Below are 72,089 nucleotides of genomic sequence, written 5' to 3' on the forward strand. Positions count from 1 at the left end.
ATTGGATTTTCATCCGTAACTTACATTCATGTTGTAAGAATGGCATCATGGCACCACCTTAGAGGGACATGTTTGTAAGACCATTATCCTTTGTTTAGCTTAGTTCACTTTTGCACATACAACGCTTTCTCTTGGGCTACCTTACAATGAGACCCTTTACTTTCTTGTTTGGTTACTTTGCATACATGTTACATCACCCAAATTTCATAATTAAATAAAAGAACCCTTGATTCAACGTCAAGTGACATTTTCATAATTAAACTCAAAATACAATAAAATTACGATTATTATTGTGCGCCACGAGCCTTAAGTGGTGGAGAATGAGTAAGAATGGAGCATTCCTACCCTTACTTTGATTATCTTAGGTGCAAGACGCTTGGCTTATTGTCTAGAATAATCACCTCCACCCATAGACTTTAATACAATATAATCACAAACATTCTTTCATAAAACCCTTATTCAAGGTAAAAACAATAAAAGTCATCAAACTCATTTGTGTGCCTTAGGGAATTATCCCGAAACCCTTTTTCTCAAAGGTAAAATCAACCAACACACAAACACTTTCTACTCCGAACTACGGAGCTCTGATTCCTCATCCCCGAATGAGTGATACGTAGGCACAAGGACCCCAATACTTAGAGAGCACTATAATAATAAAACACCCCCTCTTTCACACACATTTATTTTGAAAATAAAACAATGATAGATAAATCCCCATGTATGTAAAACAACCCAAATTTTTCCCATGGAGTACCATGGACGTGAGGGGTGTTAATATCGTCCCCTTGCATAACCGACTTTTGGACCCAAATCTTGGTTGCGAGACTGATTTTCTTATCACATTTAGCACTTCCCGTGCGCGTCTCTTTTTCGAGGGTTTATCGACTATTTCCCCTCTCCTTCCCGATAGAGGTAAACTAAATAAAATCCAGTGGCGACTCTTCTGATTTTGCCTCTCTTTGACATTTCTTTAGTCTCGGTTTTGTTATTGTGAAATCCTGGTAGCAACAAGACAAGGTAGTTCTGAGCATTATTTGAACTCAAACAAGTTACCATAATGTAGTCCTTCACTCTCTGATGCTTTCCCATAATGTATCTGGTATTGATTGATCGTGTTCATCATTTAATTTAATTTTTCATGACAAGACAAGGTAGTTCTAAGCATCATTTGAATTCAAACAAGTTATCACAATGTAATCCTTCACTCTCTGATGCTTTCCCTTAACTTATCTAGTATTGATTGATCGTGTTCATCATTTAATTCTATTTTTCGTGGCTTGCTTGTTTCTGAAACTTATTTCAAAGTTCTCTTTGCTCAGTTCAGATAAATGAATTTGGAGTATGAGGTTGAATTTGGGATGAGAAGAGGATCACAGTGGTGGTGGTCTCGTGTCTTGAATTTACCAAACGATGAAACACCGGTGAGAGCTCACCGGAGAAGCCGACCAGAGTTTTCTCAGGTTTTCTGAGTTTGAATCAGACACGTTGGCAAATTGAAATGTTTTAATTGGTTGGATTTAAACTGGATCCTGTGTTTGGGTTGTAGCGTGTTCCACCATGCATCCTAACCTTTTGAGAGTTGGATCTCTCACGTTAATTAATGAGGTGGGACCCAATGCTCCGTGTTTTTATGATTTTAATTCTTTTTCTTTTATTATTTTAAATTACTTTTTCTTTAAAAAATCATAGTAATTTCATATTTTATCCAAAAAATCCCAAAATAATTTCTAAAATTCTCTTTTATTTTTCTTCATCTGATTTTTATTTTTCCACTATTTATTTCATTGATTTCCTATTTTTCATGAATTTTATCTTATCTCCTTTTTTTTAATTGGTTTAAAAATACTTTTCTGCATTTTAAAATTCTGAAAATTTTATTATATGTTTCTTATTTTATTTCCAACCTTCCATAATTTTCTTGGACATTTATTTTGTGTTTTGAAGGACTTTATGGATTTTCCATTTTATTTCTATTTTAAAAAATCATTAAAAAATAACTTTGATGCATTTTTATTTCATTTAATTGCATTTTATATTTATGTGACCTTGTGAACTTCTGTTGGCGTTGGATCATGATGGTTTGGACTTCAAGTCTCATCAAACTCAATGGATCTTGGATGTTGATGGGGTGAAAACCCTAATCCACCAAAATGGATGATTTATTTTGATGATGACTTGATTAAACTTTTGAACCAATTTGAGTATGACTTCTCTTGTGATCCTTTTCTTCATCTCTTTCTTTTCCCTTTGATCAATTGGATGACTTGTGTCTATCTTGTTCATGATGTGTGGATTGATACTTGATGAAGTTTCATCATTTCAAATCTACATCCTAAGTGATTATGAATCATTTCAGATACTTTGGATTGATGGATAAGTTTTTCCTAAGTGTCATGAAGCGTGGAATGAAGTAATGGAACATCCTCCTAGCCTTTGTTCTTGATCATCCCCTTTTTCTTTTCTTGTGTGACATGACTTTAGGAGAATGATTTACATATCATTTCTCTAGCATGTGTTAACACAAACATTATTATTGATTTGCCTTAGATAGTTGTGACTTCTACATAATTCCAATTACGATTGCTTAACATAGCGCTAAATTTGTCCCAAAAGCAAAGGTATTTTTATAAGAGAGATTGTAAGTCTCCTATTCCTCATGGTATTTTGTGAAAATGTTGCTCCTTTTCCATTTGTGAGAGTTAGCAGCATACTTTTTGATTATATCTGAGTTGGATCCCTTCTCACAAATGATCTATAGGTTCATTTACTTCATGCACATTTACTGTATGCCATTTACTTATACTTTTTGTTTAGCATTTCATATCATATTATTTGTAATTATGTCATTTTGTCTTTGTCCATTTGGACCTTTCCATTATATCATTGTAAAGAAAATATTATTAAGAAGAACCTAAAAAGAATCTTGTTTCTCCTAACTCATGGACTTGTGGTTACTATCCTTGGCATCATTGTGGAGTTATGGACTTAGAAATACGATCTTGACCCTTGCTTTGGGGCTTGTGACTTGAGACCTTGGAATTCATCTGATACCTATGACTTTGGACTTCTCTGTGAAGACTTGGCTTGGTTACTTTGGGTTCATCTGATACATGGATTATGATTTGCTTATCTTAGCTTGTTTGAGGTTTAACCCAAATGAGGGAATTCTTGCTTAACCTATGTCATAAAGTTTTCTATCTCTTGGTTAGATCTTTCCTCATTAACTTTTACTTTATGATTTAGGATAGTCTCTTCTTCTCCTCCCCCCTTCTTTAATTTTCAAAATCTTCCCTCTTTTTTTCAAAACCTTCTTGTTTTTTCAAACTTGAATCATTTTTCTCAATAAACCTTGACTTTTGTTAAGTGATTTTCAAAATTATGTTAAGTGACAAACATCCTTGATTAGGATTTCATGATGCACACTCCCTGATCAAGGTCTTCAAACAAAGCATGAAGTTCCACAATCAATATCCTAACACATGAGCCCATAATGAGGGTCCAGGTGAACAAGTCAATGCTCAAGAGGTCAATCATAAAACCCCATAGGAGCATAGTCAAAAGTTGGGTTTTGATGCCCATATGAATGTCAAGTTGTATTCTCCTTGAATCCATGTCCCAAAGACCAAGAAATAGGGTTTCCCCAATGATTCCATATGAAGAGCCATGTCACATCTCTATAACTTGATCTACAGGCAAACCCTAGCTTTGCGAGCCACAAGATTTGAATCTATGATGATTATTAGCAAGTGTTAACATGAATGAATGATACATATTAATGAGGCATGAATGAGTACAAATTAATCTCAAGTCAAAGATTAGATAAAAAATAAAAACGGGAAGGCATATTTTGGGGTATGACAATACCCTTACCCAGGCAATCAGTTTGTTTATTCTGAAATGCCTCCTGTCAAAGTTGGAACTTAACATGCTCATCAAGGGGAACCTTACTCTCCTTACGTTCATCCTAGGGTCAAATGTTCTCAAACTGCCAATCCAGGTACACAAATGGTTAATCTTGGTATGACATATCCTCAAGGTTTTCCTCAGTTTGCCTTTCCATAAGTGCCTACTCTGATTACTCCATAAGCTCCTCGGTATCAACATCAACAGCCTTCTCATGCACAGACTCCACAAAGCCAACAAACTGCATAATATAAGAGAAACTAAGGGTATGGACAACAAAGACAGAGGAAACCATAAAGAAGGATAGATCCAATTTGTATGCCTTACAGTTAACTACTCCCTTAATTGCTCAAATGCTCATTGGTTAAATTAAGGGAACTAGGGCCTCCTCCATTAACTCTCCCTCTAGGCTATGGCGTGAATGCTAGATGTGATTTTCACTCAGGGAAACTAGGGCACACAGTCGAGAATTGCAAAACCTTGAAGCATAAAGTACAAGATATGGTAGATTCAAAGGTTATCACGTTCACGCCAAATGAGCTAAACATACTGAAGAATCCCATGCCTCCACAGGCAAGCACATTTGCAGTTCCATAACCGGTGCAATTGGAAGCAAGGATAAATGCGAAGAGGTTACATTTGTTGGAAGAGTCTCAAGGGGAACCTCCTTAGGAACTATCCTTTCAACTTGTACAAGTACGATGACCCCAACCTATGGGTGGATACAAAGGCTAATCACGTCGGCGGTCATTAGACATTTTAATCATTTTCATTTATAATCTTTTTATTTTGCTAAGTGTTAGTGACTCGTAAAACTCGTTTGTTTTTTAATGATAATCATAATGAAATAAATATGCATGTTTTGAATCAATACATTTGTGTCCACTCATATTTTAATTATCAGTATCAAACTTTTATTTAAGCAAAAAATCAAAAGGAGAATGATGAAATCAAAATACACGAGACTACTAGTTGTATGCTTTTTAATAAAATCTTCCGGACGATGTAAGACATTTTTTCAAATCCCTAAACACTGGAGGTATAAGAAAGATAATACCTAGTCAACCCCTTTGAGCCTAGTAGTAAGAGTTTCTTTTCTATACGAAAAAAACCTTGAATCTTAACCCGGGGTAGGGTTGTTTTAGTTAGTTTGACCATGCGTTCAAATTTAAAAAAGGAAGTATATCACTTAAGGATCAACCATATGTTTTCCCTCAAACGAGGTCGAGAATCACAAATCCACAACTATTATCCCTCACCGGCAAAAGGAATGAGGCAATCACGACCCTTTCAACAATTCAAACGAACAAATGTCACAAGATTTATCCCAACAAAATGAGAAATGCAAAAAAATAAAAAAAATAAAAAAGAAAAGCCCACTAAGTCGAAAACTTGAAAACAAATGACTTATGCAAAAATTAGGGCATTCCGGTGGACTGCAAACTCGAAAAATCAGTCTAGGAAAAAATTAGGGAAAGCAAAAACAAAAAAGAAAAAGAAGGGATAAAAAAAATCCTCAGCAATAAAAAATTCGTGTGACTACAAATAAAAGAATAAAACGTGGGTGACTGCCACTCCAAAGACCTCGTTGGTTCCTTTACCATCAATTCTACCATTCAAAACCCTTTTTGAAAAGTGAACGCTTGTGTCAAACTAGCTGAATGTAGGACTAGAGAACATCAAGGAGAATGGGTGGGTTAAAATACATTTTGAGCCATAAATCCTTATATTCTGAAACTATGAACCATGCCACGTTATAACCCTCAAAATACCTAATTGAAGAATGGTTTATTTCGAAAGCATGCTACATCCAGATCGCGTTAAAACTGACTCCTAAATTTTTTTCTTATCATTTGTGTTTATATCAATATGGCATTCAAACTAGTGACTCTTTCACAATATGTCACCATCTCAGTAAACAGACTTGGATTTCGAAGCTGACATAAGCATAACATTAGAACTATCATTTTCAAAATGAACAATTTTATTCATGAATAAGCACTTGACGTCAACAAATTTTCCATAATTGGAAGAATTGTTACTCTGAGGGGAGAAACACATGAAGACTATATTGAGCAAAAAGACAAGACACTTCAAGATTCAGTTAATCTGAGGCAATTACGTCCAGATTTGACAAATCTCTCCAAGAGACAATTGATCAGGGCATACAGTTTCAAGACACTAGGGCAAGTCAGATCGATCTCGTCATGTGACATGACTGTTTCATAACTTGTGACTAGGGTAATCCATGAAAATACTCAATAAACTGGACAAAGATAAGCTATAAAGGTACAAGTTCTCTCCATTTTTCAAGGAAAATGCAAAGGTGTGTCAACAACCGTTGAGCCTGAAGTAGGTGTCATAGAATCATGTCTTCATAACCATTATCCTAGCCTCAAATCTTCCATCTCCCACCACATGAGCATTTGGTAAATCATTACACAAATCATCACCATGAATTAATTGTGTCACTTCACTCATACATAGCATTCATCGGGCATATCATGAAGCCTTGCTAAACAAACAAGAAATTTTAAAGCCCAATCATACTTGGCACCTCCATAAAGCCCTATCATACTTGGCATCCCCCTAAGTCCCAACTTGCTTGGCATATCTCAAATCCCGACTTCACTTGGCACCTTCTTAAAGCCCAACACACTTGGAACTTCCATAAAGCCCAATCATACTTGGCATCTCCCTAAAATCACAACTTGCTTGGCATCTCTCAAAACCCAACTTCGCTTGGCACCTCCCTAAAGCCTAACTTGCTTGGCATCTCTCAAAAACCAATTTACTTGGCATCCCACAAAGCCCAACTATATTGGCATTCCATATATATTAATCATCATTACATAGTATTGCATCCCTAAAAACGTGTAGCATATCCATCAGGACTAAGCACTAATCCATACAAATTCAAACTTGCATACGAAGCATAAGCCAAACACTCATCTGTGTTGACCATATTTCTTTCAAACACTCGTCTGTTTGACTATTTTTTACACTCGTCTGTGTTAACCATAATTTTCTAATACTCGTCTGTGTTGTTCCTAAAAAATGTCAATACTCATGTGTATTGATTTCAAACACTCGTCCTTGTTGATCTTACCTTTTTAATACTCGTCCGTATTAATTACCAACACTCATCCATATTGATATTCTATTTTCAATACTCGTACGTATTGATTTCCAACACTCGTCCGTGTTCATATTATCTTTTCAATACTCATCCATATTAATTTCCAATACTCATCCATGTTGACAATTCTCATCTGTATTGATATCCAATATTCATATGTGTTGACATTATCTCTTCAATACTTGTCACTATTGATTTCCAACCCTGGTCTGTGTTGACATTCTCTTTTCAATACTCGTTTGTATTGATTTCTAACACTCATCCATGTTGACATTCTCTTTTCGATACTCGTGCATATTAATTTCCAACACTCGTTTGTGTTGATCCCACTCTCTTTTCAATACTCGTTCATATTAATTACCTACACTCGCTTGTATCAACGCTCTCTTTTCAATAATATTCCGCATTGATTTCCAACACTCATCAGTGTTATAACTTTATTTTTAATGCTCATCCATATTGACTTCCAGCACTCGTCTGTGTTGACATTCTCTTTTCAATACTTGTCCGTATTGATTTCCAGCACTCGCTTGTGTTGACATTTTCTTTTTGATACTCGTTTGTATTGATTTCCAACACTACCTCATGCTATTCTTATATTTTTCAATACTCGTCCGTATTGATTTTCGACAGTCGTCTGTGTTATTCACTTTCCAACACTCGTTTATGTCGAACTATTTCCCCAACTGAACGTTCTAGTCAACCCCTAGCAGATAAACCTATAAAATTTTGTCTACCATTCCATATCCCCGATAATACACTTAACTTCCTTACATTACATCCACCCCACTCTCAACGAACATATTTTTGGATATTCTTGTATTTAATCATCTTCTACCTTGAATGCCCGAACAGTCATCACCATTTATACAATCAGGTCCAATATGATTAAATAGGGGAAGTTGTCATACCCCAAAACTTGCCTAACCCTTTTCATTTTATCCTGCTTATGGATACATTCATCTGCATACTCATAGTTATTTAGATCATTCATACACAATTGCATTTTCAAATAAATAATACTGATTCAAAGGCCTTGTTATGTATGATACAAAGCATTGAAGTGTGGATAATTCATGAGCTAGGGTTCTTCTATGGCATACATGGGAACCAAACCTATGAGATTATGTTATATTAGCTTGAGATGCTCATCTTTTTGATCAAGTCTTTGTGGAATCCTAATCTTTGTCTTAGGCTTTGATCATTATCGACTACACCATGGAATGGATTGGAATTGATTGTTGATTGCAAGTTTGATCTTTGTCAACAAAAGTCAACCATGGGATATTAACTTTTTTTAGCATTCTTTATTGAATCTTACATGGTTAATTGGTCCAAAGCATTGCAATTCAAATTCATACAAGATTCAGGATTCATGCTCAAATTCAAATTCAAGGTTCAAACTCAAGAAGTCATTCAAATGCATATTCAAGTACAAGTGCAAATATTCAAAAGTTCATTTTTAGAGGGAAAATAATTCATTCTTAAAACACAAGACATATTCATTTCAAAAAGCCATTTTAGTATAAAAACATTTAACATTCCATTACAAGAAATAAATAAATAAATAAACAAAAATTATACAAATTACATCATTTTGACATAGAGTTGACTTCTTGGTCAAACAGTTGACCAAAGTAAACTACATATCCTGAATCTTATCCTCTTTCTTCTCGATTCCTGGGCCATCTCCTTTTTTCTCAAGATCCCTCATAAGTCTTTATGTATCCAATGCCTTCTTCATAAGTCTCAATGTTGCCCAAAGTTTCCACATGGTCCATATGATGCCAAGCCATCTTATCACATACACCGGCCCTGCAAAATATACCATCCAATATGACATGATCAATTATAATTCATGCATAAGCACACAAGAAACCAAGGCACAATTCACATATATGCATAGACACACATAACCATTACAATTCATGCATAACCATGCCAAAAAAAGGATAACCAATTCCAATCCAAACATTTAATCCAAAGCACCTGAACTAATGGAGCAATCTAAATGGCTCCATACCAACTTAACATAAAGTACACATCATCTAACATTTTTAAGCCAATGTTGTGTTGGTAACCGATTAACTAGTTACCCATGATGCCATGTTTAGTCAACCCAACTTCACTGCATCATCTCTTAACAGTTCAACATAGGCCAATTTACTTCATAAATTTCCACTCCCATAACACTTCCAAATTCACCCAATTAAGCCAAACGACCTAACTAATTCTTCTATAATTGACCCTTAATAATCCATGTCTAACACCAAACAGTTCCACATTAGTTCAATCATCTAGCATAGCATTTCCAATAATTAACACTAATTTCACTAACATTTTCCAGTTCAATTCCATGTAACAACCACTAACTGTTATAATAGTTCAAAATGCATAACAATGTTAGTTATGCATGTGATAAATTGAAGCAATCTCATTAAACTTCTAACCTACCTACTAACTTCCATATCAACCCAATTTCATAACATCATGCCATATAAATCCAAACCAGCTCAGACCTCAATCAAGCATATCAATCCCCCATCCCAATTCAAATATAGATATCCAAGGCAAGTTAACTTATTAGTAATCGGTTAACCGGTTACATGTGCGCCATAATGCCATGTTCAGTATTGTAGTGTCATTTTCACAAAACTCATTTCACATGGCATTCAATTTAAAACAGCACATATCAGTTATAACAACTCCAATTCATAATAGCCTGCATCTCATTCAATATCACTAATATTTTACATCACTAGCTATCCATAACACTTATAAGTTTAAACCAATATATCAACACTTCACTAACTATCTCATTCAAATTCCTAACATTCATTAACACTTCACTAACACACGAACATGTCATAAACTAACTCATTCAATAATTGATTCAGCTATAGCACTAAACTAGTTCAGTTTCAAACTAACAATCTAACAGAAAATCTAACTGTGCTAATTCTCATAATTAAATTCTTCACTGAATTTTTTAACACTAACTGTGTTGAGATTAACCACTTTGATCATTATAGATTAAGCTAGATGATTAATAAAGTTGGTTATTAGTTGTATGGTGAGTTAGTTAGTTAGCTCTATTGTGATTGGTGGTTATGAGATAAGATTTTAATATATAAGTTATGTATTGCCACATGTCCATAATCTAATAATCAATGATTCCTCTTTCTTGATATTTCTTTCTCTTTCCTTCTGCTAATCTTTCTCTTTTCTTCTGTTAATCTTTATCTCTTCTTCTGTTATTTTTCTCCATTGATGAAACAAGCTTCATCATAATATGGTATCATTTGCCAATTCGATCCTCCTTCCGCTGCTATCCAACTGAATCCTTTTATACCATTTCATTTCTTCATTCACTTCCTTCTGCATCCATGGCCCATTCTCGAGCTTCATCTTCATCAACTGATCCTGCTTTGGATCAAACTTCACCCTACTTTGTCCACCCCAGCGATGGCCCTGGTTCCGTTACAGTTCTTTCGAAACTCACTGGTTCCAACTATCATTCATGGGCTCTAAGCATGAAGAGGGCTCTTGGTGGCAAAATGAAGATTGAGTTCATTGATGGATCTCTTCCTATTCTAGTTGATTCTTTCGATCCATCTCTGCATGCTTGGAATCGCTGCAACATGCTTGTACATTCTTGGATCATGAATTCTGTTTTAGATTCAATTTTTCACAGTCTATAGTTTTCATGGAGAACGCGCTTGATGTATGGAACAATTTGAAAGAATGGTTTTCCCAGGGTGATCTCATATGTATTTCTGAGCTGCAGCAAGAAATTTACAACCTAAAGCAAGAAACCAAATCAGTAACTGATTTTTTCTCTGATCTTAAAATTCTTTGGGAAGAACTGGATCTGTATTTGCCTTTACCAACTTGTACTTGTTGCATAAAGTGTTCCTGTGAAGCTATGCGCAGTGCAAGATCTCATCACGAGCTATTGCAAATTATCATATTCTTGACTGGTTTAAATGACCAATTTGCTGTAGTGAAGTCCCAAATCTTGTTAATGGATCCTTTGCCAACTATGAATAAGATATTCTCCATGGTTATTCAACATGAGCGACAAATTCAGCTCCCTATTCCAATGATAAGTCTCAAACACTAATTAATGTTGCTGATTCCAAGAGATTTAGAGCAAGAAATAATGCATTCAAGCATGGTGTTCGCGTTTGCACATTTTGTGGCAAGACTAACCACACTGTTGAAAATTGCTTCAAGAAACATGGTGTTCCACCTCATATGCAGAAACAGTTTCAGAATTCAGCTAACAATGTGGTATCAGATGGAAATAATGATGGATCTTCATCTCATGGTGCTGACATTCAAAGTGACAATTCACCTATGACTCAAGGTCAATCCAGTGCTCTAATGGATCTAATTCAGAAATCAAGTCTTGGCCAATCTTCAGGACATGCTTCTTCCAACCAAGTTGTTGTTGGTCATCCATCAACAGGTAACACATATCATTGCATGCATAGTAGTAGTAGTAGTTCTTGGATCATTGATTCAGGAGCTACTTATCACATATGTAGTTTTGTCCAATGGTTTCATTCACATAAGAAAATTATCCCCATCACTGTTAGATTTCCAAATGGACAATGCCTTGTTGCTAACCACTCTGGCACAGTTTATTTTTCTCCTGATTTCATTGTGCATAATGTTCTTTTGATCTCTGAATTTTCTCTAAACTTATTATCTGTTTCAAAGTTGTGTGAATCCTCTAATTATAATGTCAATTTCCTCAAATCACAATGTGTCACACAGGACAAAATGACCATGAAGATGACTCGTTTTGCTGAGCAGAAAGATGGATTGTACTATCTAACACTGAGAGATAATGATTCACCTGCTACACACACACCTGATTTAACTTCTGCCCTAGCAGCCAATGTCATCTTACCTGATAAAGCCTTATGGCATTTTAGATTAGGACACTTATCTCAAAATAGATTATTGTACCTACATTCCCAATTTCCTTTTATCAAAGTTAATCGTAAAGATGTCTGTGATGTCTGTTGCTATGCTAGACAAAGAAAACTTCCTTATATTGTTAGTAATAATAGGGTTGCACACCCTTATGACTTGATCCATTTTGACATTTAGGGACCCCTTGCAGTCCAATCTTTACATGGTCATTCATATTCTTTAACTGTTATCGATGACTGTACCAGATATACATGGATAACATTAATGAAAGTCAAATCTGAAGCTAGACAACATGTTATAAACTTTGTCAATCTCATAGAAAATCAACATAAGCTTCATGTCAAAACTATCAGAACTGATAATGGTTTTAAGTTTAACATCCCTGAATTTTTTGCATCTAAGGCAATCATTCATCAAACCAGTTGTGTTGAATCTCCACAACAAAATTGTCGAGTGGAGAGGAAACATCAGCATTTACTAAATGTTGGAAGAGCGCTTCTTTTTCAATCAAAACATCCAAAGGAATTCTGGTCATATGCTATTTTGCATGCAACATTCATTATAAATAAACTCCCTACACAAGTTTTAAACAATCTTTCTCCTTATTTCATATTGCACAATGCACATCCAGATAGGCATAGTCTCAAAGTGTTTGGATCTCTTGCTTTTGCATCCACACTATATATGCATAGAACAAAACTTGAGCCAAGAGGTCAAAAATGTGTTTTCTTAGGATACAAGAATGGTATGAAGGGTGTGATACTCTATGACGTTAACAGTCATACAATTCTTGTTTCTAGAAATGTCATACATCATGAACATATTTTCCCTTATTCAAATGTCAATTCCACTAATTGGAACTACCATCCTTACAAAGATCCCCATGACTCACCACAAAATGAACCTATCATACATGTTCCATCACAAAACATTGAATCCACAGCTGAGGAACATGAGCATCATCCTAACACAACCATTGACACACTGCACCATTCTAACATTCACCCTGAATCTTTAGAAAATACTAATGAGAACCATGACACTCAATCTGTCCCTAATACACCAGATATTGACAACATCCAATCTAGGCCTGTTAGAGCTAAACATACACCTCATTATCTTTCAGATTATGTGTGCAATACATCTGATGCATCAGCAGTCAAGTCATCATCAGGTACAACCAAAACTAATTACCCTATTTCAAATTATGATTCCCTGCATTTTTTGTCTGCATCTCATCGTGTTTTTGCATCCAATATCACTCTTACACATGAGCCAAATAACTACAAAGAAGCATGTTTGTCTGAACATTGGATCAAGGCCATGAAGTCTGAATTAGATGCATTAGACAAGAATAGAACTTGGAACATAGTTGATCTGCTACCACATGTCAAACCAATTGGTAACAGATGGGTTTTCAAAGTGAAGCATAGAGCAGATGGCACAATAGAGAGGTATAAAGCTAGACTTGTTGCCAAAGGTTACAACCAAATTGAAGGGCTTGACTTCTTTGACACTTTCTCACCTGTAGCAAAGCTTACCACTGTCAGAACCCTTCTTGCAACTGCAGCCATCAATAATTGGTTTTTACATCAACTTGATGTTAAAAATGCCTTTCTACATGGGGAATTGTAGGAAGATGTATATATGACTATACCTGAAGGTGTTACATGCCACAAGCCCAATCAAGTATGCAAACTCCAAAAGAGTTTATATGGTCTGAAACAAGCCAGTCGCAAATGGTATGAAAAGCTAACAGCTCTATTACTTCAGCAAGGATACACTCAGTCTACGTCTGATTATTCCCTCTTCACTTTGAAAATAGATGCTCACTTTACAGCCATTTTAGTCTATGTTGATGACATAATCCTAGCTGGAACCTCTATGTCTGAATTTGATCGTATTAAACTCATTCTAGATGAAAATTTCAGCATCAAAAACCTGGGCATACTCAAGTATTTTCTTGGCCTCGAAGTTGCTCATTCAAAGGCAGGGATTTCACTATCACAACGAAAGTACTGTCTTGATCTCTTGCAGGAATCTGGTATGCTTGGATCCAAACCAGCTCCCGCACCTATTGATCCATCAGTTAAACTACATGTTGATAGTGGCAAAGCTTTTGAAGATATTGGAGCTTACAGACGATTAATAGGCTGTCTGCTGTACCTCAACACCACACGTCCAGACATGCCACGCAACAACTTAGCCAGTTTCTTCACAATCCAACAATGGCACACTACCATGCTGCTTGTAGAATCATACGCTACTTGAAGAACAACTCTGGTAGAGGAATATTGTTTCGAAGGAATGCTGAACTGCAACTTCTTGGCTTGTCAGATTCTGATTGGGCAGGCTGCATTGATTCAAGGAGATCCTTTTCAGGATATTGTTTCTTCCTTGGTACTTCTCTCATATCGCGGCATACAAAGAAGCAGGATACTATTTCCAGATCATCATCGGAGGCTGAGTATCGGGCGTTGTCATTTGCCATATGTGAATTGCTTTGGTTGATAGTTCTTATGAAGGAGCTGCATATCACATGTACCAAACTCCCTCTTCTCTATTGTGACAGCCAAAGCGCAATGCATATTGCGTCTAATCTGGTATTTCATGAACGAACTAAACATCTCGAGATCGATTGCCACTTGGTCCTTGAAAAGCTTCAGCAAGGCTTACTTCGGCTCCTACCTATTTCCACTCATGAACAACTTGCTGATTTTCTAACCAAGGCGTTACCAACTTTAACCTTCAACAAGTTTATTTCCAAGCTTGGTGTGATCAACATTCACCATGCTTAGCTTTAGAGGGGCTGTTGAGATTAACCACTTTGATCATTATAGATTAAGCTAGATGATTAATACAGTTGGTTATTAGTTGTATGGTTAGTTAGTTAGTTAGCTCTATTGTGATTGGTGGTTATGAGATAAGATTGTAATATATAAGTGATGTATTGCCACATGTACACAATCTAATAATCAATGATTCCTCTTTCTTGATATTTCTTTCTCTTTCCTTCTGCTAATCTTTCTCTTTTCTTCTGTTAATCTTTATCTCTTCTTCTGTTATTTTTCTCCATTGATGAAACAAGCTTCATCATAATAAACTGTGCCCTAAAATTTCTAACTACTTGACCCAACCTACCCAATTCGGTTATCCAACTCTACTATATGTAACAATTCATCTCCTTTAAGCTTTAGGGATCAATAATCATTTTTCAACCTGGATCATTCCATAAATTTCACTCTCTCTCAATCACAATCATGAATCACATTTCCACATATCACAATCTGAGAATCATATTTCACAAACTCACTACACCACTCTCACACCTACTATAAATTCTTTATCTCTCTTCAATTTTCTTAATCAATTCATCACTCTCTTCATATAACACATAACAACAAGAACACAAAGTAATAATAGTATCATACAAATTGTGTCTTTAAAGAAGGAGAAGGAGAAGAAACTAGTGTGAACATAGCTAAGGAGTTCGAAGCTACCTAGAGTGTTTTCCTCTAGTATTTCCACTTCCATATTCAATTTTGGATTCTTCAACATCTCTTAGGACAAATCTCGATCTTGCAAGGTAGTAACATCCTCCACTACCTCCTTTGCTTGCTCGATTTTTATAACAACATGTAGACTTCATTGAGGGGGAATCAAAGCCCCAACATGGATTGACTTGATTCCCCTTCATTTTCGTTTAATTTTGATATTTAAGCCTCAGGGTTCTTGATCTATTTTGGTGCATTTTGAAGCATTTCAGTAAAATTTGTCAAAATTATTAAGAGATTAGGATAGGGGAGGCTTAGAGGTTGATCTTGGTGGTCTTAATCCTTACGAATGGTCATGATCCAAAACGCAGCGGAAATTAAAATTTTCTCCTTTAGAGATCCTTACGAATGGTCATGATCAGTGATAGAATATTTACCTCTTGTGACGATTGAAACCTTTGGTGCAGATCTCTTGTGACGATCAAAACCTTTGATGCAGATCCACAGAGCGATCACGAACGTTGAACGATGACAACGTCTCTACTCAGTCCACACGAACGGATTCCTTCAATCACAGTGCTAGCTGGTACGAATGAAGGCTTTGAGTGAGAGAGAGAGAGAGAGAGAGAGAGAGAGAGAGAGAGAAAACGAAAATAATGCAACCGCAATGAATGCTTCTGCACAAGGGTTCTATTTATAGAACCACTTGTGTGGGCTTCAAGCTAAAAAGCCCACTTAAGTGTATTTTGGCCCATATCTTATAATATGCCCAAAATCACTTAAGCTCATGGTACCTTACCATATTTCGTATTCTACTTAAGTACACCGTACCTTTACCATGTTCTACAATTCACTTAAGGGCACCGTACCTTACGATGTTCCTTAGTTACTCTATCTCTCATCAATCCGTCCTTTGTGTGTGACCCTGTAGGTTTTCGCGGCATTGGCAATTATATTAAATCATGTATTTAACATAATAAACAGTGAGCGGTATCTAGCAACACATCACTGCTACCCAAGACACGAAAATGTCATGTGATCTGAGAATTCCTTCTGTGATAATACTTATGTGTATAATTACCCTTTTGCCCTTATGTCTATATTGAACACAAGGCATAGACCGTGTCATCCTTGTCCGGTTCAATATTGGCCCCATAGAAATTTATCCTATTATGCAGGATGGGAAAATTCCATCTAGGTCACTCATGTCCCTCAGCATGCTTCGTGGAGTACCCATCAACTATTTTTATGGTTATCCAGTTACGGACAACGTTTGATCAGCAATAAAGCACTCGACTCTACATCTAGGGTCCATAGTGGTTTCAGGTCGAAGAGTGGTATACACCATTATCACCATGAGAATAACTTATGACACTTTGCATAACTTTCTATATAGTATTCTCATAGCGGGTCAATCCGGTATAAATATTACTCTTAATATTCATACCTATGTTTAAGACTTGATAACTCCTTATCCATGATCCATGAGATGTGATCATCAGTCTATATACATAATAGTCTTAATGCTTTAATGTCATCCCACTTCACAATAAAGCTCGACTACGGATACTTTAAGAATAGTGTCCTTATGTTTAACGTGATCTCATGATTAAGTCATACTTGATACATTAAACAGACTAGCTATTCTAGGGAATTTATTAAACAAACGTAATAAACAAAAAGCCTTTTATTATTAATAAATAATTCGATACAAGTACCAAAAGTATTGGCCTCTAGGGCTTACACCAACAATCTCCCACTAGCACTAGAGCCAATCAGGCATACCCTTAATACCCATAGATCTAGTATGGCCATCATGCTTCTGCTGCGCAAGAGGCTTTGTCTGTGGGTCAGCAATATTGTCAAGTGTAGGTACTCTGCATATTTTCACATCTCCTCTATCTATTATCTCTCGAATGATATGATAACGCCTAAGTATGTGTTTGGATCGTTGATGAGATCTAGGCTCCTTGGCTTGTGCGATAGCACCATTGTTATCACAGTAGAGACCAATGGAATCCACAATGCTAGGAACTATGCCAAGTTCACTAATGAACTTTTTGATCCAAACAACTTCCTTTGCTACACTTGAGGCAGCAATATACTCGGCCTCGGTTGTAGAATCAGCAACTGTATCTTGCTTTGAACTTTTCCAGCTCACAGCGCCACCGTTTAAGCAAAACACATAACCAGATTGCGATCTAAAGTCATCCTTATCTGTCTGGAAGCTAGCATCGGTGTATCCAATTACAGCCAACTCTTCCTGACCTCCATATATCAAGAATGAGTCCTTAGTCCTTCTTAAATACTTACGGATATTCTTGACAGCTACCCAGTGATCATCACCAGGATCAGATTGGTACCTACTCGTTGCACTTAAAGCATACGATACATCTGGTCGAGTACATAACATGGCATACATGATAGATCCTATTGCAGATGCATATGGAATCTTATTCATGCGATCCCTTTCTTCCTTAGTTAAAGGGGATTGTCTTTTTTATAGACACAGGCCATGTTGCATAGGTATGAATCCTTTCTTGGAATCATGCATATTAAAGCGTCTCAACACTTTGTCTATGTATGTACTCTGACTTAGGCCAAGCAGTTTTTGTGATCTATCTCTATAGATTCTGATTCCTAATATATAGGCTGCTTCACCTAGGTCCTTCATATAAAAGCATTTCCCCAACCAAGACTTTACTTGTTGTAGGGTAGGGATATCGTTTCCAATGAGTAATATGTCATCTACATATAATACCAGGAAAACGATCATGCTCCCACTAACCTTCTTGTAGACACAAGGTTCATCTTCGTTCTTGATGAATCCATATTGTTTTACTGTTTCATCAAAACAAAGATTCCAGCTTCTGGAAGCTTGCTTCAATCCATAGATTGATCTTTGTAACTTACATATCTTTTGGGCTTCCTCTGGTATGTCAAATCCTTTAGGTTGTGTCATGTACACATCCTCAAGAAGATTTCCATTAAGGAAAGCAGTTTTGACATCCATCTGCCATATTTCATAATCATGATATGCAGCGATATCAAGTAAAATCCGAACAGATTTAAGCATTGCAACTGGTGAAAAGGTTTCATCATAGTCAATCCCATGAATTTGTTTATATCCTTTTGCAACCAGTCTTGCCTTATAGGTATGTACCTTACCATCCATGTCAGTCTTCTTTTTGAAGACCCACTTGCATCCTATAGGGTTAACTCCTACAGGAGGCTCTACCAAGGTCCAAACTTGGTTTGTGTACATGAAATCCATTTCAGATTTCATGGCTTCTAGCCACTTCTCAGACTCGGGACCAGTTATGGCCTCTTGGTAGGTCACAGGCTCATCTTGATCCATGAGTAATACATCACCTTGATCAGTTATGAGATATCCATATCTCTCAGGTAATTGACGTATCCTGCTTGACCTACGCTGGTCTTGTTCTACTTGAGCAGGTTGCTCTTCCACAACTTCTTGTGTTTCCTGCTCTAATTCCTCCATAGGTGTATCTATGCTTTGTGATTCTTGAATTTCTTCAAGCTCTACTTTCCTCCCACTGGTTCCTTTGGAAATGAAATCCCTTTCTAGGAAAACTCCAGTTCGAGCGACAAACACTTTGCCCTCAGAAGGATTGTAGAAGTAATACCCTCTTGTTTCTTTAGGATACCCCACAAATAAGCATTTGTCAGATTTGGGCTCAAGCTTAGTTGAAATTTGTCGTTTCACATAAACCTCGCAACCCCAAATCTTTATGTAAGACATATGTGGTTTCTTACCACTCCATATCTCATATGGTGTCTTCTCAACCTTTTTGGATTGAACACGGTTAAGTGTGTAAGCTGCTGTCAATAGTGCATGTCCCCAAAAGGAGTTTGGAAGATCGGCGTGACTTATCATGGATCGGACCATGTCTAACAGGGTTCGATTTCTTCTCTCTGATACACCATTCCATTGGGGTGTTCCAGGAGGAGTAAGTTGGGATAGGATCCCACACTCTTTCAGATGGTCATCAAACTCTAGGCTTAAACACTCACCACCTCGATCTGATCGAAGAGTTTTAATATTCTTACCTAGTTGGTTTTGTACTTCATTCTTGAATTCCTTGAACTTTTCAAAGGACTCTGATTTGTGTTTCATTAAATACACATAACCATATCTACTGAAATCATCAGTGAATGTGATGAAGTACTGAAAACCTCCTCTGGCTGGTATGTTCAGTGGTCCACATACATCAGTATGTATTAGGCCCAAAAGATCATTCGCTCTTTCACCTTTTCCTGTGAATGGAGACTTTGTCATCTTTCCAATTAAACAAGATCTGCATGTGTCATATGATTCATAATCAAAAGAGTCCAAGAGTCCATCTTTATGGAGTTTGGAAATGCGTTTCTCATTTATGTGGCCTAATCGACAATTCCAAAGGTAAGTTGGATTTAACTCGTTAGGTTTCATCCTTTTAGTATTAATGTTATATATAGGCATTTCGAGATCAAGGACATACAGTCCATTGCTCATTTGTGCAGTAGCATAGAATATATCATTCAAATAAATTGAGCAACAATTATTCTTTACTATAAATGAAAAACCAAACTTGTCCAAACAAGAAATGGAAATAATATTCCTGCTAATTGCAGGTACATAATAACAGTTCTCTAACTGAATTATTAAACCACTAGGTAAAGTTAATACATAAGTTCCTATGGCTAAAGCAGCAACCTTTGCTCCATTGCCAACTCGTAGGTCAACTTCACCTTTTTCCAAATCTCTACTTCCTTTTAGCCCCTGCACATTTATACAAATGTGAGAACCGCATCCAGTATCTAATACCCATGATGCAGAAGTAGATAAATTTATTTCAATAACAAAAGTACCTGAAGTTGAAGTCTCTACTCCATTCTTCGTATCTTCCAGTTACTTTGGACAGTTTCTCTTCCAGTGTCCGGTCTTACCGCAATGGAAGCAGGTGCCTGCCTTTGCTATGCCTCCACTAGGCTTCAAAGCAGCAACAGTGGGTATGGGTTTGGCAACTTCCTTGCCTTTCCCTTTATCACCCTGCTTGGTGGGCCTTTTGTTCTGTCTCTTTCCATTTCCGATTATCATAATGGACTTCCCTTTTGTCTTCAGATTCTGCTCAACTGTTCTTAACATGCTTAGCAGTTCAGGAAGAGATTTATCCATATCATTCATATTGAAATTTAGGACAAATTGACTGAATCTATCTGGCAACAATTGCAAGATCAAATCAGTAGCAAGTTCCTTTCCGAGGGGAAAACCCAACCTTTCAAGGTTCTCCACATACCCAATCATCTTGAGCACATGGGGACTTACAGGGGCTCTCTCAGCTTACTTGCTTTGAAAAAGGGATTTTGAAACTTCAAACCTCTCATGCCTTGCTTGCTCTTGATAGAGCATCTTCAAGTGTTCGATCATATCGAACGCTGCCATGTTCTCATGTTGCTTTTGCAATTCTGAGTTCATGGTAGCTAGCATGAGACAAGCAGTTTCATTACCATCATCGACATGCTTCTTATAAGCATCTCTTTCTGCCTTAGGTGCAGAACTAGGAGGTTCCTCTTCAGGAACAGGTTTCTCCAAGACATACAATTTTTTATCATGTTTGAGGACAATCCTCAGGTTTCGGTGCCAATCCAGGAAATTTGTCCCAGACAATTTTTCCTTGTCAAGGATTGATCGCAAGATGTTGTTAGAGGTGTTTGTTGTCATGGTAATCTACATAAGAATTAATGAAAATACAAGTATCAATAACATATTTAATTAGGCCTTTAATTAAATATGCTCCCACTATTTTACTCAAAACAAATGACCCTCATCATTTGATTCGGAAAATCCCGTTGGAAGATTTTCTAGTGGGTCGAGATCCATATTTCACTTTGTTCTAAGTCCGCGTAGGCGGATTACATAAAACTAGGTTATTTAGGTAGGAACTCCTTCCAATTGTATCTCATACAACTCTCGAAAATTTCAGTTGGGTGAATAACTCCTTATTCCAATCCATCATATGGATCATTCCCAACTCTTGCTTCTAAACATATATAACCTTATTATAATTTATTTAGTTAAGTTTGACCCATTGTTTTAGCAATTGGATATTACAATTATCCCATCGCACCTTACTAATATAGAACATGCACCTCGCGTAGGCAAAACCTACATTATCTGATACTAGTCTTGATGAGTGCTAAAACTTGGAAAGCATAAACTTAACATTTAATTTGAGGGAATTGTAATTATTATGATCTCACCGGCTTATTTATCATATAAATTGTCTCTCACATGCATCAACATATATTCACATGCATCAACATACATACACATGCATCAACATACATAATGAAACAGTTATGGCCCCTAGCGCAATTGTTCTCCCAAGCCAATGAGAGAACCTAAGCTAACCTAATAACGATCTAAGCTTCTCCAAGCAAGATCTTCAAGGCTGTCCTTCTTTGATCTTCAAGGTTGTCCTCCTTTGATATTGAAATCTTCTCTTTCTTCATAACATTGTCTTCTTCTCTTCCTTCATAACATTACATTACAGAAGAAACTCGTTATACATACGAGGGATTGAGATGAGAAAAGAAGTTACATTAAGAGATTAAAAGGAGAGGCACGACACGCAGATCGTATTTAAAAAACCCAAAACAAAATGAAGGAAGACTAAGGGCAGAACTGATCACCATAAGGCAATAATGATAAACACATTATTATTATTATTAATTTTTAATTCCTTTAATGTATTAAAACCAAATTAAATTTCGGCGACCGATCATACTACGCAGAGTTAGACAGGGGTCAAGGGGGCAGCGCCCCTTGCGGGGTTGGAGGGGCAGCGCCCCTGTCCAAAAATTTTAATGAACAATTCATTTGAAATGGACATCGTTTTGCATCAACACAACTCTTGCGCAGTCACAAAACAGAAACCCCGAGAATTCGGACTCTGTGAGTGTGACGACCGTCACAAGCATGTTACGACCGTCACAGGCCCATGACGAACGTCACGCGGCCAAAAACAGAAACGCCTAGAATTCTGTATCTGTGAATGTGACGACCGTCACAAAGCACGTGACGACCGTCACGTCCAGCTTGTTACGAACGTCACAAGTCCATGACGATCATCACGCGACTGAAAACCAGCGCTTTGAAACAGTCAGCAGACGTATTCCAACAAGCCCTCAATTCACAACTCCTTGACGGCACAACCCTTGCGTCGTCACTAACCCTAATGCACCAATTTCAGACCGTCAAACACACCTCGATTGTTGATTCAGTATGATTGATCAACAGGTCATTGCTTCACCATACTAATGTCGGATTCTGAAGCAAATGACCATTGATCGCTCAAAGGAAAACAACCATTTAGTGTTTGAATGAACGAAACAGAAACAATATATCATATATACCGTACTTTGCATTAGGATTACTTATATCATATATAAGTTGATCGATCTTAATTGTGTAACCTATGGACGATCGATGTATCGCTGCTTCACCATACTAATGTCGGTTCCGAAGCATAGTCAATATCATTCATCCAACTCGTACACTCATGATGCCAAATTTAATTACCCGTTTAATTAATTGATTCATTCTGTCTTTTAATCATATTAATACAGAAAATAAATAGCTATCCGATTCATGGTTTCGTAAGTGGCTCTGATACCACTGAAGGAGAATTGCGATCCAAAACGCAGCGGAAATTAAAATTTTCTCCTTTAGAGATCCTTACGAATGATCATGATCAGTGATAGAATATTTACCTCTTGTGACGATTGAAACCTTTGGTGCAGATCTCTTGTGACGATCAAAACCTTTGATGCAGATCCACAGAGCGATCACGAACGTTGAACGATGATAACGACTCTACTCAGTCCACACGAACGGATTCCTTCAATCACAGTGCTAGCTGGTACGAATGAAGGCTTTGAGTGAGAGAGAGAGAGAGAGAGAGAGAGAGAGAGAGAGAGAGAGAAAACGAAAATAATGCAACCGCAATGAATGCTTCTGCACAAGGGTTCTATTTATAGAACCACTTGTGTGGGCTTCAAGCTAAAAAGCCCACTTAAGTGTATTTTGGCCCATATCTTATAATATGCCCAAAATCACTTAAGCTCATGGTACCTTACCATATTTCGTATTCTACTTAAGTACACCGTACCTTTACGATGTTCTATAATTCACTTAAGGGGACCATACCTTACGGTGTTCCTTAGTTACTCTATCTCTCATCAATCCGTCCTTTGTGTGTGATCCTGTAGGTTTTCGTGGCATTGGCAATTATATTAAATCATGTATTTAACATAATAAACAGTGAGCGGTATCTAGCAACACATCACTGCTACCCAAGACACGAAAATGTCATGTGATCTGACAATTCCTTCTGTGATAATACTTATGTGTATAATTACCCTTTTTCCCTTATGTCTATATTGAACACAAGGCATAGACCGTGTCATCCTTGTCCAGTTCAATATTGGGCCCATAGACATTTATCCTGTTATGCAGGATGGGCAAATTCCATCTAGGTCACTCATGTCCCTCAGCATGCTTCGTGGAGTACCCATCAACTGTCTTTATGGTTATCCAGTTACGGACAACGTTTGATCAACAATAAAGCACTCGACTCTACATCTAGGGTCCATAGTGGTTTCAGGTCGAAGAGTGGTATACACCATTATCACCATGAGAATAACTTATGACACTTTGCATAACTTTCTATATAGTATTCTCATAGCGGGTCAATCCGGTATAAATATTACTCTTAATATTCATACCTATGTTTAAGACTTGATAACTTCTTATCCATGATCCATGAGATGTGATCATCAGTCTATATACATAATAGTCTTAATTCTTTAATGTCATCCCACTTCACAATAAAGCTCGACTACGGTTACTTTAAGAATAGTGTCCTTATGTTTAACGTGATCTCATGATTAAGTCATACTTGATACATTAAACAGACTAGCTATTCTAGGGACTTTATTAAACAAACGTAATAATGAAAAATCCTTTTATTATTAATAAATAATTCGATACAAGTACCAAAAGTATTGGCCTCTAGGGCTTACACCAACAGCTTAGAGGTTGATCTTGGTGGTCTTAATGGTCATTCTGGACTATCTTCGCCCCCTCCGGCGCGGCGAAGCACAAGCTACAATGGTGGTAGAATTTTTGAAAGTGAGGGGGGAGGAAGCAAGTTGAACGCGAAACAAGAATAGGAAATGAATCTGATGATACTTCATTCTCCCCTTGGACACTCGGTTGGGCTCAAGCGCATAGGCCCGTAAACCTTTGCTCACATCACCCCTAATTTCCCATATACACATCCCTTTGAACTTACGCCAACCTTGGGCTTCCCTTGCTGAAGCCCAACACCATTTTGCTATCCACATGCCCCTCTGATCTATTTCACCCCCTGCTATTTCTTTTATTATTTTCATCTTTTTGTTCTTGAATTGTGTGCTTTTCTCCACATTTTTAATACATTTTAACACATTTTAGTTCATTCATAATCCTTTTTATACACATTTATTTTTTTGCAATACACTTTTTAATATATAAAAGATACATTTTACTTTTCTTATTAAAAATAAAATACTTTGAAAAATTCATGTCAGTACTTAGAATATTTAGGATTTAGTTTTTCGTCTCATAGGACAAGTTTTCTTGCTCGAAAATAATAATCATAGTTAGCCATAGTTCGTGTGTGATTAGGATTAATTCTAGATTGGTTCTTTTTTAGAAATTAATATACATGTTAACCTTTTAATTTCTTTATGCTATTACTCATTAATAAATTCATGTGTTTGTGAATCATATCTTGGTCATGTCCCTAATTGATTGACTGATCAAAGTCATCTTTGATGAATTAATCACTTGACATTTACCTGCTTCCACTATCCAGTCAAGTGGCCATAAGTCTCTTGATCACTTGATGGAATTAGACCTTTGTAGTCACACTGCACTAGACCACTTAATCTCATCTAAAAGAAAGGAAAATTGAGGAGGTAAGCATGATACAAATCAACAAACAATCAAATAGAAAGATGACATATCAAATACCAAAGAGGTTCTTCCTCACCTCAGGAGATTACACACCCGCAATATCCCAATATCTTATCTCTTCGGAAGAAAATGAAAGCAATGTTGCCATCATGGTTTTCTCTACAAAAGTAAGAGAATCATACAAAACATATTAGGAGCCACTTGGTTCTGCAAGGTGGTACAAGGACTAGAGGCGTATAATTTTGTGAGTACACCTAATTGGTCTCGAGGGGGAGATGGAATAACACAAAATTTCGTATGAGCGGCTACTGAGATGGGGGTAGCCAAGAAATAGTCAAGTTGAACTTCTTCCATCTATTTATGTAAACATTGAAGATCTTGTCATTTACTTGATGGAGGGAAACTAACCCATGAGGTTGAATCATTGTGACCCTGGTATTCATGTACCTCTGGTATTCACAAAGAAAAAATAAAATAAAAGGTTCTTCGAGGTTGAATCCATGTGCCCCTGGTATACATATCAATATTGAAATAACATCACCAAAGCCCAAGCAACCAAATGGATTTGCAAAGGAGAAAAGAGAATGTGATCTAGTACCTCATTCTCAAAAGTAGTCAAAGGAAGTTGGACACCCAAATTTTTGAAGATACATTCATAAAAAGGAATAGAGTACCTATTGAATTTACTGCATATCCTTTTATTGGTAGGAATAATAGAGATTGACCAATATAAAAAAGAACCCACATCAATGATGGCTTTCCTCGCATCAACCTCCTAAATATAAGGGGAAACTATGCCTAGATAAATAGGGTCCGCCCAAGAATAATTGCTCATATATGTTACCGGCATCAAGTCTTCAGGTTGGATAGTTTCCATGTCTATATCACAAAATAAGTCAGTTTTATCAGTAGGGATGGAACATTGACGAGAAGGATTTCTCGAGACAGAGTGAATGGAGAACCAATCTTTCGTGCCCTTATCACAAAGAGAACAAGAGTTAAGTTAAATTCGACACGAGCTAAAGAAGCAGCCTGTATGGGGGTTTCGCTCAACGGTAAAACGCCTTAATCATCGAAACAATCCATCCCCGACCAAGAATTATTGTGGGAATAATTAAAGAAAGGGATAGGAAAGTTAAAGGCGTATAATAGGTCCATGTGTTTGAGATTATCGCCTCCTGTAGACGACTAAGACTTATCGCTAGCAAACTCAAGAGCATTGTTCGCGGGAAGATTTCCTGGGTTAACCATAACAACAGACATGGAAAGATAGTGGTGTGTCATCGAATGGGATTAAGAAAGAAAAGCAACCCACGAGTGAGGCAACAATAAAAAGTTTTAAACGCTGGAACAAGGGAAATGACAAACGAACCGAGGAAAAAGAAGTTAGCGTTGAGTAGCTACTGAAGGAAAAAAAGAAACTTTTGGAGCAAAAACCTGTCTTTTATATGGAAATTGATTATAAATCAATGGTCCAAATTAAAAGTTAAAAAAGATCTAGAGGTAGCAGACCAGTTGTCCCATCAGGGAAATTGAAGGGTCAAAAGTACTAGAGTATCCTAGGTAGAGAAATTGTGCCCTAACATGTGTCCCTAGAGCCACACGCTCAAAATGAGTAGCGAAACGTTTCAACGATGGGAAGGCATTTATTACGCAAGTTCTCAACTATTTTCTAACTAATCCAAAGTGTTTCCACTTCTATCCAAGAGCAAACATCATTCGCAAAGACTTGTCACAACTTCAAAGAATTCTCAAACTAATATACGTCTTACAAGCCTCGGGCGCAACTGTTTTTGACTGACCAAAAGCTCAAAAAGGCAAGGCCCAATCCAATACATATCCACTCAAAACAACTCAACATATAAAAGTCGTCACATACGATATTCAAGGGTATAGTTTTTTGATCTCCACTTTTTCTACACTCATCTAGAACTCTAAAATGACTAGACTGTTGGAGTGATAACTTTGTAGGTATACTCTGCGTTACCGTATCAGAGATCAACACTGTCAATTCAGAATTTCTCATCATCGATATACTACAACTCTAGTTTCAAAACGTAACAAATCTATTAATTATTTTTTAGTTTCACTTATGAAAGATTTAATTGATCCCTCACAATACACATCACCTTAAATATAAAAAAAAATCAAAATTTATTAAAATTAGTGGTTTTACAATTTTAGAGATTTTGAGATATTCATATTAAACAAATTGAACCCACACAATCAATAATTTAATTCAAAATGATCATACAAAAAGAAAGTAATTTAATTTGATACCCATAGATAATGTAATCCAATTTTTCTATTTAAGTCGCGGAGTTGCATATATTTTCCTCACATCAACCTTTGCTCTTCTCTCTCTTGTTTATCTACCCAAGAAATGGTCCTCTTTGGTAAACTTATTACAGAACTTGGGATCAAAACACCTGCTGACAAGTTCTTCAAACTATTTGCATCAGAACTTCACGAAGTACAAAACCTTTGCGAAAAAGTTCATCATACCAAACTGCATGAAGGTGATGAGTGGCATGACACTGATACGGTTAAACACTGGACTTATGTTATAGGTAATTATGCTTCTAATTCTTTTAACATGTTAGCCAAATCATCTTGTTTGACTTGGATTTATCTTTTAAGTTTATTTTTATGTTGATTATTTGTGATGTTATCTGAGATTTGGGTCTTTGAATAAATTTTAATTGATATTTAGTTTCTTGATTATAAAAAATAAATAAATGTTTTCACCATATTTTATGTCTCGTAAAAAAAAATTAGATTTCATTCATTCCCGTTAAAACATAACTTTTCTATAAATTATAAATAAAATTGAAAGCTTTCATAAGTTTTTTTTAAAAGAATATTTGGTCCTTGTAATTTCCTTTAATTCTTATATATAACTGTTATTTTTCTTGGTATCAATTGTATGTAACATGACAATAGATGGTGAGGTACACACATGTCATGAGAGTATTGAAGAAGTTGATGAACAGAACAAAAAAATGACTTTCAAGCTATTTGGTGGAGACATTGATAAGCACCATAAGGTCTTTAAGCTCACCCTTCAAGTAATTGATAAGGCTAATGACGGTACTGATGTTGCTAAATGGACTGTGGAATATGAGAAAATCAGTGAGGATATTGAGCCTCCAAATGGATGGATGGACTACCTTAGCAAATGCACTAGAGATATTGATGCTCATCTTTCCAAGGCAAGGGCCATTTGAAAACATTAAAGAAAGTAACAAATAAATAAATAATGGCCTACTGCAACATTAGGGCTGGATTAACTAAGTGGTCACGTTTATAATTAAGAAGTATGATGTTTTGTATAATGGTGTTGTTGTGTCTGCATATTGGCTTCTGTTGTTCTTTCGTTTGTATGTCTCTTTTGAAGAGTGATGCCTATCACTAAAAATATATATATATATATATATATATATATATATATATATATATATATATATATATATATATATAATATATATATATATATATATATATATATATATATATATATATATATATATATATATATATATACTTTTTTAGTTTATAGTAGTATATGTTTATTTTAGAATGAAAAGATTATAACTTCAAAACTTACCTTTTGTCAATATTTTAAAATCAGACCGAAGATTGAACCGGTGAAACTTACGATTTAAGTTTCAATTGATTCAACGGATTAAATTTATGGTTGAACCGTTTATTAAATAAACTAATAATTTAAAACTCAATTTCCCAAATATGCCACAAATAATCATATGTGGTTGGACTATCGTCTAATATTATGGTGTTAAACCTTTGGTTGCCAACTATAGAAAATGGGATATAAATTCATTTACGAGAATTTTATATGGGAAGGATCGTCACGTCCACTAGAGTTGATACCCAGAATGATGGAAATAAGGAGATAATTAGCTCTAACAGAGGTGAGACGCGAGACAGAGGTGAGACGCGAGGCATTATCAAGCAAGACAATGCTAAAGGCCGAATTAGAGGAAATGAAGAAGACACGAATTGAGATGGAGGAGCAAATGCGAGAATATATGTTCTCACAAACGAACCAAACATATGGTACAATAGATAATAATCAAGGATTTTGTGAAAATGACAGATTTGGAACAGTTGGAGGCCGAGGAGCGGTAAAATAGAAGGATGATGATGATGAAAAAGAAGAAGAGATCGATGTCGATGATTGATTTTTTTTTATTGTTATTTTACTTTTTAGTAATATTAATTTTCGTATTTTATTAATCATATTTAATTGAATTTTTATAAATTTTTCATATTTATAATTATTATTTGAAAATATTTTTTTATTAATTATTCATTTTCATATTTTATTAATTCTAAATCATTTTATTTTATTTTTTTATTAAAAAAATTGTAAAATGGGAATGACATCGCAAAAGCCTGACAATACTATTTGAAATATCGTATTTCGTGAGCGCCTAAAAAACTTAAAAACCGACCACTAACACGTTCAGCGACTAACATATTACGGTTGAAAAAGAACTAGTCGCTAACCTATATGGACGTAATTAATAATCCAAATTTAATGATCAAATTTGTGATTGTTTTGAGATGGTTAAAGCATGTAAAATAAATTAAAATTACTTGCCACATATAGCAATCGAGCCCATTCCAAAGATGGTTAAAGCATGTAAAATAAATGAAACTTACTTGCCAAATACGGGAATTCAACCCATTCTAGAGATGGTTAAAAGCGTATAAAATAAATCAACATTACTGACCACATATGGGAATCAAACCCATTCAACTATAGTACTCAAGGAAAACCCATTATTAAATTTATAATTTTTTTTAAATAAAATGTCAATTAAATTATATATATATATATATATATATATATATATATATATATATATATATATATATATATATATATATATATATATATATATATATATATATATATATATATATATATATATATATATATATATATATATATATATATATATATTACTTTTTATAAAATTTAATAATTTGTACAATAAACTTTTTTATAGAAATATACATATTTTGTTTTTTAAAACAAGAAAAATGTAAAACTTTTATTAAAAAATAAAAAATGGGAGGAAAATAGTAACTTCAATAAAGAGAATAAGAAAACAGGAAAAAAACCAAAAATTATTAGTGACCAACTTTTGAGATAGAATATGCGACAACATAATTTCAGGAGTTAAATGATGGATAATTTTATTTTGTGATCGATTTTACAACTTTTAAAATTTTATCAAATTTTGATGAGCAATTTAGTGGTTAGAGTGATCGAAATATTTTAATCACTGAATCGGTCATTAAAAATTCATTTGCTAGTAGTACATATATTCAACCTTGTGGCAAATTTCACATCGTTAATTTAGGTGTTGCGGCGTAATTTTCAAGTTTATGGCGGACTTTCCCGTGACAAATTACTGTTTTTTGAATGAATTTTTATTGATGGATGGAAATTGATATGGATTTTCTGATTTAGAGGACTGCAATCCTAGTTTGATCAATGGATGATATAAATTATATTGAAATTAAATGTTGGAATAAAAGAAAGTGAACGGACGCGTAAAGATTTCGATTAATTAGCGGGTGTATTATTTTCTATTAATATGAAATGTGTATAATTTGTTTTCATAAGTGTGAGACCCTTATAATATCCTTGGTATTCCTGGCCTAAGCGCAGCATCGGACCCTGATATTTTTCTGGTTTGAATGTATGTAAAGAGATTCTATGTAAAATACATATTCACATCTAAGTTACAGTATTTTTTTTTTCTTTCAGGATATTAAAGTATGCATTAGTGACTAGATGATTAACAAAAAAAAAGTCTTTTTAAAACAAATATGTAAATATAATGGCGTAAAGGAGTGCCAACTGCAGCTATATATTATCCAATCTCACCTCATGATTTGCTGTGTTAATAAAATATGTACCACCTGTTTTTAAATTTGAAAAAAAAAATCTAAATTTATATGTCATTTTAATTGAAACTTCATTTTCACCTGATCTCTTCCTCGATTGCGTTGACATTAGCTCTAATAAAAACTTGTAAAATTGATAATTAATAAATTTAGTTAAGTCAAGTTAATTATTTATGTTTTATAAAAATGACATACCATTTTTTAATGGGGTGGCATCACAATCTGATCTCTCCCTTTGGTCGATAATTTCATGTTGTCCTTGCGATTCTTTCACAACTATGTCAAATGCAATTTTTCTAAAACACTTAATTATATCTTTTAACATACCTCCTAATTCTTGTTTAATATGATGGTAGCGAAAGTTCGAATTTAATTTTTTTTATTGAAGAGATTTTTGGCACCTTCTTAAGTTTGGGGTTTGTTTGATGCTTGACCAATTCTATCTTCAAGTATCGAAGATGAACTTTCATGTAGTTCATCCTGCTATGGAATGCAAAAAGATAAAATGTCAATCAATGTGAAGTGTATTATTCTTGAGTCAGGTTCATACAAAGATAGCGTATATCTTATATACATTGCACAGTCGGTTCAAGTTTCATGTATGATCATGCATGATGATGCAAGAAGGTTTTAAGATTAACTAAGAGATGAAATAATGAACAACTTAAAATAGTATAGTATAAATTGAAATGAGAACCTTACTCATGTTTACTTGTTCCAAATATTCATTTGAATTTTTATATTCAACCTTCTTGATCAACTTCATCATTGATGAACATGACATTTTTGATCATTTTCTTCTTTGATAATCTTTGTCTTAATCAAAACTGAATTGAATATAAGAATAATATATATATATATATATATATATATATATATATATATATATATATATATATATATATATATATATATATATATATATATATATATATATATATATATATATATATATATATATATATATATATATATATATATATATATATATATATATATATATATATATATATATATATATATATATATATATATATATATATATTATTCACAATCTCTCCCTTTTGATGATGACAACTTCTTCGAATTCATGTTTTTATAATGATTGAAAATTATCTCCCTAAATTGTGTGTCTCCCCCTTAATTGACAAATCTTGCAATGACAAAGTCAAATTTTTAATGTCGATTTTTTTGTGCTTGTTTTAATTCATACAAGGATTTGACAAGTTTGCACATCTTTTATTCATTAACATGAAGCACATAACTTTCATGTTGCTCCATGTAAATCATTTGATGAACTATAAGGTCATGCAAGAAAGGTAATGCAACAAAATTTTAATTTTTGTTGTATTTACTACTAGTGCATATGTGTCGAAATAATCAATAACTTTTGTGCTTGTTTTAATTCATTCAAGGATTTGACAAGTTTGCACATCTTTTTTTCATTAACATGAGGCACATAACTTTCATGTTGCTCCATGTAAATTATTTGATGAACTATAAGGTCATGCAAACAAAATTTTAATTTTTGTTGTATTTACTACTAGTGCATATGTGTCAAAATAATCAATAACTTTTGTCTAAAATCATTAACTATTAGTTTAGACTTGTAGGTGCTTAGTGTTTCATCAGTATGACACTTCCTTCTAAACTTTCACATGCATCAAATAGTTCTGGATCCTTTAGTCAGATCGACAAATTAACAAATATTGTTTGACATTATTAAATTTCTTTTATTTAGAATAGCATTCTTCCAAAATATTAATAATAACAACATAACCCTATGCATAATTAAAGATTTTTATATTATTTATTAAGCCAAACAATCATGAGTATCATAAATTAAACTTGCATAAAGTGTCTTAACTTTCATGAAATATAATTCATTAAGGTTTAATATTATTTTCAGTTTTGTATATTAATTTCAAAATTTATTTTGGTCTTTTAATTTAAAAATAATTTATATTGATCCTATAACTTTTTAAAATATACAATATTATTCATTTTCATCTAATTAATGATAAAAAATTCATAACTCGATCGTTAAATTCGTCGTTAATTAAACAAGAATAACTATCATAAACATTTTGAAGAGTTAATGAACGAATATAATATTTTTTTTAAGTTAATAGATTAAATAAACTCCAAAATTAAATACAAAATAAAAAAAATATATTAAACTATTCATTAATAATATAGACATAGATGTGATAACATGAAACTATATCACATTTTTAGACTTGATTTAATTAAATTATATCGTTATTTGATTCAGTTTATTTTATATTATTCGATATTACTCGGTATTTTCTTATTAGTTATTTCAGGTATCATTATTTAAAGCATATGTGAAAAAGAAAGAAAAGGGGTGCAAAAAGAAGATTTTCTAGGAAAAACAGCAAGCTGAAGCACCAAAGCCCAGCCCACGTTTGGAACAAAGAAAAGTGTTGTCACGACCGCAACAAGCACGTGGCGATCGCCACGTCCTAATACCTAGTGTTACGACCGTAACACATATTGTGACTGACGTCACACATTCCACTCCTATATTTTGGCATTTACGTGCGTAACGGAGTGGACGTTTTCCCCTAAATTTTCTCATGCACGCTTTGAACCACACTGAAGACCCATTCTAGGAAAACGGTTATTTTGGGAGGTGAGTATAAATACACCTCACAAAAGCCAATTGAAGCTCTCTCTTCTCCGTACAATTTTTCCAGCATTATTTTTCCAACACTCTAAATTTCCAAGCAATTTATTTCCTTTTCTTTTCTAGTTTAATTTCCGAAGCATACAGTTTATTTTCTCACGATAGTTTCTACACCGGAAATTACTGTGTAATTTTACTGGATCTAACCTTACATTAGATCATAGTATTTTATTTCCTTGTTTTTACTTTCCTATCTGATTGAGAATTGTGAAGAACAAATCCAACTGACTTGTGGTGGAGTGTTCGAGCATCGAAGCTAGGAGATAAAATCCAGAATTCTAGTATTTTTCCAGGTTCATTAATTAATTAATTTATCGTTTTAATTTACATATGCTTTGTTCCGCTGTTTATATATATTGTTTGTTTGATATGGCCGTATTTATGCATGATTATTGTTTGTGCATGTTTATCATGTCTGGCTAATTAATTTAGATATCGGTATGTAAAGTAAGCGGAATAAAGAAATTCAAATTGAGTTGGTTTTAAATTTATTTCAAAATATAGTCACTCTTTTTCTGGTCAAAATTTACAGAGTTAATACCAAGGTTTTTGTACGAGAGTAAAAGACATAAAGAAGTTAAAATCAATAGAACGACGGTTTGAGTTTTTAACTGGACAGTGTAAATTGAACATTAACTTTAAATCAGGGCGAAAGCAATTTTTAAGGTTAATTAAATTCTAATCATTTTCAAAAATTATTTTTAAAAGTTAAAAGTGAGGACGAGAGTTAAGCATTTAAGATTAATCATATAATCTAAGTCAACAGAGCGAGAGTTTGAGACGAGGGTGTTTAAACGGTTAGTATTTTCTCAAAAGGAGTTTCTATAGATTCTATTATTTTCAAAAAGTGATTTTAGATTTAACGAAATAGTGAGAGCGTATGTTAAAATATAAATTCATAGTCTAATTCAACAGAGCGAGATTTTGAGGAAAAGACTTTTAATTAATAGTGTCTACTGAAAAGAATTATTTTAAAATTAAGAAAAAGACCAACGAAGATTTGATTCCCCAATTACGACGAATTACATATTGATATCCATATTATTTGATATTTTATCTAGATCCAAATTTAGTTTTACTTTTCCCCCTAATCATTAAAGTATCATCCGCCTTAGCTTTACGCAGTAACCCTAGAAAACGGTAGATCGATTCATTAAGTCTCTGTGAGATCGATATCTTTTAAAACTACGCGATTAGACTGTGCACTTGCAGTTAGTACCCCGATAGACTCATAAAGTCGCGATCAAGTTTTTGGCGCCGTTGCCGGGGACTTTTATTTAGTCGATATCGTAACTCTTCGGTTACGCTGTAGAGACTAAGGCAATTTTTATTTTTTCCCTTTTTCGTTGATTTGTATGCCACACACTCGCTCACAAGGCGAGTCGTACTACTTACGAATCAACGACGTTGAACGATATCTCCGATTATTACGACGAATTCGGGAATATCGTGTTAGAAACAATCTTCCTCCAATCGAAATTCCTGATCTCAAAATTCTCCTTCCTTTGACAATACCAGCGATGGCCGAACCAGCTCGTGCTCTTCGAGATTACGCTGCTCCATCGCAAGATGAGCCGCATTCGAGTATTGCTCCACCCGCAATCGAAGCGAACAACTTCGAACCTAAACCTTCGCTGTTGCAGGCAGTGCAACAGAATCAATTCTCTCGAAATCCTACCGAGGATCCAAACCTTCATTTATCTGTATTTGTCCAATACGCTGACACTGTTAAAGCTAATGGTGTCACTTCAGAGGCAATTCGACTTCGTCTCTTTCCTTTCTTGTTAAGAGATAAAGCTAGAAGATGGCTTCAGTCTCTTCCTTCCAACTCAGTCACCACATGGAATGAGTTGAAGAAAGTCTTTCTTGCCCGATATTTTCCTCCAAGCAAAACAACTATGTTGAGAGCCCAGATAAATGGATTTAAGCAAAAAGATAACGAATCTATTTTCGAAGCATGGGAAAGATACAAGGACATGATGAGACTTTGGCCACACCATGGTTTAGAAGACTGGTTAGTAATTCACACCTTCTACAATGGTCTCTTGTACAACACAAGGTTAACAATAGACGCCGCCGCCGGTGGTGCGCTTATGGATAAACCTTACACCGACGCTTATCAACTTATCGAGAGCATGACCCAAAATCATTATCAGTGGGGAAGCGACCGAACAGTGGTAGAAAAACCTCAAACGAAAGGTGGCATGTGTAACACCCCGATTAAAATAAGAGAATTATTTAATTGAGTTAATAGTATTTTATTAATTTAATTAAATAAAGTTGAATTATTGGATTATTATTATTATTATTATAGATATTATTTATTTTAATAATAATTAAATAAATAATATAATTGGAATATGAAGAGTGGAAGGGTAAAAGTGGAATTGGGTAAAAGAGACCAAAGGAGATAACTGAAGGTTTTCATTTTCACGTATTTTGCCTCAGAGTCAGAAAAGGGAGAAGCGCTGAAGAGAAAGAGAAGGAAGAGGAAAAGGCCAAAGATTGCTCAGGGCTTCCTTCAATCCAAAGAGGTAAGGGGTCTGAACCTTATTAAACAATAATATGCTGAAAATGATGGAATATTGTATGAACGAAATTGGGATTTTAACCGAAGGAAATTCGTAGGAATTAGATGCAATAGTGTTAGAAATTGTGAGATAAAATAGGGTATGATTCGTGTTAGGTGATATGAGTGATTTTGTGTGAAATTGGGACTGTGAACGGTTGAATTGGACAGGTTCGTAGCAGAGAAAACCCATAGCAGATCTGGAAAACTGGATTCTGGTCATACGCGTATGGCACTAGGCAATACGCGTATGGGAGGGCTTAGGAAAGGGAGTTTTGGCGCTGGTACGCGCCATACGCGTGTGATACGCGTATCCCTGGATGTGGTACGCGTATGGGGTATGTCATACGCGTATGAGTGGAAGAGATGAGGTTTTGAACGTGAAATTGGTCTCTGTTGGTACGCGTATGGGTATGTGATACGCGTAACATACGCGTATGAGATGGGCATTACGCGTATGGATTTGGGCAATACGCGTATGGGTATAGGCCATACGCGTATGGGCAGACTTGTGGTTTTCCTGGGCTGTTGTTGTGCAGTTGTTAGTTGTTTCGGCTGAGCAAGGTGACTTAGCTGATGCATGACATACGAGGGATCGATTCCCGTTGTTTTGAGTAGTATAGATATTAGTAGAGTGTGCTAATACTGTGTTTGATTATGTGGCATGATGTGATATGCTCCTGTGATAAAAATGTATTAATGATGATGATGACATGACTATATGATGCTGTTGTTGCTATGTTGATTATGATGCATGTTTGATGTGCATGCATTCATGAAAGGCCGATGCCTAGTGATGAACGGACTGAGTTCCAATGATGTGGTTGACTCCGGGCTTGTTGAGAGGCTTAGTTCCTTGCGGGGAACTCGGATTCTATGGTGATGAATCTGGGAGTGGTGATCCTGTGTTGGTCACAAAATGGGTATACCGAGTCGTGTTGAGTCATACATGGGTGTGTGCATTGCATTTGATATGTTGTTATGTTGATGTTCATGAGTATATTGATTTTGATGATTATGATGAACTGTGTTGGCGTATGCGCGATACAATTATATTTATAATTCTGTCGTGATTGCTTATAATTCTATCGTTATATTATTATTTAATAATGTGATTCTCACCCCTTCTGCATGTGTTTATGTTCATCTATGATGAGCAATGTGCAGATAAAGAGGAGTAGCTATTGTTGAGGTTGGAAGAATAAGTGTAGAGTTATTCTACAGAGTCGAGTCAAATGCTCTGGTCATGTGACACCGGGGTTATGGGATTCGATAGATAATTGATTACTATTTAAGTTGTTTATGATGACTAAGATGAACGATAATATTTGTGCTGTTGTCCGCTGCGAAATCTTAATAAAATGAATAGTATGTTTTATGTTGTGATGTGATAAGTGTTATGTTATTAAGAAATGTAAACTCTTCTACATGTTGTACTCTGATAATCTATTTAAATATGTCGTTTGGGTAGAAGGGTGTTACATTAGTGGTATCAGAGCATTGTTAGTCCAGTCGAGTCATAATGTGATGTTTTCCCTGTTGGTCGATTAGTGTAGATGACACTGTCGATGCTTAACGGCTGTGGTTGTGTTGTGCAGAGAGTATGGCTGGAGAAAATGACCTTGCGATTGCTGAGGCTCTGGCTGCTATAGCGCAGGCTATGCAGGCGCAGCAGAATCCGCCGGTCGACGAGTTTAAGAATTTGGGAAGGTTTCTGAAGAATAACCCTCCTACATTCAAAGGGCGCTATGATCCAGATGGTGCTCAGAATTGGCTGAGGGAAATTGAGAAGATTTTCCGGGTGATGACGTGTACTGAAGCACAGAAGGTGCAGTTTGGTACGCACATGTTATCTGAAGAGGCTGAACACTGGTGGGATAACACTCGCCAGAGAATTGAAACACCAGGTGCTGAGATGACTTGGGAAAGGTTCAAGACGGTCTTTCTGGAAAAGTATTTTCCTGCGGATGTGCGATGTAAGAAGGAGATGGAATTTCTAGAACTGAAGCAGGGTAACATGTCTGTTGCTGATTACGCCTCGAAGTTTGAGGAGCTGGTGCAGTATTGTCCTCATTATAATGGTGCTGATGCTGAGGAATCCAAGTGTGTCAAGTTCGAGAACGGGTTGCGTCCCGAGATCAAACAAGGCATTGGTTATCAGGAGATTCGCAGGTTTCCTACACTGGTTAATAAGTGCAGGATATTTGATGAAGATAGCAAGGCTAGGACTGCTCATTACAAGAGTCTTAGTGAGAAGAAGAATAGGGATCGTGGCAGTCCTTATGCATCTCCGAATGGTAAAGGTAAGCAGAAGGTGGTAGATGAGAAGAAGCCAAGTGGGGGAGGATCTTCCATAACTGGTAAATGTTTCAAGTGTGGCGAGCCAGGCCACCGTGCTGATAGCTGTACCAAGAAGATGCTGAGATGTTTCCGATGCGGTCAGGCTGGTCATAGAGTTACTGAATGTAAGGATGCTGGTCCGACTTGTTTTAATTGTGGCGAGAAAGGCCATATCAGTTCGCAGTGCTCGAAACCGAAGAAGGCGGCTACTGCAGCTCATACTACTGGTAGGGTGTTTGCTCTTAGTGGGGCTGAAGCTCCTAAAGAAGATAATCTGATTAAAGGTACTTGCTTGATTAATAATGTTGAATTGCTTGCTATTGTTGACACTGGTGCTACTCATTCGTTCATTTCGTATGAGTGTGCGACCAGGATTGGTGTGAGTATGTCGTCCCTAGGCGGAAGTATGGTGATAGATACTCCTGCTAATGGTTCTGTGAAGACTTCTGTTGTCTGTCGAGATTGTCAATTGACGATCTTTGAGAGAGAGTTCGTGGTGGATTTGGTGTGCTTACCCTTGCACCAAATTGATATTATCCTGGGAATGAATTGGCTAGGATTCTATGGCGTGTTCATCGACTGCTATAGGAAGACGGTGCGGTTTTCTGAAGTTGGTGAGAATGATGAGGCAAGATTTCTATCTGCTAGGCAGATAGGGGATTTGGTGAAAGATGAAGCTCAGATATTCGCTTTATTTGCGTCTCTGCAAGCGGATAAGAAAGTGGTGAGTGTAGATTTGCCTGTTGTCTGTGAATTTCAGGATGTGTTTCCGGAGGATGTAAGTGATTTACCTCCAGAACGTGAAGTCGAATTTACCATTGACTTAGTACCAGGTACTAGTCCGGTGTCGATGTCTCCGTATAGAATGTCGGCAACTGAATTAGTTGAATTGAAGAAGCAACTTGAGGAATTGCTTGAGAAGAAGTTCGTGCGTCCAAGTGTGTCTCCTTGGGGTGCACCAGTATTGTTAGTGAAGAAGAAAGAAGGTACGATGAGGTTGTGTGTCGATTATCGGCAGTTGAATAAGGTGACTATCAAGAATCGGTATCCATTGCCGAGGATTGATGATTTGATGGACCAGTTGGTTGGAGCTCATGTTTTCAGTAAGATTGATTTGCGGTCGGGTTATCATCAGATCAGAGTGAAGTCAGATGATATTGCGAAGACTGCTTTCCGTACGAGGTATGGTCATTATGAATACACTGTGATGCCGTTCGGTGTATCTAATGCTCCAGGTGTGTTTATGGAATATATGAATCGCATATTTCATCCGTACCTTGATACTTTTGTTGTGGTGTTCATAGATGATATATTGATATATTCTAAGACTGAAGAAGAGCATGCAGGACATCTGAGACTTGTCTTGCAGGTGTTAAGAGAAAAGAAGTTATATGCAAAGTTATCTAAATGTGAGTTCTGGTTGAAGGAAGTGAGTTTCCTTGGCCATGTGATTTCGAGTGGTGGAATTTCCGTTGATCCTGCTAAAGTTGATGCCGTATTACAGTGGGAGACTCCGAAGTCTGCTACTGAGATACGCAGTTTTCTGGGGTTGGCTGGTTATTATCGCAGATTTATTGAGGGCTTCTCTAAGTTGGCATTGCCGTTGACGCAGTTGACTAAGAAGGGTCAAGTGTATGTGTGGGATGCAGCTTGTGAAGCGAGTTTTGTTGAGTTGAAGAAGCGGTTGACCAGTGCTCCAGTGTTGATCTTGCCTAATCCTGGTGAGTCCTTCGTTGTTTATTGTGATGCTTCTTTGATGGGTCTTGGTGGTGTTTTGATGCAGAATGGTAAAGTTGTAGCTTATGCTTCTAGACAGTTGAGGGTTCATGAGAGGAATTATCCTACGCATGATCTAGAACTTGCAGTTGTTGTATTTGTGCTGAAAATGTGGAGGCATTATCTGTATGGTTCCAGATTCGAAGTGTTCAGTGATCACAAGAGTCTGAAGTATCTGTTTGATCAGAAAGAGTTAAATATGAGGCAGAGAAGGTGGTTAGAATTACTGAAGGATTTTGACTTTGAATTGAGTTATCATCCCGGTAAGGCTAATGTAGTTGCAGATGCACTGAGTAGAAAGTCTCTACATATGTCTATGATGATGGTTCGGGAACTTGAGTTAATTGAACAGTTCCGTGATATGAGTTTGGGTTGTGAAGTTTCCGCTGATAGTGTAAAGTTGGATATGCTGAAGTTGACTAGTGGAATTCTGGAAGATATTCGGAATGGTCAGCAAGTTGATGTCGCTCTAGTTGATCATATTACTATGGTTAACCAGGGTAATGGTGGTAATTTTGAGATTGATGAGAATGGCATCCTGCGATTTAAAGGTAGAGTTTGTGTTCCTGAGGTGTCTGAATTGAAAAAGAGTATTCTTGAAGAGGGCCATAGGAGTGGATTGAGTATCCATCCAGGTGCAACTAAAATGTATCAAGATTTGAAGAAGTTGTTTTGGTGGGCTGGTATGAAAAGAGATGTTGCTAAGTTTGTGTATGCCTGTTTGACCTGTCAGAAGTCAAAGATCGAACATCAGAAACCGGCAGGTATGATGCAACCTTTGAAGATTCCTGAATGGAAGTGGGATAGCATTTCCATGGATTTTGTGACGGGATTGCCGAGGACGGTGAAAGGTAATGATTCTATTTGGGTGATTGTGGATCGATTGACTAAGTCGGCGCATTTCTTGCCGATGAAGATTAATCACTCTTTAGAGAAGTTGGCAGAGTTGTATATTGAGGAGATAGTGAGGCTGCATGGTATTCCATCCAGTATTGTGTCTGATAGAGATCCCAGATTTACTTCTAGATTTTGGGAAAGTTTGCAGAAAGCGTTGGGGACTAAGTTGAGGTTGAGTTCAGCTTATCATCCTCAGACTGATGGTCAGACTGAAAGAACTATCCAATCCTTGGAGGATTTGTTGAGAGCTTGTGTGTTGGAGCAGAGTGGCTCTTGGGATAGTTATTTGTCGTTGGTGGAGTTTACTTATAATAATAGTTTTCATGCTAGTATCGGTATGGCTCCATATGAAGCATTGTATGGTAGGAGGTGTAGAACTCCATTGTGTTGGTATGAATCAGGTGAGAGTGTTGTACTCGGACCTGAGATTGTACAGCAGACGACTGAAAGGGTTAAGATGATTCAGGAGAAAATGAAGATTTCTCAGAGTCGTCAGAAGAGTTATCATGACAAGAGGAGAAAAGCACTTGAGTTCCAAGAGGGAGATCATGTGTTCTTGAGAGTTACTCCGACGACAGGTGTGGGTAGAGCTTTAAAGTCTAAGAAGCTTACTCCGAGGTTTGTGGGTCCGTATCAGATTTTGAAGAGGGTTGGGGAAGTGGCGTATCGGATAGCTTTACCGCCGTCGCTTTCTAATCTGCATGATGTGTTTCATGTATCTCAGTTAAGAAAGTATATTGCGGATCCTTCGCATGTTGTTCAGTTGGATGATATCCAGGTGAGGGATAATTTGACCGTTGAGGTGTTGCCAATTCGGATAGATGACCGAGAAGAGAAGACCCTGAGAGGTAAGAAGATTGCTCTAGTGCGAGTTGTTTGGGGAGGTCCAGCTGGTGAGAGCTTGACTTGGGAGCGTGAAGATCAGATGAAGGAGTCGTATCCGGCTCTATTTGCTTGAGGTATGTTTTCGAGGACGAAAACTTCTAAAGTGGGGGAGAGTTGTAACACCCCGATTAAAATAAGAGAATTATTTAATTGAGTTAATAGTATTTTATTAATTTAATTAAATAAAGTTGAATTATTGGATTATTATTATTATTATTATAGATATTATTTATTTTAATAATAATTAAATAAATAATATAATTGGAATATGAAGAGTGGAAGGGTAAAAGTGGAATTGGGTAAAAGAGACCAAAGGAGATAACTGAAGGTTTTCATTTTCACGTATTTTGCCTCAGAGTCAGAAAAGGGAGAAGCGCTGAAGAGAAAGAGAAGGAAGAGGAAAAGGCCAAAGATTGCTCAGGGCTTCCTTCAATCCAAAGAGGTAAGGGGTCTGAACCTTATTAAACAATAATATGCTGAAAATGATGGAATATTGTATGAACGAAATTGGGATTTTAACCGAAGGAAATTCGTAGGAATTAGATGCAATAGTGTTAGAAATTGTGAGATAAAATAGGGTATGATTCGTGTTAGGTGATATGAGTGATTTTGTGTGAAATTGGGACTGTGAACGGTTGAATTGGACAGGTTCGTAGCAGAGAAAACCCATAGCAGATCTGGAAAACTGGATTCTGGTCATACGCGTATGGCACTAGGCAATACGCGTATGGGAGGGCTTAGGAAAGGGAGTTTTGGCGCTGGTACGCGCCATACGCGTGTGATACGCGTATCCCTGGATGTGGTACGCGTATGGGGTATGTCATACGCGTATGAGTGGAAGAGATGAGGTTTTGAACGTGAAATTGGTCTCTGTTGGTACGCGTATGGGTATGTGATACGCGTAACATACGCGTATGAGATGGGCATTACGCGTATGGATTTGGGCAATACGCGTATGGGTATAGGCCATACGCGTATGGGCAGACTTGTGGTTTTCCTGGGCTGTTGTTGTGCAGTTGTTAGTTGTTTCGGTTGAGCAAGGTGACTTAGCTGATGCATGACATACGAGGGATCGATTCCCGTTGTTTTGAGTAGTATAGATATTAGTAGAGTGTGCTAATACTGTGTTTGATTATGTGGCATGATGTGATATGCTCCTGTGATAAAAATGTATTAATGATGATGATGACATGACTATATGATGCTGTTGTTGCTATGTTGATTATGATGCATGTTTGATGTGCATGCATTCATGAAAGGCCGATGCCTAGTGATGAACGGACTGAGTTCCAATGATGTGGTTGACTCCGGGCTTGTTGAGAGGCTTAGTTCCTTGCGGGGAACTCGGATTCTATGGTGATGAATCTGGGAGTGGTGATCCTGTGTTGGTCACAAAATGGGTATACCGAGTCGTGTTGAGTCATACATGGGTGTGTGCATTGCATTTGATATGTTGTTATGTTGATGTTCATGAGTATATTGATTTTGATGATTATGATGAACTGTGTTGGCGTATGCGCGATACAATTATATTTATAATTCTGTCGTGATTGCTTATAATTCTGTCGTTATATTATTATTTAATAATGTGATTCTCACCCCTTCTGCATGTGTTTATGTTCATCTATGATGAGCAATGTGCAGATAAAGAGGAGTAGCTATTGTTGAGGTTGGAAGAATAAGTGTAGAGTTATTCTACAGAGTCGAGTCAAATGCTCTGGTCATGTGACACCGGGGTTATGGGATTCGATAGATAATTGATTACTATTTAAGTTGTTTATGATGACTAAGATGAACGATAATATTTGTGCTGTTGTCCGCTGCGAAATCTTAATAAAATGAATAGTATGTTTTATGTTGTGATGTGATAAGTGTTATGTTATTAAGAAATGTAAACTCTTCTACATGTTGTACTCTGATAATCTATTTAAATATGTCGTTTGGGTAGAAGGGTGTTACAGCATGTACGAGATAAGTAGCCTTGATCATGTTAACGCAAAAGTGGATGCTCTTGCCCAAAAAATTGAAAGTTTAAATGTGTCACCTCCAGCCACCGTGATTGCCGTAACTCAAAATTGTGAGGTCTGTGGAATTCAAGGTCACACGCCTACAGATTGTCAACTCCTAACAGGAATTCAAACAGATCAGGTGAACTATGTTCAAGGAAATCCTTACTCGCATACATATAACTCAAACTGGAAGAACCATCCTAACTTTTCATATAAAAGTAACAACGCTTTATACGCACCAGGTCAAGCTCCCAGTCAAGCTCCAACTGTACCACCTGGATATCAAAAGCCGACCCCGTCTACACCTAACAATAACGTTCCTAGGAAATCCAACTTGGAAATCATGATGGAGAACTTCATAGCTTCTCAACAGCAAACCAATAAAGAGTTCTTAAACCAGAATGTACACATTAGCAAACAGATTAAACAACTAGCAAGTAAAGTAGATGCCCTGGCTACCCATAACAAAATGCTGGAAACAGAAATCTCGCAAGTAGCTCAACAACAAGCGCCTACTGCTGCCCCAACTGGTGCATTTCCTGGACAGCCACAACCTAATCCGAAAGGCCTTGTCTTTTCCTCTCTTCAGGTTTTCTTCGATCGTTTCCTTTCCCTCCTTTGGGATAAATAACGAACGGTGGCGACTCTTCTGTCTTTTCCTCGCCGGTTGATTTTTCGCACTAGTTGCGACAATTGGTCCAAAAAATAAGGAATAAAATGTTTTGTTTGACAGCACAAACAACTCTTCGTACAAAAGCAGACTTTTCATTAGGCGTCCCAAAAGGGTATATGTGGATATCCAAAGGAAATGCATTTAACTTCATAGAAACAGTATGTGACTGGGGTGAACGATTATGATTGAAGGTAGATGATGGTTAATGAAAGATATGGATGGTTCCCTAAGGCAAGAGGAATGATTAGGATTATGCTCGTCAAGGATTCGCATCCTTTGCCTACGTATTTTCACTGTGCAATGAGAAAGTCAGAGCATTCGTAGTTCATGGAACCACGAAAACAAAGGAAAGATAAGGAAGTGTTTGCCTTAGCAACTAGGACTAACAAGACAAACAACTTCAAGGATCTGATTGAAGTGATGAAAAGTATAACTTGTACCAAAAGAATGGTAACATGGGAACCCACAAAGGTAAATGACTTTGAACCAAAGGGTAAAGATATATTGGCCAAAAAAGGGGATAAAGTGTTTCGTTTGACAACACAAACAACTTTTGGTTCACAAGGTTTTGACCAAAAAGGAGGAATAAAATGTTTGGATCTAATTTCCGTGACTGAATTTATGCATATATGGCTCTTTTTATGTGTGTATGTTTGTGTGTCATTATTGGAGTTGTTGAAAGTATGAACATAAACATGAATTGATGAAATTGAATGAATAATTGGTGTGCTTATGTGAATTAACATGTTATAATAAGGTTCATACACGCGAAACAATTTTTCTGGGTGTGTTTGGTGATTGGGGATCGAATGTTGTAGTTCAAGAAGACTCATATGGCAGAAAATGCAATTTTTTCCTTCATGGATCCAAGATATTATTCTTCCTTGATCTTGAACTATTTGTTTCCCAGCCAGTGATATACTATTTGTTGTACCCAACAATACTTTCTTGTGGGACCCCATATACATCCTTTTAAGACGACCTAATCAAAGTCCGCCTTGTGAACCAAGATGTTTGTACTGTCAAACCAACCATTTTATTCCTCCTTTTTGGCAAAAACCTTGTGAACCAAAAGTTGTTTGTGTTGTCAAACCAAACACTTTTCAAAATATTTAGGGTTTGAAGATTTTGGACAAGACTATGCAATCCAGATCTGAATGAGTGAAGTCTTTGAAGAACGAGAGGTTCTTGCCAAAGTAGTAACGTTGGACGATGCATCACATTGGTAAATATTGGGTTTCAAGTGCGCTTGAAATTAACTTGACCGAGTGAAAGCTTTGAAGAACAAGAGGTTTCTTTAAAGAAGTAGCATGAGATGGTGAATTGAAGCAAAATAGTTGGTTACTTGATCAATCTTTTATCAAGGGAAGAGAAGGTGGAAGAATCAACATCAAGCTTAGGGTTTATAGTGTTAAATTACTACATCTCTCTTGTATTCATACATTTGCAAAGTAAGATATATCATACTATCTTAATTCGCATTAGAATTGATGGCATACATACCCAAAGCGAGATCGATTGGGGAACTGCCTAAACAAATCCTTGTATATTCTCTCTCTCTCTCTCTCTCTTTATTTTCGGTATGCAAATTGTCGATTGCATTGATCGTTTGATCAATTTTGTTTGGCTCATAATTTTGAACACATTTTGAAATTGGTGTTGTTGTGTAAATCACCAACCATTTGGTTGTGATTGAATTTTTAAAACAACAATACCACATAGAATTCCAAATATTATTGATCGTACACTACGTGTTCGGCAAATTCTTCACTTGACTTTTTGTGTGATTTTTCATTGGAATTAGGCTTTTCGTATTACTTTGCATTCAACTACTTATGATCAGTTGTTGTTGATCGATTTGTGAAACATCATCATACTGTTGTCGTTAATACGCATATTCGAGCTTTTTGATAGCGGGTTCGGTAAGACAATTTTTTATCTGAGATATTTGTAAATTGTTTCCGCGCCATAAAATTTTCAAACTATTTTTTGTCAAGTTTTTAACTTGGGATCTATTCCCCCCTATAGATCTTGGACTATCGTCTAACATTATGGTGTTAAACCTTTGGTTGCCAACTATAGAAAATGGGATATAAATTCATTTACGAGAATTCTATATGGGAAGGATCGTCACATCCACTAGAGTTGACACCCAGAATGATGGAAATAAGGAGACAATTAGCTCTAACAGAGGCGAGACGCGAGATAGAGGCGAGACGCGAGGCAGCGTCAGGCAAGACAACGCTAAAGGCCGAATTGGAGGAAATGAAGAAGACACGAATTGAGATGGAGGAGCAAATGCGAGAATATATGTTCTCACAAACGAACCAAACATATGGTACAATGGATAATAATCAAGGATTTTGTGAAAATGGCAGATTTGGAACAGTTGGAGGCCGAGGAGCGGTAAAGGAGAAGGATGATGATGATGATGAAAAAGAAGAAGAGATCGATGTCGATGATTGATTTTTTTATTGTTATTTTACTTTTTAGTAATATTAAATTTCGTATTTTATTAATCATATTTAATTGAATTTTTATAAAATTTTCATATTTATAATTATTATTTGAAAATATTTTTTATTAATTATTCATTTTCATATTTTATTAATTATATATCATTTTATATTATTTTTTTATTAAAAAAATTGCAAAATGGGAATGACATCGCAAAAGCCTGACAACACTATTAAAAATATCGTGTTTCATGAGCGTCTAAAAAACTTAAAAACCGACCACTAGCACATTCAGCGACTAACATATTACGGTTGACGGTTGGAAAAGAACTAGTCGCTAACCTATATGTATGGAAGTAATTAGTAATCCAAATTTAATGATCAAATTTGTGATTGTTTTAAGATGGTTAAAGCATGTAAAATAAATGAAAATTACTTGCCACATATAGCAATCGAGCCCATTCCAAAGATGGTTAAAGCATGTAAAGTAAATGAAACTTACTTGCAAAATACGGGAATTCAACCCATTCTAGAGATGGTTAAAAGCGTATAAAATAAATCAACATTACTTACCACATATGGGAATCAAACCCATTCAACTATAGTACTCAAGGAAAACCCATTATTAAGTTACAGTATTTTTTTTTCTTTCAGGATATTAAAGTATGCATTAGTGACTAGATGATTAACACAAAAAAAGTATTTTAAAAACAAATATGTAAATATAATGGCGTAAAGGAGTGCCAACTGCAGCTATATACTATCCGATCTCACCTCATGATTTGCTGTGTTAATAAAATATGTACCACCTGTTTTTAAATTTAAAAAAAAAATCTAAATTTATATGTGATTTTAATTGAAACTTCATTTTCACCTGATCTCTTCCTCGATTGCGTTGACATTAGCTCTAATAAAAACTTGTAAAATTGATAATTAATAAATTTAGTTAAGTCAAGTTAATTATTTATGTTTTATAAAAATGACATACCATTTTTTAATGGGGTGGGATCACAATCTGATCTCTCCCTTTGGTCGATAATTTCATGTTGTCCTTGCGATTCTTTCACAACTATGTCAAATGCAATTTTTCTAAAACACTTAATTATATTTTTAACACACCTCCTAATTCTTGTTTAATATGATGGTAGCAAAAGTTCGAATTCAATTTTTTTTATTGAAGAGATTTTTGGCACCTTCTTAAGTTTGGGGTTTGTTTGATGCTTGACCAATTCTATCTTCAAGTGTTGAAGATGAACTTTCATGTAGTTCATCCTGCTATGGAATGCAAAAAGATAAAATGTCAATCAATGTGAAGTGTATTATTCTTGATTCAGGTTCATACAAAGATAGCGTATATCTTATATACATTGCAAAGTCTATTCAAGTTTCATGTATGATCATGCATGATGATGCAAGAAGGTTTTAAGATTAACTGAGAGATGAAATAATGCGCAATTTAAAATAGTATAGTATAAATTGAAATGAGAACCTTAGTCATGTTTACTTGTTCCAAATATTCATTTGAATTTTTATGTTCAATCTTCTTGATCAACTTCATCATTGATGAGCATGATATTTTTGATCATTTTCTTCTTTGATAATCTTTGTCTTAATCAAAACTGAATTGAATATAAGAATTATATATATATATATATATATATATATATATATATATTATATATATATATATATATATATATATATATATATATATAATATATATATATATATATATATATATATATATATATATATATATATATATATATATATATATATATATATATATATATATATATATATATATATATATATATATAATTCAAAATCTGTCCCTTTTGATGATGACAAGTTCTTCGAATTCATATTTTATAATGATTAAAAATTATCTCCCTAAGTTGTGTGTCCCCTCTTTAATTGACAAATCTTGCAAAGACAAAGTCAAACTTTTAATGTCGATTTTTTGTGCTTGTTTTAATTCATACAAGGATTTGACAAGTTTGCACATCTTTTATTCATTAACATGAAGCACGTAACTTTCATGTTGCTCCATGTAAATCATTTGATGAACTATAAGGTCATGCAAGAAAGGTAATGCAAACAAAATTCTAATTTTTGTTGTATTTACTACTAGTGCATATGTCTCGAAATAATCAATAACTATTGTCTAAAATCATTAACTATTAGTTTAGACTTGTAGGTGTTTAGTGTTTCATCAGTATGACACTTCCTTCCTTCTAAAGTTTCACATGCATCAAATAGTTCTGAATGCTTTAGTTAGATCGACAAATTAACAAATATTGTTTGACATTATTAAATTTCTTTTATTTAGAATAGCATTCTTCCAAAATATTAATAATAACAACATAACCTATGCAGAATTAAAGATTTTTATATTATTTATTAAGCCAAACAATCATGAGTATCATAAATTAAACTTAGCATAAAGTGTCTTAACAACTTTCATGAAATATAATTCATTAAGGTTTAATATTATTTTCAGTTTTGTATATTAATTTCAAAATTTATTTTGGTCTTTTAATTTAAAAATAATTTATATTGATCCTTTAACTTTTCAAAATATACAATATTATTCATTTTCATCTAATTAATGATAAAAAAATTCAAATTTCGTTAAATTCGTCGTTAAATAAACAAAAATAACAGTGTATATCAATTAATAGTCATATATATATATATATATATATATATATATATATATATATATATATATATATATATATATATATATATATATATATATATATATATATATATATTGTATATATATTTATATTGTATCCCATAAGACAGTGCTCTATATTTCAGATTAGTAATCAGTGTTTTATACTTCATGTTGGCTTGATGCTCTGTAACATAATATTTAAAATTATTTTCAAGTCATAAATGGAAAGTTATATAAACAGTATGCGTTGTGAATTTTAGATACAAAATTACCGTGCCATTTGTAATGTCACAAATATTAAAAGTACAACAAGAATTTCATAGTTTAATATGATACATATCTATAACTCATTTATAATGTGAAGTACCGATATGAAGATGTATGCGTATCATTTTAATGTAATTCATTCTATTCGTATCAATTAATTATTACTATTCATTCTATTCGTATCAATTAGTTATTACTATTCATTCTATTTGTATCAATTAATTATTACTGAAAGTTTATGATGTCAGTAATTAGGTTATGATACTAATTGTTATTAGTTTAATTTCATTTAGGATTTTAATATTTAACTTTTACGGTGGTTTAATTTTTATGAGAAATTAATAATATATGTGAATCTATTGATGACTATTTTATTATTGATTTTTGATATAGAAGTCTCGGTTATCATTATTTAAAATATTATTAAATTGTTAGAAAAATAATTGAAAAATAAATGGATCAATGTAATAATCTTGAACGAATATATTTTCTTATAGTATTTCAAACACTCAAATTTTCCTAGAGTTTGTACGTTGGAATACTTAGAATAATCCAATAGATAATCGAGTTTGTACAAAATCGATAAAAACTCAAATGTATATGAAATTTGGAATTTTGTGTGAAAAAGATAGGCTTTTATGATATATTTTTATGAATCGGTAATGCTCAACTTATAGGACAAAGTAATGTTTCATAAGGCTGCAAACCTTGATGAAACACACACTTTCCACAACACTTTTACTTAAAGTTGCACTGTTTTGTCTACAATAACACTTCTCAAATGTTGCATTGTTTCACCTACAATAATATTTCAGAAGTATTTTCTATTATGACTACATTCTGCAACACTTGATGAAGCGTTGGCTACTTTCGAATTCAAAATACAATTTGCCTACTACAACACTTCACAAGTGTTTCCTTCTGAACTCAAAAAATAACATTTACTTACATATTTTCTTGCCATTTTAGAGCACACTTGTATTGATTAACTATTATTAATTGCAACAGATGAATGGTCAAGATACACGTGCATCAACTGGTTTCCACAAAATAGGATATAAAATTTTCAAAGACAAGAACCACGAAGCATATATACATAAATCTATAAAAGATTATGTCCATCAATGAGAAGAGATCGATAAGGATGAACTACTCAATATTATGGAGAGACTTAGTTATTTTGGATGCTAAAGATGGCTCAACGTAAAATGTTTTTTTGATATTATTAATTGCAGGTTGGGATCTAGGAGAAACATTGCTTTATGGCATAGGAAATTGATGGGAGATCAAACTTTGAAGGAGGCATACCCATATGCTTTTGAAGAAGTGGAGAATTCGTTCATCAGTGTAGAAGAAGGACGAGTGAGGAATGAGAGGGAATGGTTGTGGAGTTGGCAGTCTAATGGAAAAGATCGTGGGATATTCAGAAGACTGCTTTCAGAACAAGGTATGGACATTATGAGTATTCTGTAATGCCTTTTGGTGTGACTAATGCGCCTGGAGTGTTTATGGAGTATATGAATAGGATTTTCCATCCGTATCTAGACAAGTTTGTTGTGGTGTTTATTGATGATATTTTGGTGTATTCGAAATCTGAAGAAAAGCATGCTGAACATTTGAGAGTGGTTTTAGGAGTTCTACGCGAAAGGAAGTTATTTGCTAAACTGTCGAAGTGTGAATTTTGGTTAGAAGAGGTTAGTTTTCTTGGTCATGTGATTTCAAGAGGTGGTGTTACTGTTGATCCTTCTAAGATAGAAGCGGTATCTAAGTGGGAAGCTCCGAAGTCAGTTTCTGAGATAAGGAGTTTTCTTGGACTTGCAGGTTATTATAGGAAGTTCATTGAGGGATTTTCTAAGTTGGCGTTACCGTTGACGATGTTGACTAGAAAGGGGCAAGCGTTTGTTTGGGACTCAAAATGTGAAGAAGGTTTCCAAGAGTTAAAGAGAAGGTTGACTACTGCTCCTATTCTGATATTACCGAGTCCATCGGAACCATTTGAGGTTTTCTGTGATGCTTCATTGTTGGGTTTGGGTGGTGTTTTGATGCAGAATAAGCAAGTTATAACTTATGCTTCGAGACAGCTGAGGGTTCATGAGAGGAACTATCCGACACACGATTTAGAGTTGGCAGCAGTGGTATTTGTTCTGAAGTTATGGAGGCATTACTTATATGGGTCAAGATTTGAGGTTTTCAGTGACCATAAAAGTTTAAAGTATTTGTTTGATCAGAAAGAGCTGAATATGAGACAGAGGAGATGGTTAGAATTTCTGAAGGATTATGACTTTGGTTTGAATTACCATCCGGGTAAAGCAAACGTAGTGGCTGATGCATTGAGTCGGAAATCATTGCATATGTCTATGTTAATGGTTAAGGAATTGGATTTAATTGAGCAGTTTAGAGACTTGAGTTTGGTGTGTGAGAGTACTCACAATAGTGTTAAATTGGGAATGTTGAAGTTAACGAGTAGTATTCTGGATGAGATCAGAGAGGGTCAGAAATCCGATGTGCTTTTGGTTGATAAGTTGACTCTAGTGAATCAAGGTCAAGGTGGTGAATTCAGAGTTGATGAGAATGGTGTTTTGAAATTTGGTAATCGGGTGTGTATTCCGGATGTTACCGAACTTAAGAAGAGTATTCTTGAGGAGGGACATCGTAGTGGCTTGAGTATTCATCCTGGAGCTACGAAGATGTATCATGATTTGAAAAAGTTATTTTGGTGGCCGGGAATGAAAAGAGAAATTGCGAGTTTTGTTTATTCTTGTTTGACTTGTCAGAAGTCAAAGATTGAGCATCAGAAGCCGTCTGGGCTAATGCAACCGTTGGCTATTCCAGAGTGGAAGTGGGATAGTATCAGTATGGATTTTGTTTCTGGTTTACCGAGGACAAGTAAGAATTTTGAAGCTATTTGGGTGATTGTGGACAGATTGACAAAATCGGCTCATTTCATTCCGATCAGAATGGATTATCCGTTAGAGAGATTAGCTGAGTTGTATATTGAGAAAATTGTAAGTCTGCATGGTATTCCGTCGAGTATTGTTTCGGACAGAGATCCTAGATTTACATCGAAGTTTTGGGAAGGTTTGCAGAAGGCTTTGGGAACTAAGCTGAGATTGAGTTCTGCATATCATCCGCAGACTGATGGTCAGACTGAGAGGACGATTCAGTCACTAGAGGATCTTTTGAGGGCTTGTGTTTTGGAAAAGGGAGGTGCGTGGGATTGTTATTTACCTTTGATTGAGTTTACCTACAACAATAGTTTTCATTCGAGCATTGGTATGGCACCGTTTGAAGCTTTGTATGGTAGGAGATGTCAGACACCTTTATGTTGGTATGAGTCCGGTGAGAGTGTTGTGGTTGGACCGGAGATTGTTCAACAAACTACGGAAAAGATTAAGATGATTCAGGAGAAGATGAGGATTGCTCAGAGTCGTCAGAAGAGTTATCATGATAAGAGGAGGAAGTCACTTGAGTTTCAAGAGGGAGACCATGTGTTTCTTCGTGTTACTCCGATAACTGGGGTTGGTCGAGCTTTGAAGTCGAAGAAGTTGACACCTCGATTTATTGGTCCTTATCAAATTTTAGAGAGGATAGGGGAGGTAGCCTATCGTATCGCTTTACCGCCGTCACTTGCGAATTTGCATGAGGTTTTTCATGTGTCTCAGTTGAGGAGGTACATTCATGATCCGTCGCATGTGGTCCAAGTAGATGATGTACAGGTGAGAGATAACCTGACTGTTGAAACATCACCTATGAGGATCGAGGATCGAGAGTTGAAGCAGTTGCGGGGTAAAGAGATTGTTTTAGTAAAGGTAGCTTGGGGAGGACCAGCAGGTGGCAATGTGACTTGGGAACTTGAGAGTCAGATGAAGGAGTCTTATCCAGAGTTATTCGCTTGAGGTATGTTTTCGAGGATGAAAACTCTTTTAGTGGGGGAGAGTTGTAACACCCCGATGAAATAAGGATAATTATTTAATTTAAATTAATATAATATTTATTAATTTAATTAATTAATTGGAATTATTATTATTGGATTATTTTATTATTATTATTATTGGAATAAAAGTTGGAATTTAGAAAAGGTCCCATTTGGTAAAAGGTTTATTTTTTTTCACGTGAAAAGGGAAAAGGGACAGAAAGTGGAAAAGGGCAAAGAGAGCCAGAGAACAAGGGTTGAAGAGAGGAAGAGCTTGAAGCTTAAAGATTCGCCGGATTAACTCAGGTAAGGGGGGTTTATCGTCGATTAATGGGTATTGTGGGATAACATGTAGTGGGTAGTGATAGACCATTGATTTGACTCTAATTGGAATGATGCATGATGAAATTGTGAACTTTTGGATGAACGAAATTGGATTATGATTGAAAAGAATTCGTAGGAATTAGATGTAAAAATGTTAGAATTGGTGAAATTGAATAGGGTATGATTCGTGTTAGATGATATGAACGATTACTGTGTAAAATTGGATTGTAAGAGGTTGGAATTGGGAGATCTCGTAGCAGAGAAAACCATAGCAGATCTGGAAATCTGGTTTCTGGTCATACGCGTATGGCACTAGGCAGTACGCGTATGAGATGGTCTGGTACGCGTATGGCACTAGGCAATACGCGTATGGATGAGGAAGATGATGTTTTGAACGTAGTTTGGTTTCTGTTGGTACGCGTATGGGGAAGTGATACGCGTAGCATACGCGTATGAGATGGTGTTACGCGTATGGGATTTGGCTGAGAAATGGGCCATACGCGTATGGGACTAGGCAATACGCGTATGGGCAGGATTGTGATTTTTCTGTGCTGTTGTTGTGCAGTTTTTGGTTGTTCAGCTGAGTAATGTGATTTAGCTGATGTACGATATATTAGGGATCATTTCCCGTTGTTTTGAGTAGTATAGGTATTAGTAGAGTGTGCTAATACTGTGGTTGTTCTTTGGCATGATCTGATATGCTTATGTGATAAAATACTGATGATGTGTGATGGTATGCATGATCTTGTGAATGTATCAGTTATGTGTGCATTGTGAATAGACTGTTTTATGGCTTAGAGTGTGAGCATATGTCTATTCTTGAATTGTGGTTGATGATTTAGCATTGCTAGGTGATTAGCATGCATATTGTGGCCTTTATGGTGGTAGCTAATTCCCATGGTGAGGAATTAGTGAGTTAGTCATTTTGGACTGTTGTTGATGTTTGCATGCTAGGTGAATTAGCGTGTATAGCATGGCCCTTGGGGTGGTAGCTAATTCCCATGGTGAGGAATTAGTGAGTGAGTCACTAGGTCTCAAATGAGTGGGACTAGTGGGCTTGGTAGCCGTGCCTGGATTTGGACGGTGAGGTGAACTATATGTTCACAAATAGTCGGTACCGCATGCATGGAGTCTCATTGCATAATATGTGTATGGCGTATAATACGAATGGATGTATTCCAATATTATACGTGTGTTTGTGTTGATATTGAGTATGAGCATGAATTGTATTGGTATTGAGTATGATATTTGAATTGATGTGCCGTTACCGAATGTGTGATGTGATTAAGGTGATTAATGTGTTAAATTACTTAACATGACATGATATTTTATAATGCTCATTATATTGATTGAGGAACTCACCCTTACAACTATTTTTCAGGTAACGAGCAGTGATTGAGTAGAAGCTAGTCCTTGGAGTCTAGTATAGTTCCTTAGTGGGTCATGCTCTGGTAGATGTAACATCGGGATGGGATGTTTTACTATGTTTTCATTTGGTTGTTGAACGACTTTACATGTAATGTGTTACATGGTTTGAATGTTGTTGTTAATTTCTATCCGCTGCGTATTATGCAAATGTTTTATTTTGATTAAATAAATGAGCATGACAGGACATTTTGGAAAATGGTGTGAAATGATTGTGTGACACCCTTAATTGCATAATTACTCTGATTGATATATTGCTATTTTAATTAAATATTCTGGGGTATTTTAGAAGGGTGTTACATTAGTGGTATCAGAGCCTGGTTGGTCGAGTCGAGTCGTAATTATTCTGTTTCCCTGTACGTGATAGGTGTTGTGCAACCCTATCAGTACTTATTGTTTTAGCTTGTTGGGTTTTCAGAATAGAGATGGCTGGAAGAGGTAGAGACGATGCTGCGATTGCTGAGGCTCTGGGTATGCTAGCTGGAGTACTTGGAGGGAATCCGAATGTTATGGGAATGGGAGCTGCTCGTCAACTGAGTGAGTTCCAGAAGAACAATCCTCCAATGTTCAAGGGAGCATACGATCCAGATGGTGCTCAGAATTGGTTGAAGGAGATTGAGAGGATCTTCCGAGTGACTGAGTGTGCCGAGAACCAGAAGGTCAGGTTCGGTACGCATATGCTGTCAGAGGAAGCAGATGATTGGTGGGTTGCTACCCGCACTGAGTTGGAATCTGCTGGGAATGCTGAGATCACTTGGGCAGTGTTCAGAGAGAGATTCCTGAGGAAGTATTTTCCAGAGGATGTCAGAGGAAAGAAAGAGATAGAGTTCTTAGAATTGAAGCAGGGTAATCGGTCTGTTACTGAGTATGCTGCTAAGTTCACAGAGCTGTCAAAGTATTACACTCCCTATAACGAGGCTACTGGGGAATTTTCAAAATGTGTGAAGTTTGAGAACGGGCTACGTCCCGAGATCAAGCAGGCTATTGGGTATCAGCGGATTAGAGTGTTTTCTGACCTGGTGGACTGTTGCAGGATTTTTGAACAGGATACCAAGGGCAGGGCGGAAAGCTATCAGCAAAGGGTTGATAGGAAAGGCAAGAATCAGAATGATCGTGGGAAACCGTATGCAGTTGGCAAAGGTTTCCAGAGACAGAGTGGGATGAAGAGGCCTAGTGGGGGAGACTCCAGTGCCCCTGCTAAGTGTTTCAGATGTGGTCAGGCTGGACATCGTATCCATGAGTGTACCAGTAATGAGAAGAAGTGTTTCAAGTGTGGAAAAGGTGGTCACTTGGCTGCAGATTGCCGGTTGAAGACTGTGACTTGTTTCAACTGTGGAGAGGTGGGTCATATCAGTCCACAGTGTCCTAAGACGAAGAGAGAGAACCAGTCGGGAGGCAAGGTCTTTGCTTTATCGGGTTCAGAGACTTCTGCAGATGATCGTTTGATCCGAGGTACGTGTTATATTAATGGCTTTCCTCTTGTAGCTATTATTGACACAGGTGCGACTCATTCCTTTATATCTTGGGATTGTGCTGTGAAACTTAAATTAGAGATATCTGAGATGCATGGGAGTATGGTGATTGATACTCCTGCGAAGGGTTCAGTGACTACTACTTCAGTTTGTTTAAATTGTCCTTTGAGTATTTTTGGTAGAGACTTTGGAATGGACCTTGTGTGTCTTCCACTAGTGCAAATTGATGTTATCCTAGGTATGAACTGGTTGGTGTTTAACCGAGTTTATATCAACTGTTTTGATAAGACTGTGATCTTTCCTGAGAGTGAGGAAGGAAAGAGTTGGTTTCTATCAGCAAGGCAGGTGAATGAGGCAGTAGCAGATGGGGCAGAGTTGTTTATGCTGTTAGCGACTTTGGAGGCTAAAGATAAACTGGCGATTTGTGATCTAGCCGTGGTGTGTGATTTTCCTGATGTGTTTCCTGAAGAAGTGAATGAATTACCGCCAGAGCGTGGAGTTGAGTTCTCGATTGATTTGGTACCTGGTACTAGGCCGATATCGATGGCTCCGTACCGTATGTCTGCTGTTGAGTTAACTGAATTGAAGAGTCAGTTGGAAGATCTGTTGGATAAGAAATTTATTCGTCCGAGTGTGTCACCGTGGGGTGCACCAGTGTTATTAGTTAAAAAGAAAGAAGGTACTATGAGGTTGTGTGTGGACTACAGGCAACTGAATAAAGTGACGATCAAGAATCGGTATCCTTTGCCGAGAATTGATGATTTGATGGATCAGTTAGTTGGTGCGAGTGTGTTCAGCAAAATAGATTTGAGATCCGGGTATCATCAGATACGTGTGAAAACTGAGGATATTCAGAAGACTGCTTTCAGAACAAGGTATGGACATTATGAGTATTCTGTAATGCCTTTTGGTGTGACTAATGCGCCTGGAGTGTTTATGGAGTATATGAATAGGATTTTCCATCCGTATCTAGACAAGTTTGTTGTGGTGTTTATTGATGATATTTTGGTGTATTCGAAATCTGAAGAAGAGCATGCTGAACATTTGAGAGTGGTTTTAGGAGTTCTACGCGAAAGGAAGTTATTTGCTAAACTGTCGAAGTGTGAATTTTGGTTAGAAGAGGTTAGTTTTCTTGGTCATGTGATTTCAAGAGGTGGTGTTGCTGTTGATCCTTCTAAGATAGAAGCGGTATCTAAGTGGGAAGCTCCGAAGTCAGTTTCTGAGATAAGGAGTTTTCTTGGACTTGCAGGTTATTATAGGAAGTTCATTGAGGGATTTTCTAAGTTGGCGTTACCGTTGACGATGTTGACTAGAAAGGGGCAAGCGTTTGTTTGGGACTCAAAATGTGAAGAAGGTTTCCAAGAGTTAAAGAGAAGGTTGACTACTGCTCCTATTCTGATATTACCGAGTCCATCGGAACCATTTGAGGTTTTCTGTGATGCTTCATTGTTGGGTTTGGGTGGTGTTTTGATGCAGAATAAGCAAGTTATAGCTTATGCTTCGAGACAGCTGAGGGTTCATGAGAGGAACTATCCGACACACGATTTAGAGTTGGCAGCAGTGGTATTTGTTCTGAAGTTATGGAGGCATTACTTATATGGGTCAAGATTTGAGGTTTTCAGTGACCATAAAAGTTTAAAGTATTTGTTTGATCAGAAAGAGCTGAATATGAGACAGAGGAGATGGTTAGAATTTCTGAAGGATTATGACTTTGGTTTGAATTACCATCCGGGTAAAGCAAACGTAGTGGCTGATGCATTGAGTCGGAAATCATTGCATATGTCTATGTTAATGGTTAAGGAATTGGATTTAATTGAGCAGTTTAGAGACTTGAGTTTGGTGTGTGAGAGTACTCACAATAGTGTTAAATTGGGAATGTTGAAGTTAACGAGTAGTATTCTGGATGAGATCAGAGAGGGTCAGAAATCCGATGTGCTTTTGGTTGATAAGTTGACTCTAGTGAATCAAGGTCAAGGTGGTGAATTCAGAGTTGATGAGAATGGTGTTTTGAAATTTGGTAATCGGGTGTGTATTCCGGATGTTACCGAACTTAAGAAGAGTATTCTTGAGGAGGGACATCGTAGTGGCTTGAGTATTCATCCTGGAGCTACGAAGATGTATCATGATTTGAAAAAGTTATTTTGGTGGCCGGGAATGAAAAGAGAAATTGCGAGTTTTGTTTATTCTTGTTTGACTTGTCAGAAGTCAAAGATTGAGCATCAGAAGCCGTCTGGGCTAATGCAACCGTTGGCTATTCCAGAGTGGAAGTGGGATAGTATCAGTATGGATTTTGTTTCTGGTTTACCGAGGACAAGTAAGAATTTTGAAGCTATTTGGGTGATTGTGGACAGATTGACAAAATCGGCTCATTTCATTCCGATCAGAATGGATTATCCGTTAGAGAGATTAGCTGAGTTGTATATTGAGAAAATTGTAAGTCTGCATGGTATTCCGTCGAGTATTGTTTCGGACAGAGATCCTAGATTTACATAGAAGTTTTGGGAAGGTTTGCAGAAGGCTTTGGGAACTAAGCTGAGATTGAGTTCTGCATATCATCCGCAGACTGATGGTCAGACTGAGAGGACGATTCAGTCACTAAAGGATCTTTTGAGGGCTTGTGTTTTGGAAAAGGGAGGTGCGTGGGATTGTTATTTACCTTTGATTGAGTTTACCTACAACAATAGTTTTCATTAGAGCATTGGTATGGCACCGTTTGAAGCTTTGTATGGTAGGAGATGTCGGACACCTTTATGTTGGTATGAGTCCGGTGAGAGTGTTGTGGTTGAACCGGAGATTGTTCAACAAACTACGGAAAAGATTAAGACGATTCAGGAGAAGATGAGGATTGCTCAGAGTCGTCAGAAGAGTTATCATGATAAGAGGAGGAAGTCACTTGAGTTTCAAGAGGGAGACCATGTGTTTCTTCGTGTTACTCCGATAACTGGGGTTGGTCGAGCTTTGAAGTCGAAGAAGTTGACACCTCGATTTATTGGTCCTTATCAGATTTTAGAGAGGATATGGGAGGTAGCCTATCGTATCGCTTTACCGCCGTCACTTGCGAATTTGCATGAGGTTTTTCATGTGTCTCAGTTGAGGAGGTACATTCATGATCCGTCGCATGTGGTCCAAGTAGATGATGTACAGGTGAGAGATAACCTGACTGTTGAAACATCACCTATGAGGATCGAGGATCGAGAGTTGAAGCAGTTGCGGGGTAAAGAGATTGTTTTAGTAAAGGTAGCTTGGGGAGGACCAGCAGGTGGCAATGTGACTTGGGAACTTGAGAGTCAGATGAAGGAGTCTTATCCAGAGTTATTCGCTTGAGGTATGTTTTCGAGGACGAAAACTCTTTTAGTGGGGGAGAGTTGTAACACCCCGATGAAATAAGGATAATTATTTAATTTAAATTAATATAATATTTATTAATTTAATTAATTAATTGGAATTATTATTATTGGATTATTTTATTATTATTATTATTGGAATAAAAGTTGGAATTTAGAAAAGGTCCCATTTGGTAAAAGGTTTATTTTTTTTCACGTGAAAAGGGAAAAGGGACAGAAAGTGGAAAAGGGCAAAGAGAGCCAGAGAACAAGGGTTGAAGAGAGGAAGAGCTTGAAGCTTAAAGATTCGCCGGATTAACTCAGGTAAGGGGGGTTTATCGTCGATTAATGGGTATTGTGGGATAACATGTAGTGGGTAGTGATAGACCATTGATTTGACTCTAATTGGAATGATGCATGATGAAATTGTGAACTTTTGGGTGAACGAAATTGGATTATGATTGAAAAGAATTCGTAGGAATTAGATGTAAAAATGTTAGAATTGGTGAAATTGAATAGGGTATGATTCGTGTTAGATGATATGAACGATTACTGTGTAAAATTGGATTGTAAGAGGTTGGAATTGGGAGATCTCGTAGCAGAGAAAACCATAGCAGATCTGGAAATCTGGTTTCTGGTCATACGCGTATGGCACTAGGCAGTACGCGTATGAGATGGTCTGGTACGCGTATGGCACTAGGCAATACGCGTATGGATGAGGAAGATGATGTTTTGAACGTAGTTTGGTCTCTGTTGGTACGCGTATGGGGAAGTGATACGCGTAGCATACGCGTATGAGATGGTGTTACGCGTATGGGATTTGGCTGAGAAATGGGCCATACGCGTATGGGACTAGGCAATACGCGTATGGGCAGGATTGTGATTTTTCTGTGCTGTTGTTGTGCAGTTTTTGGTTGTTCAGCTGAGTAATGTGATTTAGCTGATGTACGATATATTAGGGATCATTTCCCGTTGTTTTGAGTAGTATAGGTATTAGTAGAGTGTGCTAATACTGTGGTTGTTCTTTGGCATGATCTGATATGCTTATGTGATAAAATACTGATGATGTGTGATGGTATGCATGATCTTGTGAATGTATCAGTTATGTGTGCATTGTGAATAGACTGTTTTATGGCTTAGAGTGTGAGCATATGTCTATTCTTGAATTGTGGTTGATGATTTAGCATTGCTAGGTGATTAGCATGCATATTGTGGCCTTTATGGTGGTAGCTAATTCCCATGGTGAGGAATTAGTGAGTTAGTCATTTTGGACTGTTGTTGATGTTTGCATGCTAGGTGAATTAGCGTGCATAGCATGGCCCTTGGGGTGGTAGCTAATTCCCATGGTGAGGAATTAGTGAGTGAGTCACTAGGTCTCAAATGAGTGGGACTAGTGGGCTTGGTAGCCGTGCCTGGATTTGGACGGTGAGGTGAACTATATGTTCACAAATAGTCGGTACCGCATGCATGGAGTCTCATTGCATAATATGTGTATGGCGTATAATACGAATGGATGTATTCCAATATTATACGTGTGTTTGTGTTGATATTGAGTATGAGCATGAATTGTATTGGTATTGAGTATGATATTTGAATTGATGTGCCGTTACCGAATGTGTGATGTGATTAAGGTGATTAATGTGTTAAATTACTTAACATGACATGATATTTTATAATGCTCATTATATTGATTGAGGAACTCACCCTTACAACTATTTTTCAGGTAACGAGCAGTGATTGAGTAGAAGCTAGTCCTTGGAGTCTAGTATAGTTCCTTAGTGGGTCATGCTCTGGTAGATGTAACATCGGGATGGGATGTTTTACTATGTTTTCATTTGGTTGTTGAACGACTTTACATGTAATGTGTTACATGGTTTGAATGTTGTTGTTAATTTCTATCCGCTGCGTATTATGCAAATGTTTTATTTTGATTAAATAAATGAGCATGACAGGACATTTTGGAAAATGGTGTGAAATGATTGTGTGACACCCTTAATTGCATAATTACTCTGATTGATATATTGCTATTTTAATTAAATATTCTGGGGTATTTTAGAAGGGTGTTACACTTAGTCACCAAAAAGATGTGGGGAGCTATTCAAAAATGGGCCAGTTGGAAGGAGGGAGGCCAAGATAGATGCTTGTGAAGTTTCATTTTCCAGAGTCAAGATTGGAAGAAATTGGATGACAGAGATATTGTTGGGCTTATTTGGTTATATACAACTTGTAATTTATGGCTTTATAGGGATGCTATCATGTTTAAGGGTGAAGTTTTCAATTTTGAAGATCTACTCTAGTTTTCAAAATTCGTATGAGGTGTAATTCTTTTGATTGGTTTAACTCCCCTTTAAATTGTATTAGGAGGTTATTTGTTGAGTTCACGCTTCTTGATTGTACATGAATGATTCTTTTACTTATAGAAAAAACTGTAAACTCTTTTTATGTAGTGGTGTAGTTAACCTGGTCAACGTATAGTAGGGTTTTATTGAATCATTTGTAAATCAAATGCATATTCTTATTGTCTTTGATTAAAGAAAATTCCTTTCACATACTTAATGACATCACACATAAGTAGGCATGACAACCGCGCGGGTCGGGGGGGTTTTTATCTCTCCCAAATCCAAACTCGAATCCCCAAACAATCTTCATTCCCCGCCTCAAATCCAAACGAGGATGGAGAATCAAAACCCAAACCCGTCTTAAATGGGTTCGGGTTGGGTTCAGGTATCCCCACTCCGCTATCATTTATTTAGTGAAATCAATTTTTTTAATAAAAATATTTATTATTTTCAAAATAAAATTATATTACAAATAATAAAATAAAACAATGTAAAAAAATTCCATAAATACATTTCAAATATTTTAAATAATAAATTAAAATTAAAATATCAAAACATTAACCACATATTTAATATTCTAAATAATAAAAAATCAACAGTAATGTATATAATGAAATAAATGGGGTGGATTCGAGGGGGTGGGTTCTGAGTGGATACTAGTGTCTCATTATCCGACTGATCCCCTTATTTTATAATAGAGGAAAACCCAAACCCGAATCCAAACCCAATCAAAACGGGTTTTCCCTATCAACTTCGGGACAAATTCGGATGGATCCCCACGGATACGAATTATGTTGCACGCCTACACATAAGGTCAAATAAGGTCAAATAACTTTGACCAATCAAGAGCAATAATTATCGATACCAAAATTGAAAACGACACTACCAACTCACAATTCAAAACTCCATCTTCAGCAAAGTACATCAATACAACACCATACCTTTTAGACAGAGGTACATCAATATGTTTTAATCTATTTTGCGATATAATTATTCTTACGTGTATACTTATGTATTTATTACTAGAAATCCTATTTTTTTATAAAAGCATAATGAAATATCCATTTATTGATTTGCATCACATGATTTAAGTCACACTCTTGAACCGATCACACAGAGAAACGAAAACAGAAAGCAAATATTACAAGCATCACACTAATTAATTATAAGATGATCAGATAAGCCAACTCCATCCATAAACCATGCCATCTTATTTGTTACTTTCTTTTTAATCTTTTCGAGCGGCCCTTGCCTTGGAAAGATGCGCATCAACATCTCTAGTGCATTGGCTAATGTAGTCCATCCATCCATTTGGAGGATGAATATCCTCGTTGATTTTCTCAAATTCAACGGTCCATTTAGCAACAGCAGTGCCATCTTCAGCCTTATCAATTACTTGAAGGGTGAGCTTAAAGGACTTATAGTGCTTATCAATATCTCCACCAAATAGCTTCCAAGTGTTTTTTTTGTTCTGTTCATCAACTTCTTCAAGAGTATCGTAGCATGTGTGTACCTCACCATCTGTTTTCACGTCACGGGAAATTAATACCAACAAAAACAACTAAATTTTACATAAACCGTACATAAATTACCTATGACATAAGTCCAGTGTTTAACTGTAGCAGTGTCATGCCAGTCTTCACCTTCATGCAGTTTGGTATGATGAACTCTTTCACAAATGACTTGCGCTTCGTGAAGTTCTGCCGCGAATAGTTTATAGAACTTTTCAGCGGGTGTTTTGATACCAAGTTCAGTAATAAGCTTACCAGAGAGCACCATTTTTTAGGAATAAAATAATTGATGAGAGAAAAGTGTATGCAACCCCATGCCTTAAATAGAAGAAATTGAATTGCATTATTGATTGAATAAAAAAGGAAGCTCAGGGCTTAGGGCCCCCTTCTATGGAAAGAAAAAGCAACGGATTAAAATATGCTATCCACGATAGAGGCGTGTTCTCAAAGTCGTGCCATCTAATATAACGTGTCATATCTTAAATGGTTTTGTTTTATATTTTATTTACACATTTAAGTAGTCATTTCAAGTTTCAAATTTCATTTTTTTTTAATTACCTATTATTAAATAGTTATGGTGATCAAATATGTTTATGAGATATGATGATTTTGATTTTTTAATGACAAATAGGAATGAGAAGAGGTCATATAAACCTACATAGGGTTATAGTCTAACTTATTTTTTAAAATCGGCTAGCCATACCTATTTAATAAAAAAATCAAATTTATATTTTTTAAAAATCTATTTAATTAAGTAGAACAGATTTAAACTATTAAAAAACTTTTTATAAATCAATATATATATATATATATATATATATATATAATATATATATATATATATATATATATATATATATATATATATATATATAATATATATATATATATATATATATATATATATATATATATATATATATATTGATAGTCAAAATTAGTTATTTACTTTATTCACGTCATCAATAAATCCCTAGTCTTATGGATTTCCCTATTATCTAGGATTAGTTGCTTTTGAATTTCCTTATAACTTGCCATAAAAATTGGTCTTTCTGTTTTACTTCAGTACGTGTAAAAGGCTATAAAATGCCTTAGATTCATTTCAATAAATACACAATTAAGTTTCCTTCCAATTTTAAGTGTTATTTCACTTTTGTCTCTACATTTGGTATCAGAGCTCCGCAAGGGGCCTGATTGGGAGTGAAAAGTGTGTGAGTCTACAAACAAAATGTCAGAAAAGTTCGTGCAACCAGCTATTCCAAAATTTGACGGTCATTATGATCATTGGTCAATGATGATGGAAAATTTTCTGAGAAGCAAAGAGATGTGGAGTCTTGTAGACGAAGGAATACCGGCGCCGGCGATTGGAACCTCAACAACGAGTGAAGCACAGAGAAAAGGCGTGGAGGAAACCAAGCTCAAGGATTTGAAGGTTAAGAATTTTTTATTCCAGGCTATTGATAGAGAAATTCCGGAAACTATTCTTGACAAAGGGACATCAAAGGCAATCTGGGTATCGATGCGGCAAAAGTACCAAGGTTCCACAAAGGTAAAGAGGGCACAACTTCAGGCTCTGAGAAGAGAGTTTGAATTGCTTGCTATGAAAGAAGGAGAGAAGGTGGACAGCTTTCTAGGAAGAACCCTCAGTGTGGTGAACAAGATGAAATCAAATGGTGAAGACATGGGGCAAAGCACGGTGGTCAGTAAGATACTTAGATCATTGACTTCTAAATTCAATTATGTCGTATGTTCGATAGAGGAGTCAAATGATTTGAGCATCTTAACCATTGATGAACTCCATGGAAGTCTTCTTGTTCATGAACAAAGGATGCAGGAACATCAAGTGGAGGAACAGGTGTTGAAAGTTGCTCATGATGACAGATTTGGAAGAGGAAGAGGAGGAAGAGCCTTTTTTAGAGGTGGAAGAGGAAGAGGACGTGAAAGATGGGCCCTAAACAAATCAATTATTGAATGCTTCAAGTGTCATAAGCTTGGTCATTTTCAATATGAATGTCCAGAATGGGAGAAAAGGGCAAACTATGCAGAGATGGAAGAAGAAGAGGATCTCTTGCTGATGTCACACATGGATCTGCACCAAACAAGGCAAGAGGAGGTATGGTTCTTGGATTCAGGATGTAGCAACCACATGACAGGAAACAAAGGTTGGTTCTCTAATTTAGAAGAAGGTATTTCTCAAACTGTGAAATTGGGGAATGACATGACAATGGATGTGGTAGCAAAAGGAAATGTAAGAATGCAAGTTAATGGTGTCACTCAAGTAATCTCAGATGTCTACTTTGTTCCTGAGCTTAAGAATAATCTGCTTAGCTTAGGACAGCTTCAACAAAAAGGGCTGGCAATATTGATTCAAAATGGAATATGTAAAGTATTTCACTCTAGGAAGGGTTTAATCATGCAAAGTAATATGAGTAGAAATAGAATGTTTCATGTGGCAGCCACTGCAGCACCAAAGGAGACCATGTGTCTACAAACAGGGCTAGAGACAGAAAAAGAAGTTCACCTGTGGCACTGCAGGTTTGGGCACCTTAATCACAAGGGTCTCAATACATTATCACAAAAACACTTGGTAGATGGCTTACCAAATCTGAAGATCCCAAAGAAGACCTGCATCACCTGCTTAATTGGAAAACAACACAGAAGATCAATTCCAAAGAAAAGCATGTGGAGAGCCTCAAGGAAACTACAACTCGTACATGCCGACATATGCGGTCCTCTCAAGCCTTCTTCAAACAGCAACAAGAGGTATATTTTAAGCTTTATAGATGATTTCTCACGTAAAACTTGGGTTTATCTCTTACATGAGAAATCCGAAGCATTCCAAAACTTCAAGAACTACAAAATTAGTGTTGAAAAAGAAGTTGGTGAACACATTGCTTGTTTGAGAACAGATAGAGGTGGTGAATTCACCTCACATGAATTTGACGAATTCTGCAAAACTCAAGGCATTAGAAGGCAATTAACAGCGGCTTATACTCCTCAGCAAAACGGAGTCGTTGAGAGAAAAAATAGGACGATCATGAGTGGTGTGAGGGCTGTATTGAACGAAAGGCAAGTTCCGAAGGTATTTTGGCCAGAAGCTGTGAGATGGTGTGTGCACGTACAAAATCGAAGTCCAACTTCAGCAATAGAAAATACAACTCCCGAAGAAGCATGGAGCAATGTGAGGCCTACGGTGGCATATTTTCGAGTCTTCGGGTGTGTGGCTCATGTTCATATACCAGATCAAAGAAGAACCAAGCTTGAGGATAAGAGTAAGATGTGTGTTTTCTTAGGAATCAGTGATGGATCAAAAGCTTACAAATTATTTGATCCTGTTTCCAAGAAAATCATTGTAAGCAAAGATGTGGTGTTTGAAGAAGAGAAAAGCTGGGATTGGGGCAGAACCGATGAAGAAAGGAAAGCTGATGTGTTAGTATGTGAAGATGAAGATGGCAATCTTGAAGAAGAAGAAGTTGAGCAAGAAGAAGAAGTTGAACAAGAAGAAAATGAAGATGGTGGTGGCAACTCAAGTGAAATCATATCACCTTCAAGTGAGGACAGCAACACTGCTCCAGAAAATCTAGTTCAAGGGAGGGACATAAGAGCTAGAAGAAAACCAATATGGATGACAGACTATGTGACATGGGCTGATTTGGCTGAAGAAGAAGAAAATCTCATGATGCTGATCGCCGAAAGCAAAAATGATCCATGCTCATTCGAAGAAGCACATCGATGCATAAAGTGGCAAGAGGCAATGAAAGCTGAGATGGAGGCTATAGAGAAGAACAACACATGGGAGCTAACCGATCTACCGACGGGAATCAAGCCAATTGGAGTCAAGTGGGTTTTCAAAACCAAACTCAACGAAAGTGGAGAAGTAGAAAAGCACAAAGCAAGATTGGTGGCAAAAGGATATGCACAACGATATGGAATCGATTACATGGAAGTTTTTGCACCAGTAGCCAGACTTGATACAGTACGTCTAATTCTTGCACTTGCAGCTCAATATGAATGGGAAATATTTCAACTTGATGTGAAGAGTGCATTCCTTCATGGAAAACTTGAAGAAGAGGTTTTCGTTGAACAGCCAGAAGGGTTTATCAAAAAGGGGAAAGAAGACCAGGTTTACAGATTGAAGAAGGCGTTGTATGGCCTTAAACAGGCGCCATGGGCTTGGTATAGCAAAATAGAAGCTTTTTTTATACGTGAAGGGTTTGAAAAATGTTCCAGCGAGCACACCTTATTTACCAAGAAAGAAGGAGGAATGATGAGATATTTTCTGGGAATTGAAGTGATACAGAATGAAGCTGGAATATTTATCTGCCAGAGAAGATATGCTCGAGAAATTCTTGAAAGATTCGGCATGGGGAGCAGCAATTCCGTGAAGAATCCCATCATTCCGGGAACACGATTATCAAAAGATGAGGCTGGAGATGGAATAGATACTACCATGTTTAAACAAGCAGTTGGAAGCCTCATGTACCTCACAGCCACTCGACCAGATCTAATGTATGGAGTAAGCTTGATTAGTAGGTTCATGGCAAATCCAAAGTCATCTCATTGGTTTGCAGCAAAAAGGATTTTAAGGTATGTAAAACGAACCACTGAATTTGGCATACTCTACAAAAGAGGCAGAAGAAATGCAGGTCTCACATCCTATACAGATAGCAACTATGCTGGAGATTTGGATGACCGGAAGAGCACATCAGGTTTTGCTTTCATTATGGGGTCTGGAGCAATTTCATGGGCTTCGAAAAAGCAGCCTGTAGTGAGCCTATCAACTACAGAAGCTGAATACATTGCTGCTGCACTTTGTGCTTGTCAATGTATTTGGCTTAGGAGATTATTGGAGCAACTTGGAGCTGAAGAAAGAGGAAGCACGGAAATTTATTGTGACAACAGCTCTACAATTCAGCTGTCCAAAAATTCTGTCTTTCATGGACAAAGCAAGCATATTGGAGTAAGATTTCATTTTCTCCGAGACTTGGTAAATGATGGAGTTGTGAAGTTGAGTTTTTGTAGCTCTGAAGAACAGATTGCCGACATAATGACAAAGCCTCTCAAATTGGAGCAATTTGTGAAGCTCCGTGGAATGCTTGGAGTAATTGATGCAGTTGAAGTTTAAGCTCAATGCAGATGCATTAGCTTAAGGGAGGGAATGATAGTCAAAATTAGTTATTTACTTTATTCACGTCATCAATAAATCCCTAGTCTTATGGATTTCCCTATTATCTAGGATTAGTTGCTTTTGAATTTCCTTATAACTTGCCATAAAAATTGGTCTTTCTATTTTACTTCAGTACGTGTAAAAGGCTATAAAATGCCTTAGATTCATTTCAATAAATACACAATTAAGTTTCCTTCCAATTTTAAGTGTTATTTCACTTTTGTCTCTACATATATATATATATATATATATATATATATATATATATATATATATATATATATATATATATATATAAACTTCTTAACTAATATGAATTATTAAAAATCTTAAAAAAAAAATAGGTTTTTAAATAGATTTTTAGATCAGACCATAGTTTTAAAAAGATCAAACAAAAAAATAGACTTATAGTACATCATAGATCAAACTTAGACTTTATAAATTTATCGTCAGATTCAGACCTTCTAAAACTTAACCAATCGTATTTCCACTTCTAATGATAAATATATATATATAGTTTATACTTAGAATTGAGATAGCTTTATTCATTATTTAATTTTGAATAATAGTATGAATGTAGTCTTTAATTTGTATTTTAGAACTCCTATATTTTATTCATTACATAGTTATAAATATAACACATTATTGATTTGTCACCTACATTTTTATTAAATTATAAATATTCAAAAATATAAAATTATCATCTATATCTTAATTTGGTTGATTTTTTTAATTGCAAGTCCAATTTTTTATTTTATTTTTGCATGTTTTATTATTGTGACTATTTTACATAAAAGACATTAATTATATATTACTTATATTTGTATTTGTTTAAAAATATTGAAGTAAGTGAAATTATTACTTATATTTTAATTTGATTGATTTATTAATTTATAAGTTCGGTAATTATTTTTTTTGCAAATTCAACGATTATGTCCATTTAAAATAAATTCAATTATTGTGATGATATTTTAATAATTATAGAAAATATAAATTATTTCTGAAAAATTTACCTTTTTATATAATTTTTAAATATTGATCATTATAAACAAAAATTCAAGAATAAACTATTTGTATGAAATTAATAAATCTTAATCATTAATTAAATTTGACGATTGATATTGATAGTTTTTATTTTTCACCATAGATATAAGATCTCATTAGATACGCTATCTCTATATACATCTTAGGGCTTAGGAAATATAGGAATGCATGGAAAACAAAAACCATCAATAATTTTAACTCCAAAAGTTAAAAAAACATAATGAATAACAAAAATTTAACAGTACACTGAAGATATAGGGTCCGTTTGTTTTGGCTTTTTTTAAAAATGATTTTTATAGTGTTATATATTTTAATGTAAAAAAATTTTACAAAGAAACTTTTCATAAAAGCTTCAAATGAAAATTTTGTTTGAATAGTTATTCTTAAAACGTTATTTTAGGTATTTTCCCATTTTATCGAAAAAAAATTTGAATATCAAAATTTCAAAAAATCACTTAATTTTGAAGCTATTTCAAATAGCTTTTTCTAAAAATCATTTTTGAGATACAATTTTTAAAAAAAATTGTGATTTTGACTATGTTTTAATTTTCAATAATGTATATTTATGTTATACAATGAACAATTCAATATTTTAATTTATAAAAAATAAATTTAGAAAAATTTGTAATATTTTGAAAAATATTTTTGTAAAATCTATTTTGAAAAATACAAAGAAAAAATCCATTTTTTTAAAGCTAAAACAAACTGGCCCATAATTTGTAAAAATAGAAACTATAAATTTAGATTTTATGTGTTCTTGAGAAGTCTTCTCATCTGTGAGGTTCTAGTTTGTTTGAGGAATAGAATTTTCATGAAGATTGGCTAACTTTTTTATTAACCTAGTGATCTTTCTATG

General features: G+C 35.8%; 3 protein-coding genes and 1 non-coding gene across 4 annotated transcripts; 2 read left to right on the forward strand and 2 right to left on the reverse strand.

The window, feature by feature from the left end:
* The first annotated feature begins 10,428 nt into the window (after window positions 1–10,428).
* LOC127137629 (uncharacterized) lies at window positions 10,429–12,163 on the forward strand. The gene is made up of 3 exons (XM_051064075.1): window positions 10,429–10,689; window positions 10,737–11,022; window positions 11,133–12,163. Exons 1-3 carry the CDS (start codon window positions 10,429–10,431, stop codon window positions 12,161–12,163), a joined length of 1,578 nt encoding a protein of 525 aa, XP_050920032.1.
* A 15,663-nt stretch (window positions 12,164–27,826) lies between these two features.
* On the forward strand, window positions 27,827–28,879 carry LOC127075561 (MLP-like protein 43). Its single transcript, XM_051017025.1, has 2 exons — window positions 27,827–28,074; window positions 28,448–28,879. The coding sequence occupies exons 1-2, from the start codon at window positions 27,888–27,890 to the stop codon at window positions 28,729–28,731; spliced, it is 471 nt and encodes a 156-aa protein (XP_050872982.1). The 5' UTR covers window positions 27,827–27,887; the 3' UTR covers window positions 28,732–28,879.
* A 7,176-nt stretch (window positions 28,880–36,055) lies between these two features.
* On the reverse strand, window positions 36,056–36,162 carry LOC127077999 (small nucleolar RNA R71). The gene has a single exon (XR_007787752.1). It is a non-coding gene; the product is annotated as a small nucleolar RNA R71 (small nucleolar RNA).
* A 28,399-nt stretch (window positions 36,163–64,561) lies between these two features.
* LOC127075562 (MLP-like protein 43) lies at window positions 64,562–65,338 on the reverse strand. Its single transcript, XM_051017026.1, has 2 exons — window positions 65,104–65,338; window positions 64,562–65,032 (listed from the first exon to the last, which is right to left on the reverse strand). The coding sequence occupies exons 1-2, from the start codon at window positions 65,288–65,290 to the stop codon at window positions 64,740–64,742; spliced, it is 480 nt and encodes a 159-aa protein (XP_050872983.1). The 5' UTR covers window positions 65,291–65,338; the 3' UTR covers window positions 64,562–64,739.
* Between the last annotated feature and the right edge of the window lie 6,751 nt (window positions 65,339–72,089).

This window comes from Lathyrus oleraceus, chromosome 4 (assembly GCF_024323335.1).
Source record: "Lathyrus oleraceus cultivar Zhongwan6 chromosome 4, CAAS_Psat_ZW6_1.0, whole genome shotgun sequence".
Lineage (NCBI taxonomy): Eukaryota > Viridiplantae > Streptophyta > Magnoliopsida > Fabales > Fabaceae > Lathyrus > Lathyrus oleraceus.

What these genes read in the sequence shown, in the direction of transcription:
- LOC127137629 (XM_051064075.1), top strand. Translation starts at nt 10,429, where the DNA reads ATGGCCCATTCTCGAGCTTCATCTTCATCAACTGATCCTGCTTTGGAT. An exon ending in GGAATCGCTGCAACATGCTT is followed by an intron (nt 10,690 to 10,736) that starts GTACATTCTTGG and finishes AATTTTTCACAG; the next exon opens with TCTATAGTTTTCATGGAGAA. An exon ending in AATTATCATATTCTTGACTG is followed by an intron (nt 11,023 to 11,132) that starts GTTTAAATGACC and finishes CGACAAATTCAG; the next exon opens with CTCCCTATTCCAATGATAAG.
- LOC127075561 (XM_051017025.1), top strand. Translation starts at nt 27,888, where the DNA reads ATGGTCCTCTTTGGTAAACTTATTACAGAACTTGGGATCAAAACACCT. An exon ending in ACACTGGACTTATGTTATAG is followed by an intron (nt 28,075 to 28,447) that starts GTAATTATGCTT and finishes ACATGACAATAG; the next exon opens with ATGGTGAGGTACACACATGT.
- LOC127075562 (XM_051017026.1), bottom strand. Translation starts at nt 65,290, where the DNA reads ATGGTGCTCTCTGGTAAGCTTATTACTGAACTTGGTATCAAAACACCC. An exon ending in ACACTGGACTTATGTCATAG is followed by an intron (nt 65,033 to 65,103) that starts GTAATTTATGTA and finishes ACGTGAAAACAG; the next exon opens with ATGGTGAGGTACACACATGC.